Raw genomic sequence first — 72089 nt, forward strand, 5'->3', positions numbered from 1 at the left:
CTGCTCCCATTCAACGTTCCGTGCCAACCTTATCATGGCATGAGCAGCATATTATTCAGGTCAGTAGGGTGTTAACAGGCCCTTAATTATTTATTTAAATGTAGAGGGCAGAGTTATCATTTCAGTGCCCACCCACCTAATATATTATGGGTTGAGCTCAGGGGTGGCTGGGAAGATGGTGGACTGGCAACTTGCTACATATTTAAAGGTTGCATGATTGCTTTAAGAGCTGATCACATGATTCGGTGATGATGTCATTCGGATGCCTCACTAAGGCTGATGTTTGCTCTCAGTTTGTACTCTATGTAGGCAAGACGTCCTCAAATAAATCTGGTGTTGTTAGTTTGAGTCAACATGCGCAACCCACGTATTTTCTTTCTTTTAAAGCCCACCACCCCTTAATAAAGTCAGGGTATACCACCAGCCAACCTATTTAATACCCCTTCTTCCCCACCACACACCAGAGACATGTCTGTCAGGGGCATTTAATATCCAACTTGAAGGGTGTAAATATAGGATTGGCATTTGAAGTTTAAAAGAGAGGTTAAAATGGATCTTTCATGCTAATTGTTGGAAGATGAACTGCATTACTGTAAATAGCTATTAAAATTGTATTACTGCATTACTGTAAAAAGCTATTAAAGTTGTGTTGAATGCAGCATTGAAGGTATAGACTAAAAACTGTGAGAAAAAAGATTAAAAGATGTGAAAATGATTTAAAATGGTTCTAATTTGGAGGTAGTATTGGAACAGGAATAATGGAATGAATTGATCGTACTTTATCCCCTCGCCCACTCGACCCAGAATCGGGGCGGGTGAGGTTCACAGAACATTTTCCATTGACCTCAAGCTGGATCTTACAAGCCTCGGGTGGGCAAGACGGTAAAATTCCGGTAAGTGGCCTCCTTCAGAGCTGCATGCCCGATTTTCCTTTCCTAGCAAAATGCAAGAGGATAAAAAGTGACAACAGGGACTCCATTTCCAAAGTCATTCAAACAGAAAGCAAAGCGGAGAAAACATTGGGAAATTCTGAGGATCAGCCAACATCTGTGGAAAGGACTTTAGTCAATATCTTAAACATTGTCCCTTCCCCATAACTTGTCAAGTAGCATCTTGACCCAAAATGTTAAATGTCGTTCTCTACAAAAGACGCTGTCTGCTCAGCGAGACTTTTCCCGTGTTGCTTGTTTCTGTTTAAGATTTGCAATATCTGAAGTACTTTGCTTTTAGTTACGTCAACTGTCTCTTTAAAATCGACTGAATCCCTCTGCATCAATCTGCTCAGGGCAATTCATTGAGTCCAATACCTAGAAGTAGCCGCCGGAGAATAAAGTCATCCTTCCATCACCCACCTTACCCAAGGTATCAGTCATGAAGAAGTCATTTTATGGCTCTCCATTGTCCTATTACCTCCAATGCAAAACAAATAAAACTAACACAAATTTATATTTGCATTTGCCAGTTGGAATCATAAGGATCGTTTAATGCGAGTGACAGCTAAAATTTTTTGTTGAGAAAAATGTTTGTATTTATGTCATTAGCTAAATTAAAATATTTTTGTCAGTGTCTTGTCAATGCAGTTAAGGCATAAAATGTATATCATGTAACATTTTAATTCAAAGGGACAATTCCTTGCAGGAGTCCAGTTGGTTATATATCATTCTGTCTCGTATACTTGGGGTCTTGCGTGCTAATGTTTAAGAAGACTTTGTCAGCTGAGCTTTTCTGCCGAGTATTCAACATGCTCTCATTAAGCCTCATTTATCATAATAAATCCCCATGAGCACAGCTTCAAGAACTGTAAATGTTCCGTAGTCCAACTGGAACTGTGAACCGTTCAGTTCTTCAAGTGCTTATCAACAAAGGTTGATAACTACTTGCCAGATATTAGATTTGAGCTTCAACAGATTTGCAGCCTGTAAGATTTCCACTCATGTTCCCAGCGTTTCTCCAAATGTGCTGAGCCTCCGAGACATTTTGAATGAACAATTTCCAAAAGATCACTGCCAGATCAGAACTTTAATTACATATTTCCTTTCCCTCGTTCGCGCGTTGTACTAATAATAACCTAATTAAGTTTAATTTATACCAAATCAATTTTAGGTTGAATATATTTTTAGCATGGAAATTGCAAAGAATGTTTAACTGACGCACACCCGGCTGTGATTGAGGTTGATGATGCACTGTAATGGACAAAATTAGCATTGTTATGGGCAGTTTTCGAGAATGATGATAAGCCCTTTCATGTGCGTTATGGTATATGAGCAGTACATTTATCTCATTTTATATTTACTGAACTAAATGTGGAATGCAACATTCTTATCCATGTTTTCATTCAGTTTGTCTATTGTGCAGTGCTTTATAACGACCAATATTAGCATGTGAAAATGCAAACTGTTTGCTATCAATAAGCCAGTAGGTGGCACTCATCTATGATTTATCTGAGATGTTAGGACGCTGATTTCTGTTTCAAATGTGCAATTTAAAACGATTGCTACAGATTACAATTATAACCCGCTTGTATACAATAGATTACGATGGAGCAAACCACAATAAACAAATTTTGTGTGCACCAATTTAGTCACTTAATGCACTGTATTAGCTATAGGACAATAAACTAAAATATTGTAAAATGATAATTCAATGGTTGTGTGTTTTGGTAAAGGTTTCAATTGCTGTTGATTTTATTGCCTTGAGGTCGGTACAGTTAGTTATTTGTTAATTTATCATATCACAGAATCCCTACAGTGCAAAAGAGGCCACTCAGCCCATCAAGTCTGCACTGACTCTCTTATATGGTCACTGACTCTCATTATATGGTCACAACCTTAATTTTTCACAATAAGGTATTTATAAATGAAAAAAAATACACTGTGATTCCAAAACTAATATTTTGCAGAGATATTCAAAGGTAAATGCTTATGGGTGTCAAACATAATTCCTAATGGTAGCAGGTCTTCTTCATAAATGGATACTAGCTGGTATCATTTCATCTTGTGGGACATTTATTTCATACGTACAGAAAAAACATCAAAACCAAAACCTTTGACCTTTTGACTCATTTGCAAAAGCTTCTTTGGTTACAGGGAAAACAGCATCAATGATTTCCCTTATATTGTGGAGAATGGTTATAATTCGATAAATAATAGAGCGGCACAGTGGTACAATGGTTAGCACTTCTACCTCACAGCACCAGGGACCTGGGTTCAATTCTGGTCTCAGGTCACTGTCTGTGTGGAGTTTGCACATTCTGTCCGTGTCTGCGTGGATTTCTTCAGGGTGCTCTGGTTTCCTCTCACACTCCAAAAAATGTGCAATTTCGCCATGCTAAAATGTCTCTTAACATTAGGGAGATTAGCAGATTGAATATGTGAGGTTATGGGGCTAGGACCTGGGTAGGATTGTGGTTGGAGCAGGCTCGATGGGCCAAATAGCCTCCTTCTGCACTGGAGGGATTCTATGTCTCAACACCACATGGTTACAGACTTGCCTTGACTTCTCCGATGGACCATGCAGCAAGAATCACTTCTTATGAAAATGGTGCAAGAATTTCTCAGTTTTATTAATATTTCAGTTAGTTTCTATGCTTCGTATTTTAGTTGAAGATGCTGTAGCCTCTAAATTTATGGCATGCTCAGTCTACCCATCAAGATTCGGCATAAAGGAAAGTGCCATGAACAATTGATCCAGTTGCCACCGCTTCTTTGTCACCACCTCCAGACTGAGAGGACATGGACACACATCGGAGGGCTGGTCCCTTGCAATATGTTTTATTTTTGCCATTTTCCTGGCCTGGCCCCGCCTCCAAGATGGTGAGAAAGCTTCCCCCACTGACTATTGTGAGGAACAGGCCATGGAGCTGCTGAGGAGGTGGAGCAGGGGTATTTTAATCTCACACTGGAGATAATAGCAGAGTTAAACAAGTGCCTGTGGCAAATTGATGTCAGCACAATCATGCATTATCTCTGTGAAACAACATACAGCCATAGAAACATAGAAAATAGGAGCAGGGGGAAGCCATTGGACCCTTCGAGCTTGCTCCACTATTCATCATAATCATGGCTGATCAGCCAACTCTAGCCTAATCCTGCTTTCTCCCTATAACCTTTGATCCCATTCGCCCCAAGTGCCACATCGAGCCATCTCTTGAATGCATTCAACTACTTCCTGTGGTAATAAATTCCACAGGCTCACTACTCTTTGGGTGAAGAAATAGCTCCTCATCTCTGTCCTAAATGGTCACCCCGAATCCTCAGACTATGATCCCTGGTTCTAGATACTCCCAGCATAGGGAACATCCTCCCTGCATCTATCCTATCTAGTTCTGTTAGAATTTTTTAAGTCTCTAAGAGACTCCCCCCTTCATTCATCTGAACTCCAGTGAAAACAATCCTAACCTAATCAATCTCTCCTCGTACATCAATCCTGCCATACTCAGAATCAGCCTGATAAGGCTTCGCTGCACTCCCTCAAGAGCGAGAACATCCTCCCTCAGAAAAGGAGACCAAAACTGCACACAATATTCTAGGTATGGCCTCACTAAGGCCCTGTATAATTGCAGCAACACATCCCTGCTCCAGTACTCAAAATGTCTCACAGAACAATCCACATCTTAACATCAAGAGGTTTGTCATAGAGTCGCTGAACCAGGCCCTTTGGCTCAACTTGTCCATGCTGTCCTTTTTTTTAAAAGCTCCTAAGTTTGTCCCAATGCATTTGGCCCATACCCCTCTATACCCATCGTACCTACGTAACAATCTAAATGTGTTTTAAAAGACAAAATTGTACCCGCCTCTACTGCTACTGTGGCAGCTTGTTCCAGACACTCATCACCCTCTGTGTGAAAAAATTGCCCCTCTGGACACTTTTGTATCTCTCACATCTCACCTTAAACCTATGCCCTCTAGTTTCAGACTCCCCTATCTTTGGGAAAAGATATTGATTATTAGCTGACCTATGCCCCTCATTATTTTATAGACTCCTATAAGATCACCCCTCAGCCTTCTACACGCTGGAGAAAAAAGTTCCAGTCTATCCAGCCTCTCCTTATAACTCAAACCATCAAGTCTCCGTGGCATCCTAGTAAATCTTTTCTGCGCTCTTTCTAGTTTAATAATATCCTTTCTATAATAGGGTGACCAGAACTGTGCTGTTGCATTCTTTGTATCTTGTCTGTCATCTTGCAGATTGAGCACAGTGAGAACACAATCAGTGAGAGGAGGAAAATGGTAATGTCAAGAAGAAGAAGAAGAAAAGAAAATTCTTCAGTGTGGAGTGTGAGGATGATGATATCAAGTAGAAGGAGAAGTGTTTGGAAACAGAATCCCTCTAGCATTCTTTTTGCCCCAATCCCAAATCCCTCATTATGTGGTGCGAGGACTATATTTAAGGATGAATTCTCACTTTCCATCCCATTTGCCTTTCTCTCTCTATGGTAATTGTATGCAAAGGTATGCCTGTAGGAAATGCCATAGCTGTACTGTAATCCTCGACTAAAGGTCTAAAAATAACATGAGGATATTGGTTTCAATCTGATTTTTCAGGGAGAATTTGCTTAGCTGAGTTAAAAATGATAGCTAAGCCTAGAAGCACATGTAACTTCGAAAGGAATATGTTGGTTGATACCACTTTATAGATCATTGTCACCTCCACTAAGTGTATTTCCCCTCCACAGTAAAAAAAGGGAGTTGAGATTTGGGATTGGGATGAAAGAATGCAAGAGAGGTTTTATTTCCAAAAATTCATGGGTGGATGTAACTTTCACATTTCTTTTCAGTCTCATAGATTCCCTACAGTACAGAAGGAGGCCATTCGGTGTATCAAGTCTGCACTGACCACAGTCCCACCCAGACCCTATTGCCATAACTCCACACATTTACCCTACTAACTCCCCGAGACTACGGTCAATTATCATGGCTAATCAATCAACTCGCACATCTTTTGAATGCAAACTCCACACAGACAGTAACCCGAGAGTGGAATTGAACCCAGGTCCCTGGCGCTATGCAGCAGCAGTGCTAACCACTGTGCCACCATGCCGCAGTCTCCTTCTCTTCGACCTCCTTCTCCTCTGCAACCAAGAAACGTGAATGATATGTGCATCAAAAAGATGTATGTTCCACAATCTACACATATTTGGAAAAAATCGTTTGGGCTGTGCTTAGATTTAGAAAACACTGGAAATGGTTAAAGCAGTAACTCAGGAGAGAAAAAAAAACTGTAATTGGAAAACTGAGCTTGCAATCTGGCAAGGGCATCAAATCGCAAACCTAAGAAACAATTAGAAGCAGATAGTGATTGTAGCGAATGTTTGAAAGGCCACTTAGACTAAAACACCCAACTGTATAAACAATTTGAAAGCCCAATTAGATCAGAAAACATAACCTTGCCACATCGCCAAGCTGAAGATGCAAGAAAACCCAGAGAATTAACAGTGTGTAAAATCTAGCAGAAAGTGGGAGACAATTGAAATAAAATGCTGGAACAAAGTTGAAGAGTTAATCAGTGTCTTCAGTGCTGTTCTCCCTCAACAATAGGGCCACACTGTACTAGAGACAAGGCAGACCCAGATACACAGTGTCAAAAATTTATTTATTAGTGTCACAAGAAGGCTGACATTAACATTACAATAAAGTTATTGTGAAAATCCCCTAGTCACCATGCTCCAGTGCCTGTTCAGGTACAATGAGGGAGAATTTAGCATGGCCAATGCACCTGACTAGCATGTTTTCCGGACAGTGGGAGGAAACCAGAGCACCTGGAGGAAACCCACACAGACACGGGGAAAAGATGCAGACTGCACAGGCAGTGACCCAAGCTGAGGGAATCGATCTCAGGTCCCTGGCGCTGTGAGGCAGCAGTGTTAAGTACAAAAGAAATTTCAGAAGCTGGAGGGAAAATCAAAGCAAAAGAAAGGTGTGAAGCCTGAATCCATTATTCTCACTTAGCCACAAAATAGCAAGAATAATAATTCATCACAGGAAGAGGTAGTTTCTAGAAAATTAGCAGAGGCTATTGGCAAATATAATCCCAACTGAGATAGGTGACTGGAAGACCAGTGTTCAGAACCAGGACTTGCTGGCATACAACAAATTCCCCGAGTGGTAATATAACCCATACAAGTCGTACAAAAGGGCACTGCAGGCACTTACTGAACATAATTTTGTACTTGTCTTGTCGGGGTGGGTAGCCCTGTAGGACTCAGGCCCACCTCAGCAAGAATGGCTAATGGATCGGGATTGGGAAACTTACATGCTGGAGGGTGCCAGTAATTTTCAGCCCCATTTGTGCCTATTCTTGTCCCAGATGATGCCCAAAAATCCTTCCCTTGACATCTAAAAATGTCTTCAGATGAAGATTGTAAATTCTGAACACTATCAGAATCATAGAAACCCTAAGTGCAGAAAGAAGCCATCTGGCCCATCGAGTCCGCACCAACCACAATCCCACCCAGGCCCTAACCCCATATCCCTACACATTTACTCACTAATCCCTCTAACTTCCGCATCTCATGGCACTAAAGGGCAATTTTAGCATGGCCAATCAACCTAACCCGCACATTATTGGATTGTGGAAGGAAACCAGAGCACCTGGAGAAAACCCTCACAAACACAAGGAGAATGTGCAAACTATTGGATCACTTGTGCTATCAACATTTGTGTAGTCCAGAAAACCATTGTTTCCTGTTTAAAAGGAAAGAAAAACAGAGGTAACATTAACAGTTCCTAATTCCCTTGTGTTACCACATGGAATTATCCACCCAAATTAAGGCATTATTTATATGAAATATATTGCTGAAAAAAAAATGCTGCCAAAGCTTTTTGTCTTGCACTCATCAGGAACTCTTTGAGAAGGCATACATGAATGTGTGGTGGTTGCTCACTTTTGGATGTTAATCTGAATTGACAGTAGTGACAGGCAACTTGAGTTAGTGGGTGAGCCACAAGAGTGGCCCTCTGTCATCTGAGTGAGCCACAAGATTGAAATTGGGTATGTTCACAAACTGTAACCCCATGAATAAATTTAAATGCATTTAATACATGCCAAATATTTCATAACCAGTTGTAGAAAATGCTTAAACATCCATATGTTGATAGAACTATCAACCTCAAATGGTAAAATCAAAACAAATATTTAACATTCTGATTAGATGCAGAAGATTCACAGTCAATGATGTGTGAAATCAGCACACACCTCACTTCACTTGCCCTTTCTTTATGTGTGGATCCACTTTAGTCATACCCATAGAATAAAAGCTACACAAATGGAAACCATTGGTAACATGGGCAACAGTCAACAAAATGCCTCCTGGGCCACATTCAGGACCCTGTTGACTCGCTTGTGGCCCTGAGCTGCAATTCGCCCACCACTGCTTTAAACTCTTTGTAGTTGTGTATTTCAGGTAGAAGCATTTTAATCATTTTAAGCATTATTCTTCATACAAATGTGTGCTGTTTTAATTTTAAAGCTTAGTTAATTTTTTTGTCTATCTGTTTGTATGCACCCATGTACTATCTCTGAGACTGTTAGGCCGGCTGTTCCCCACAGGAAACAGGAGTTGGAATTGTTTCCAAGTCTGGAACCAGTCCCCAGTGGGAGCAGTTACTCTTTTATAGAGTTACACTTTAATTGGTTTCCTGACTGATTTAAGGATGGCGGGCAGGCTCCAGAATCAATTAATCAGTTAAACCAGATGCCTCCAGATTGAGGGGATCAGCAGACTGCAGTAGGAGGTAAGTAACAGAGAGGATGCTTCAATGTGGAAGTGCCATCTCAACAAATTTTTAAATCCTGAAATAAAAATTTGATTTAGTAGCCAGACCAGGTGCGTGGTGAGGTGGAGGCAGGGGAGGGGTGGGTTCCTCTCTGCAGGGTGGAGGGTCGGGTACCTCTCTGCAGGATGGACTTAGGCTGTGACTGCACCAAGGCAGGCAGAGAGGTCATGTAGGCACTCCAACCTGCAACCAGGTGCATGTGTGCAGGCAGTTACTGAGTTGACAATCCCATAGGTGAGCCTAATTGGCTGCTCACCTCACTGGGAGGTGGGGTCGGTCACAGAGTAGCTCTGATAACACAGAACCCACCTTGGCAAAAGTGGCTGGTACCAGGAATAGGATCTGGAATTTGGCAAACCAGCTAACAATGGTACTTGGGTAATGGGATAGGGATGGGGCCTGTCCATTCCCATTTCCGCTCTCAGTAGGATGCAAACAATAACCTTTGGGATTATGTATTTTGTTTTAAACTGATTTAAACTGTGGGTATTCCTTGAGCTTGTGACCTGGGGATATCACACATAAATTTCTCATTCTTTGAGTTCATAATCCATTCCTGAACATAGAACATAGAACATAGAACATTACAGCGCGGAACAGGCCCTTCGGCCCACAATGTTGCGCCGACCAGTCTTATTTTTAAAAAAAAACATTGACCCACTAATCTAAACCACTCCTTTTTCGTCCATAAACCTATCCACCAATCTCTTAAACGCCCCCAAACTAGGCGCATTTACAACTGCAGCAGGCAGGGCATTCCAGTCCCTCACCACCCTCTGGGTAAAGAACCTGCCCCTGACATCCGTCCTATAACTACCCCCCCTTAATTTAAAGCCATGCCCCCTCGTGCTAGATTTCTCCATCCGAGGAAACAGGCTATCACCATCCACCCTATCTAAACCTCTAATCATCTTATATGTTTCTATAAGATCCCCTCTTATCCGCCTTCTTTCCAGTGAAAACAACCCCAAATCCCTCAGTCTCTCCTCATAGGACCTCCCCTGCATACCAGGCAACATCCTGGTAAACCTCCTCTGCACCCTCTCCAAAGCCTCCACATCCTTCCTGTAATGTGGGGACCAGAACTGCACACAGTACTCCAAGTGCGGCCGCACCAGAGTTGTGTACAGTTGCAACATGACGCTGCGACTCCTAAATTCAATCCCCCTACCAATAAACGCCAAGACACCGTATGCCTTCTTAACAACCTTATCTACTTGATTCCCAACTTTCAGGGATCTATGTACACATACACCTAGATCCCTCTGCTCCTCCACTCTATTCAAAGTCCTCCCGTTAGCCCTATACTCAACACATCTGTTATTCCTACCGAAATGGATTACCTCACACTTCTCCGCATTAAACTCCATCCGCCACCTCGCGGCCCAGCTCTGCAACCTGTCCAAGTCACCCTGCAAACTTCGACACCCTTCCTCACAATCTACCACACCTCCGACTTTGGTGTCATCAGCAAACTTACTAATCCACCCAACTATACCCTCATCCAGATCATTAATAAAGATTACGAACAGCAGTGGCCCCAAAACAGATCCCTGAGGCACACCACTCGTAACCGAACTCCATGATGAATAATTACCATCAACCACCACCCTCTGTCTCCTATCTGCTAACCAATTCCTGATCCAAGTACCTAAATTACCACCAATCCCATACATCTGCATTTTCTGCAGAAGCATACCATGGTGAACCTTATCAAACGCCTTACTAAAATCCATATATACCACATCTACTGCCTTACCCCTATCCACCTCTTTGGTCACCTTCTCAAAGAACTCAATAAGGTTAGTAAGGCACGACCTTCCCGCTACAAAACCATGCTGACTATCTCTAATCAATTCATTACTCTCCAAATAATTATAAATCCTATCCCTAATAATTCTTTCTAAAACCTTGCCCACTACAGAAGTAAGACTCACTGGTCTATAATTCCCAGGGAAGTCTCTGCTCCCCTTCTTAAACAATGGGACAACATTCGCTGTCCTCCAATCATCCGGTACTATACCAGAGACCAACGACGACCTGAAGATCAGAGCCAGTGGCTCTGCAATCACCTCTCTTGCCTCCCATAGAATCCTAGGGTAAATCCCGTCAGGACCAGGGGACTTATCTATTTTCAACCCTTCTAGAATATCCAACACATCCTCTGTATCAACTACAATACTTTCTATTTTACACCCCTTCACCCCAGTGACCTCCTCAGCTACATTCATATCGTCCTGTGTGAACACCGAAGAGAAATAATGGTTCAATGCCTCTCCAATCTCTTCCGGTTCCACACACAACTTCCCCCTACTGTCTGTAACTGGCCCTAATCTTGCCCTGACCAACCTTCTATTCTTGACATACCTATAGAACGCCTTAGGATTCTCCTTAATCCTATCAGCCAAAGTCATCTCATGCCCTCTTCTAGCCCTTCTTAACTCCCTCTTCAACTCCCTCCTAGCCAATCTAAAGCTTTCTACTGCACTACCCGAGCCCTCAAGCCTCATCCGAACATAAGCCTCCTTCTTCTTCCTAACCAACAAATCAACTTTTTTCGTGCACCACGGTTCCCTAGCCCTACCAATTCCTCCTTGCCTGACAGGGACATACCTATCACAGACCCACAGTAGCTGCTCCTTGAACAAACTCCACATTTCAGACGTTCCTAGTCCCTGTAATCTCCTAGTCCAACCAATGCTTCCTAATTCTCTCCTAATGGCCTCATAGTTACCCTTCCCCCAGCTAAAACTACTGACCCGAGGTTCATGCCTATCCCTTTCCATCACTAAGGTGAACGTAACCGAATTGTGGTCACTATCACCAAAAAGCACACCAACTTCCAAGTCTAGCACCTGGTCTGGCTCATTTCCCAGCACCAAGTCCAATATAGCCTCACCTCTAGTTGGCCTATCTACATATTGAGTTAAAAAACCTTCCTGCACACTTTGAACAAAAACTGACCCCTCTAACGAGCTAGAGCTATAGCTATTCCAATCAATGTTAGTAAAGTTAAAATCCCCCATAACAATTACCCTATTACTTTCACTCCTAACCAGGATCGTCTCTGCAATCCTTTCCTCAACCTCTCTAGAACTTTTTGGAGGTCTATAAAAGACTCCCAACAGGGTGACCTCTCCTCTCCTATTTCTAATTTCTGCCCATACTACCTCAACAGACAAATCCTCATTAAACTTCCTCTCTGACACTGTGATATAGTCCTTGACCAATAATGCTACTCCACCCCCCCTTCTACCTCCTTCTCTACTCCGACTAAAGCACTTGTACCCTGGCACCTGCAACATCCATTCCTGACCCTGCTCTATCCACGTCTCTGAAATGGCCACAACATCAAAGTCCCAGGTACTGGTCCACGCTGCAAGTTCATCCACCTTATTCCTGAGATCAATATCTTCAATGGCAAGGGTAAGTATGAACGAGGTTATTGTGTATGTTCATTTTAATTTAAGAGGACATGCACAGAATTAGGGAAGACTTTGTGATTTACATTTAAAGTTAAAGACCGTGGTGCGGGTTTATTCTAACTAAAGCTTATTTGTGCAAATATTAAAACTGAGAGAACTTGTTTCAGAAAAAGAAGATAAGATACAACCTTGAAGAAATTGCAAGTTACAGTTGCCATGGTGTCAGAAGTAAATCAATTTGAATTTTTCAAAGTGCTCTTTTTTTAATTAGATTGTAGCTAAAAATTGCTTTATGCAGTTTAAATTAAAGATGTGTATATTGCTTAAAGTCAAGGCAAACTTTTACAAAGTGTTATATTCTTAATTTACTGTTCCTGCAATTCTGAAGTTTGTTTCTAAAAATGTCTCAGGCCAATGAGAGCGATAAAGCAGAACGGTGAATCACAAAGTTTGCGGTTGTCTTACAATTATACAGACCGTTCATAGTATTGCATGACCAGATACTCGCCTCGATCTTGCAGAATTGCAGAGTGAGGACCCTTCTTTAAATCACTGTGGGTGGCATGGTGGCACAGTGGTTAGCCCTGCTGCCTCACAGCACCAGGGACCCGGGTTCAGTTCCTGGCTTGGGTCACTGTCTATGCAGAATCTGCACATTCTCCCCATGTCTGCGAGGGTTTCCTCTGGGCTCTCCAGTTTACCCCCACAGTGTGAAAGACATGCTGGTTAGGTGCATTGGCCATGTTAAATTCTCCCTTGGTGTACCTTCACAGGCGCTGGAGTGTGGTGACTGGGGGATTTTCACAGTAACTTCATTCCAGTGTTAATGTAAGCCTACTTGTGATACTAATAAATAAACTTTAAACTCAAAGGTGATGGTTCATGGTCTTTAACAGAGAAGAACAAGATAACTTGTTAATTTATGGGGTAAATGGATCATTCTTGCACCTATGGTGACACGGTAGCACAGTGGTTAGCACGGTTGCTTCAAGCACCAAGGGACTGAGTTTGATTCCTGGCTTGAGTCACTGTCTGTGTGGAGCCTGCACATTCTCCCCGTGTCTGCGTGCGTTTCCTCTGCGTGCTCCGATTTCCTCCCACATTCTGAAAGACGTGCTGTTTAGGTGCGTTGACCTGAACAGGCCGGACTGCAGTGACTAGGAGGATTTCACTGTAGCTTCATTGCAGTGTTTATGTAAACCTTACTTGTGACTAATAAATAAACTTTACTTTGGTGATGCTGTTGTCCATTGAGTCACATGTCTCATGTGCACAAGAAGAGAGATAGACCGGAACAAGTGCAAAAGATAAGCTGACCTTGTATGGATCAAATGGAGAATGGCTTTATTAATGACAATCTCAGGTGTGCCCAGTATGGGCATCCATGCCCATGGTGAAATTTGCAGACTGATTGTATTGCTGTGTTTCAGGGAGCTCAGAAAGTTAACCAGTAGAACTGGGTTATAAATGGCTGTTTTTCTAAATGGCACCAAGTAAATTGCTTTGAGAGATAAAACACTGAATATGACAGGATAAAGTAGGAGAGAGGGGAAGATTCTATTTCTGTTCTATGGTGGCACAGTGGTTAGCGCTGCTACCTCACAACTCGAGGGACCGAGTTTAATTCGGCCTTGGGTGACTGTGTGGAATTTGTACGTTCTCCCAGTGTCTGCGTGGGTTTCCTCCCACAGTCCAAAGATGCGCAGATTGAGTGGACTGGCCAATGCATGGGGTTACAGGAGTGGGGTGGGGATAAGCCTAGGTGGAATGGTCTTTCAGAAAGTTAGTGCAGACACGATGGGCCGAATGGCCTCCTTCTGTCCTGTTTCTCTGGTTTCTACGGTTTCTATCACCAGCTGTAGTAATTGTCTTGGTTTCAACATATTGGGCGCTATTCTGCGGGTTCGTTCATCGTGGGCACAAACTTTGTTATGGCTGCTAAATCTCATGAGAGGGCCATGACACGATTTGCAGTGGTGGGATCTCCGTTTGAGATCATCCCTGGCTCTGCCAGTTACATTTTTTGATGAATTTAAATTCATTTACATAGTATTAAAAGGCTTGGCATTGTTGCACCCTGCCCTATTAATTGCTCCCCACATCAGCGTGGCGTCATGCCAGTGGGGATCACTACTGGGTTGTGAAAATGAAAACCCATCGTGATGACCACACTGAGGGCACGCAGATGACTGCAGCCCCCAGGTGGTGAGGAACATGGTTGGGCAGTGCCCTGGCAATGCCAACCTGCCAGGTCCTCTGGGGAGCCCTGTTGGAGGAGGTTCCCCTTATGAGTGAGGGAGGCTGAGATGATTGATGGGTGGGTGGTACCTGCATTGTTGTGGAGGTGACGGAGATTGTGAATGGGGAGTTGGCATGGCGACTGTGTTGGTGGGAAAGTGCCACGATGCAGATGAGGGGTTGGGTGTGGGGTCACTCTGATGACTATGTGGGGTGGGGGGGGGTGGGTGCTGCATTCCTCTCTGTGCAAGGGTTCGGCCATGTTCCCCTTGTCCACTGAGGGTCCCCTTGTCCACTGAGGGTCCCAATATCTGTGGTAAGTGGGGCGATGTCTGTGGTGTGGAGAGTAGAAGAGCCTTTAATTTAACTTTGAATCAGGGCACCCTTTGATCTCTGTGGAGCTAGCCATGTTGGTTCTACCAAACCCCGGCCTACAAGAATGACGGTGCAATCCTGATGAGACAATCTGGCTGTCTCTAGAGAAAAACATGCCCATTTTCAATCAGGACCCCACGGATCGCCATTTTTCTGGAAATTTCCACCTATTGTCTCTTTACAAAGCTTGTGTCATTGCTGGGTTTCTCTCTCTATCTTTCAAAGTGTAAGGATGCCACAGAGATTTTGTTTGTGAAAGCTCATTTTTATTCTTCACCTAGGTTCAGTATTGTCACAGTCAAGGTTCAATCTTTTTGCAGTAATTTGGAAGGCACCTGAATAAAGAGAAAAAGAACATTGAACTTAATTTGCTGGGCTTTTGTAAGCACAAGCCATTTTGATCATACAAACTGCTCTGTACTATGTTTACTTAATAAGACATTGGTTTGAAAAGAAAGTGAAATTATTAATTAAGCAATTAATGGACACAGTGCATTTCTGGTTATGGTAGATTTGGTGGCATTCTCTAATTCCAGATAGGAGGCTGTCACAGATGAACATTTGTTTAAAGTGGCAATTTCTATCTCCATGGCAACTGTCCAGAGATATCCTGTAAATAACAAATGAGTTAATTCCTAGGACAGCATAGAAGATATATTAAAGACGTTGAAAAAAAAGGTAAAATTTGTTTGTTTCTTTATCGTTCAGCAATTTTTAATAAAACGTAGATGTCCAAAGATGTGTAGGTTAGGTGCATTGGCCATGCTAAATTGCCCCTTAGTGTCCTGGGATTCGTAGGTTAGAGGGATTAGCAGAGTAAATATGTAGGGCTATGGGCTTCGATCCTACGGGGGATTGTTGCCAGTGCAGACTTGATGGGCTGACTGGTCTCCTTCTGCATTGTAAGGTCTCTGATTTTAACTTATGTGAATTTGCATATTTACTTCTAACATTATCTTATAAATATACAAAGGTGTTAACACTTTCTGATAATTATTTTTAATTTACCAAGCAGTAACTTTTTCTAATAATAGAAGTAGAAAATGCTGGAAAATCTCAGCAGCTCTGCCAGCATCTGTGGAGAGAGAAACAGAGTAGCATGGAGAATGCACCAGGGAACAGTTAACTGCCAAGCTTTTGTTCAAATTCAAACCAGGTAGATCAATTCTAATTGACCAAATCACTATTGTGGGGAATGAACCAGAGAATGGTTGTCGCCAAGATTTGTTTAGTTGAAATAGATGCAATGTGTGGACATGCTCATCTGTCTACAAAAGACAGGGTGTGTGTGAATATATGTGGATTCTATTATGCATAAGTGAGCCACACTGACAGCCTCAATCTTTATACTGGTTTTCAAAGTTATTCTTAGCAGAATCAGGATTATTTAGCAAATGTTGCCCAATCACAGAATCACATCTAATGTTGGACATTAAGTTTTGCTGGTTGCGTACAGTCTGGTTGGATACAGTCTGTATTTTGCCTGTTATGAACAGCTATGTTCTTTGATGTGATCTGTGTACAGCCTACATACCTAGCATCACACTGACACTTAAATTTATGTACCACATTATTAGTTTGTGCGGTAAGAAAAAAATCTTGTTGGTTTGATGGGAGCAACTGTTAGTAGAGTGCCACTCATGTTCCTGCTGCCTATTAATATCATCAAATGACTAGCTTCACTGTTACTCCAATTTTTGAGATACCTTACACATCCAGGGTAGTCTGCAAACTTATTAGGACCAAAGGCTTGGCAATTAACTGCTCCCTGGTGCATTCTCCATGACAGCACCTTTACTGATCAGAGTCCATCTGCCAACCAATCAGTCCTCTCTTCTCACACAGTATAAATTGTTGTTCCTTTTACTATTGTCATTCTTGCGAAATGTCCTGATGAGTGCAAGATGAAAAGCTTTGAAAGCATGCCTCTGTTTTCTATATATATATCTAGTGCATCATTAAAATTAAGTTCCTGAATTTGGGTGGATATTTCCACATGGTAACATAAGGGAATTAGGAAATTTCAAAGTAATCCCTCAGACCTTCAAGGAGAACAACAATGGATTTCCTGTTCTTCCTTAAATAAGAAACAATGGTTTTCTAGATTACACAATGTTGACAGCACAACAGGAGATTCAGAATTGTTCAGAATTTAGTACCTTATCTATAATTGTGATTAGACAGTAAGGAAAGAATAATTTGCCCCACCAGGGACAGGAATGGAGGCAAATGGGGCCAGACAATACTGGCACCTTACATCATGCCAGCTTCCCAACCCCATCCCCAGCTTTATCCATTCTTGCCAAGGTAGGTCTGGGACCAGCAGGGCTGCCCACCTCCACAAGGCAGGTGGTAAATTAGGTTCTGTAAAGTTGCTATATTTCCAGATGACCATAGACTGCTTTCTGCTTTGCGCTGACTGGTGGTGATTTCACCTGAAGATCACCACAGCTCAGGTGAGGGGCAAGGTTTAGCAGGTGAGCTTTCATGAATAACCTCAGCTGGTACAGGAATGGAACCTATACTGATGGCGTTACTCTGCGTCGCCAATGAGCCGCCCAACCAACTGAGCTAACTGACCCCAGACAGTAAGAACTTTGTTAATAGTGATTAAAGGAGGCTAACTGGAATTTACCAGTGTCCAATTTTCCGAAGGGGGGGTGGGCATTTTAACTGAAGGTGGACATCCAGCAACATGTCTGGGGACCTCTTCTCCAGGCAGACTTGGAGGCCTTCTCTACCCCAACACCACCCCCCTCCAAACAATGTCCCTCCCCCCCTGAATAGCCATAGGCTGCTCTGCAGAGAACATTGATTACCATTCTATCTCTTCACAAGTCTTCGATGAACTCTACCGTCTAATACAATATTCATGACAGAAAACGTAGGCTAAATCTTCCTATCTCATCCAAGTTAGCACATATTCTGTTTGGTTGTTTCAGAGGACCTGTCATTTAACAATTACTGTTACTCTATAATAAAATAGAATATCAAGAGTGCAGAAGGAGGCCATTCAGCCCATTGTGCCTGCACTGACAACAATCCCATGCAGCCATTATCCCTGCAACCCTACATATTTACTCTGCTAATTCCCTCACACTAAAGGGCAACTTAGCATGGCCAATCAGCCTAACCCACACATCTTTGGAATGTGGGAGGAAACCGGAGCACACCCCCAGAGGAAACCCACACAGACACGTGGAGAACTTGCAAACTCCACACAGACAGTGACTCGAGGCCAGAATTGAACCTGGGTCCTTGGCACTGTGAGGCAGCAGTGCCAAACACTGTGCCATCCTGTTGATGCATTTCAAAATCTAAACAGCAAACTTGCCAAAGTGCAATTTTATTTCCCCAAAGGCCTGAGAGTAAGACACCACAGTTCACAGTAAAATACAAAGGCTGGCCTACACCCTATGACACAAAAAACAAAACTTGCCCACTTAGAGGCCAGAAGGGTTAGAATGTGATTACAGTGTGACAAAATGTTGTAATGTTCACATGTGGTCCAAGGTAGTGAATAAGGTTTGACCCTAGCTCCTCCAATGTTTAGAATGCTCTTCGAACAGTTGGAAGTCCTTTGGTCTTTATGCTGACCCTTGAAAAGTCACAAACCCGATCTGTTTGAAGGGGCATGGTAGAGGGAAGAGGTTGTACTAATCGTTTGCTAATTAGTGTAATATTGTAAGACAGTTGTCTAAACAGAATAGTCCCATTATTCAATGTGTGGTAACGCTTGTTTTTAAAAAGCACGATAGCCTGAATCACACACAGGATATTCTGGTGGGTTAGCAATGTCACATGAAATCTGCTAACAGCACCTATATTGTGGATGATGAGCTCAAGATCCATAATTTGAAGAGGGACAGCAAGAATGACAGGATATAATGAGGATAAATTCTTCCCCAAATTCCTGGCCCATTTCCAGGAAGAGATCTTGCTATCCACTCTGACTGCAAGGATTGTATGCATACGTTATTCCAACACAAAGTCAAACTCCCACATTGAAAAACATATTTTAGAATTACATGATTAAAACAATTAATGCGTTCCATTCCTCCAATATAGAATCATAGCATCCCTGCAGTAAAGAAGGAGGCCATTCAGCCCATCAAGTCTTATCAGCTATAGTCCCACCCAGGCCCTATTTCCATAACCCCACGCATTTAGACTGCTAATCCCCCTGGCACTAGAATCAATTTATCATGGCCAACGAACCTGCATATCTTTGGACTGTGGGAGGAAATCGAAGCACCCGAAGGAAACCCACGCAGACATGGGGAGAATGTGCAAACTCCACACAGACAGTGAACCGAGGCCAGAATTGAACCTGGGACACTGGTGCTGTGAGGCAGCAGCACTAATCACAATGCCACTGTGCCATTCATAGTTATCATAACTGCTATCTTACCCTGTTTCTATTAAAATTCACCATGCAGTTCGTATCTAGGTATTTTCAAAAGCACACAAACTGAATTATAATGGTCAAAACTTTATTGCTGGGAATCATTTTTCAAGGAATAAATCAGATTGAAATTCACAAATGTTTTAATTTTCCCTCCAGATTGCCTTCAAATAATTTTTGAAGGAGAGCAGAAAGATATTATTAGACGTTTATCAGAACGCTGCTGAATTACACATGGAAATTGCCCATTACACATGTTTAGACTATAGTATCTACCTCAGCACCCAGTCAGAATCTGGTCACATCATTTAACTCAAATCCCAACTTGATATTTCTCAAATAGATATTAATGAAAGTACTCAGACAAAAATAAACTTCATTGCTGAGTTTAATATTTGATTGTGAAATACATTTTTATGGGTTTTTACGTGCCAAACATTGTAGAAATTTCAATTTGTTTCAGGGGGTGATTTTGATGGTTCAGCTGCTTTCTATTATTGATGGTCTCAGCATTTTTTGATTTGATTTATTATTGTCACGTGTACTGGGATACAGTGAAAAATATTGGTTCTTGTGCGCTATGCAGACAATGCATACCGTTCATTGAGTACATAAGGGAGAAGGAAAGGAGAGAGTGCAGAATGTAGCGATACAGTCATGATTAGGGTGTAGAGCAAGATTCATTTAATATTAGGTAGGTCCAATCAAAAGTCTGACCTTGAGTCGGTTGGTACATGACTTCAGACTTTTGTCTCTTTTTCTTGATGGAAGAAGCTGGAAACAAGTATGTCTGGGATGTTGGGGGTCCTTGATTTTGCTGGCTGCTTTTTTGAGGCAGCGGGAAGTGTAGATGCTGTTGATGGATGGGAGACTAGTTTGCGAGTTGGACTGGGCTATGTTCACAACCCTGGTGGTCATGGTCAGAGCAGGAGCCGTACCAAGCTACGATATGTCCAAAAAGGATGCTTTCTATGGCGCATCTGTAACAGTTTCATTGGATCTATGTTTCTGCCTCCACTGCCCTACAGAGTGGCAGAGAAGAAGGCAGCTGCTGTTGATGTTGTTCCTCCTGCTTTTTTCTCAGAGGTACAGGCAGAATTACATAAGCAGCCTCCATGCTGTGGAAATGGCTGGCATCAGGACAGTGCAAGTAAATGAAATGCAAGGCAGCTGAAGTAACTTCCAAGAAGTTAGCAATTACCTGTCAAGCAGCAATAGTACCCTTATACAGAGAACCAGTATTTTACCTGGATAAACACAAAATAACGTGGATGCTAGAATGGACATTCAATGGATCCGATCATTTCCTACTCACTGTAATTTACATAGTTTCTAATGCTCTTATAATCACCAACATTCACCAGTATTTTACCTGGTCATGGCTGCAGCTCTTCCATGTCATTAAAGAAAGACTGTCCCGTGCACTGAAGAAGCACTCTCCATTGTAAACTCACCTTGGTGACCTCAGCAAGTTTCTGGCAGTTTGGGGAATAGGCCCATTGGCTGTTAAAACCAGAATCCTTGGTTAAAGCACAACCTAATAAGCTATTTGTTTATTTTAGTGACTTGGTTGACAGCTGGATGGGCGGACGGGCGGTGGTTCTCCCTGTTACCCTCAAACGGTCCTCATTTTTAATTAATTTAATCCCTCCCCCCCGCCACGCAAGCAAATCTGCCTCTTTTTGCTGAGAAAATTCCATTAATCTTGTTTCTCTCTCCACACAAGCTGCCTGGCCTTCTGAGTATCGCCAACATTTTCTGATTTACTTTTAAATTTCCAGCATCCACCGTAGTTTGGTCTTGTAATAAAGTGATAATGCTTTCTTGAAAAATCCCAGCAACAACCTGTTTGCGTAATCTATCTCGCTGTTACCATTACTGAATACTCGCTGGTGTATTTAAATACATGTCTTTTAGATTTGACAACTGGATGTTTTATCTTATCTGTTCCTAATTAAATCCATTCTTGCACTTTACTCCGTAATCACCATTATAATTGATTAAATTTGGCCCTGATAAATCTATTCCGAGCCCAAACAACATGAATGCGTCCGATCATTTCCTATTCACTGTAATTTACACAGTTTTTGATGCTCTTACAATCACGAACATTCAGCAATATTCAACTTTTCTTTAGTTAGGTCACTCAACACTGTCAGTCCAACAGACATCAGTCATCTTAACCACACAATTTTTGTAACGGTCAGAGATAATGAAATACTCCTATTTTGATTGGTCGTGGAATAATTAATCGCATAAAAGTCACAATTGTTAAAAATTAATCAAAGGGCTTGGAACAAGACTTTAGAAACACTGAGATAATCGGTTTTGTTAAAAAGGATCCTGGTCACACAACAGGTGATTAAAAAGTAAATTTTCATCATTGATCAAATGTCTTATCTTCCTCATCAAGATGTCTTCTGGAAATGGTGCATATGGACATGCCTTCTCAAAGCCACCAAATCAACCTAAACCAAGGATGCCCAAAAGGGTAAGTCTCTTCTGTTAACTTCCTTCTGAATTTCCTGTCATGCCAGAAGGAGCAAGGATGCTCCTCTGGTCCCCATATTGAAAATTTAGGCCTCTCTTCCCATGGAACTCCTCCCCACTTCTTACTTTCTTGTGAAGATCAGCTCAATACTGTCCTTGCAAAGACTATTTTATTGGTTTCCAATGGCAGCCTCCTTCCACACAACAATCTACTCCTGTCCACCAGTCAGCTACCACTGCTCTGGGTTAAGTTTATTTATTGGTGTCAAAAGAAGGCTTACATTAACACCGCAATGAAAATTCCCCCATCGCCACACTCCAGCACCTGTTCGGGTATACTGAGGGAGAATTTAGCATGGCCAAGGGGAGAAGATGGCGGGGAAAGGGAAACCAAGAGGAAAATGTCGATGAGCTTGGAGAGAATCCAGTGCCCACTTCTCCACGCTGTCCCATGAAAAACCCCTCAGTACCTTATGGGAGCAGAAGGTGGCAGCCAAGAGGGAGAGGCAGGTGGAGAAGCAGATGAGCTGAAGGCTTCTGGAGGGCCAGAGGAGAGAGAAGGAGGACAAGAGATTGTGGCATGAGGAGACCTTGAGGTGAAGAGAACAGGAGGAAATCAGATATAGTGCAAGTGATCAAAAACCCTCTGAAGAGCAAAAGGATGAAGAAGAAGCAGCTGCGCAGGATCAAGAAGTGGGACACCCTGAAGTCCTGCTGAAGAGCTGATCCTGGGGTCAATAGGAGCAAGGGACAGGGGCAGAGTGACAATGAGAGAGATTGAAATGGGGCGAGAGAGCAATGGAGAAATGGAGACTGAGTGCAGGCAGGGAGGGAGAATATCAGAAAGAGAGAGTACTAGAGGGATGGTCAGCCTGTCTGACAGTCAGCAAGAGACACAATGAGTAAGCTATATGTTAATGTCATGTGGGTAATGTTGTCCAATTTTTACGCTGGGATGGGGTGGAAGTGACAGGTTTTTGACATTGTCTATTTTTTGATTTGTGTATGTGTGCGAACCCACACGTGTGTGCATGCAAGCCCACGCACATGCATACCGAACCATGCACGTGTGTGCGAGACCACAAGCATATGTGCAAGCATGTGTGTGTGTGTATGTATCTACTGTGTGTGGTGTTCCAACATTCTGACAGATGCATTAATTTACTGGAGATATTAAAAGCTTTTCTTTATGTTCCGACTAAAAAAATTACACCTAACCAGCAGATATTTCAGACTGCGGGAGAAACCCTGGAGGAAATCAACGCAGACACGGGGAGAACGTATAGACTCCACACAGACAGTGACCCAAACAGTGAATCAAACTCAGGACCCTGGCACTGTAAGGCATCTGTGCTAAACACTGTGCCACTGTACCGCCTTGAAAACTAATCCCCTGAGGTCAGTACAATTTGCTGCTCCTTTCTGCCCTCACCTATCCAATTCCTGTCCCAATATCTCAAACAAGTTTCCAGCAAGTTGACTCTGGATTTAGGAAGCTTGAGGTTGTGTTTGTGGGGCAGACAGTTGAGCCTCCAAGGAGGTTAGCCACAATGAAGAGAGCATGGGGCCTCTGTCACCTGTCAGTGAATTGACACAAAAGCCAAAGTTGTTTCTATTACATCTTAAGGAACCAAGTCCTCAGCGGACTGTTTGAAAGGCTTTTACCACATCAGTCTCTCAGTCAACATTGCAAACACACTGCCCCTTTGTTCCATGTCATCTTCAAATCCAGCATGGTAGGGTACAGGGGACAGTGATGGGTACAATAGTGATGATGATGATGTATGAACATATAAAACCATTCAAAAGAAAGAGATCCATTGACCCTTTATCAGAGTGCAGCCCATCAACTCTGATGAAGGATCATCCTGATTCAAAACGTTGGCTCTATTCTCTCTCCACAGGTGCCGTCAGACCTGCTGAGATTTTCCAGCATTTCCTGTCTTTTTTTTCAGATCTCAGTATCTGCAGTATTTTGCCTTCTCATTGGTCTATCTTGCCTGCCCTGTGCAGTTATGCTTCCTATTGCATCACAGTGTAGACAGTCCCCACTAACACAGAAGCCACATTCAAATACTAGCTCAGGGTAAATGCATCCTGGATGTTCCAATAAACAAGACCACAAATGAGATGCATATTGACGGAATGTTATCCTTTTCCACTGGGTCAAATATACAGCTAATAATGGGAAGCACATCATGCTCAGTCTATTGTACCTCATATCTGGGGATGGTTGAGATGCAGGCAAAGCCTAATGCTCTCTTGTCTTGTTCTGTTATTCCCAGGAGGAAAGCGATGTAAAGACCCCACTTGGCACAGAAAACCTTCATGACCTCCCTGACTCAGTTGTGGACTGCAAGATGTGCGATGTTACCAATGTCAGCTACTGCAACCTGTCGCTTATGGACCTAACAACACAACAGTGCTGTCCATGCCCTGGGGCAAGGCTGGAGTAGTGGTTGCAGTAGGTTATCGTGGTTCTTTGAAAGCCTCCTTTATAAAGTAGAAATGCCTCAGAACTTGCTCTTTGGATGAAGTTCAGATATAAGATATGGCAATCTGCACAGGGACCTCATCCTCGTTTGCCATCCCCAAGATTCTCCTCTCTCTTCCTTTCTTTGTTGCTCTCAAAAGCAGCCCTGCCACACCACTTGGAACCATATAACAGGCTTGCACACCACTGGGGGTAGCACAGTGGCACAGTGGTTAGCACTGCTGCCTCACAACACCAGGAATCCTGGGTTCGATTCCTGGCTTGGGTCACTGCCTGTGTGGAGTTTGCATGTTCTCCCTGGGTCTACGTGGGTTTACCCCGGGTGTTCTGGTTTCCTCCTGCACTCTGAAAGATGTGCTTGTTCGGTGCATTGACCTGAACAGGTGCTGGAGTGTGGCGACTAGTGGAATTGCACGATAATTTCATTGCAGTGTTAATGTAAGCCTTACTTGTGACTAATAAATAAACTCTTACTTTAACAGCAGTAAAATTATTTTAAAGTTATCAAAAACAGTGATGTACCTGTAAAAATCGTTTCTGAGAAGCCGGGATTCAGTTCTTGAATCAGAAATGATGCCCAGATGTTACCTTGCCACCTTGACGGGCAAACCATCAACTAACATCTTGTAGTATAGGAGCCCTCAAAATAGAGGTGGTGGTGGGATCTCAGGTTTCTGAGCTTTTCACATGGAGAATCAGACAATAACACAAACCATTTTCATTGAACTTATTTAAATCTTTTACAGAACACACGGATTGGCAAGAATAGCTTCTTCCCTGCTGCTGTCAGGCTTTTGAATGGAATTACCTTGCATTAAGTTGATCTTTCTCTACACCCTAGCTGTGACTGTAACACTACATTCTGCACTCTCTGGTTTTCTTCTCTATGAATGTTGTCTGTGTAGTGCGTAAGAAACAATATTTTTCACTATATACTAATTAATGTGACAATAATAAATCAAATCAAATCAAATATTTTAGCATCCCTCCCTGTAGACCATTGATGTACCTATTGTTTAAATAAAAGAGGCATCATTTGACTGGATGGAATTTGTTGAACTGTACTCAAATAAAATCAACAGAAGTGAAAGTGTCTGAATTTCACTCATAATTTAAAAGTACAAGTGGGACTTTGTTTAGATGGCAAATCATAAAACAACTTGTCAGAAGAATGATAATATGAAACTAATGAATAACATAACTAGAACTGTCAGTTGGTCCTGATGCATTCTGACATGCTATCCCAGCAAGTCATATCCCAGTGCAATCATTATTATTTTCAAGACTCCAATTACTTGCTAGTGATGGAAGGATAACCGTGCAAAAAAAAACGACTCCTGTGAAGCTCATGATGCTTGAGACAGTCATATATTTATCAGGTCTGATGGATCACATATGAGTATTCCTAACCACTTATTTTAAAGCTCAAATCACTGGCAGAAAGTTCATTGTCTTGTCTGCATTCTTGTTTTGATCCTCTGGGTGCACTCCTGCTGGCAACATGCTGTGTGGCAAAAAATAACACATTTCTAACTTCTAGCAACGAGTCATTAATTAAGTAGCACTAGAACAGATAAGATACAGGTAGCATGCTGACAAGCGGTTAGAACTACTACCTCGCATCGCCAGGGATCCGGGTTCAATTCAGGCTTTGGGTGGCTATGTGTGTGGAGTTTGCACATTCTCCCCATGGCTGTGTGGGTTTCCTCCTGGTGCTCCGGTTTCCTCCCCACTCCAAAGATGTGCGGGTTTGATGGGTTGCCCATGTAAATTGCCCCTTAGCATCCTAAAATGTATAGATTAGATGGATTAGCCAGGGGAAATGTAAGGGGTCATGGGGATAGGATGGGGGAGAGGGCCTGGGTAAGATATTCTGTCAGAGAGTCAGTGCAGACTCGATGGGCCAAATAGCCTCTTCTGCACTGTAGGGATTTGGTGATTCTATACGTTACCTACTATTATTATAATTGGTCCATTAGCACATCGGAGCAGGAGTAGTCCATTCAGAATTTCATGTCAGCTGTGCCATTTAAAAATGTCATGGCTGAACGGATTGCAGGCTCAACTCCAGTTTACCGTTTGCTCACAACATCCACACCATCCTCACCCCATCCGCTGCTGCCCCTGACTCCCTTGTTGATCAAACATCTGTTTAACTCTGCTTTGAAAATATCCAATGATCCAGCCTCCACGACTTTCCAGGGAAGAAATTCCACCTTCCAATGACACAGAGAGAAAAGAAGTTCTCCTCATCTCTGTCTTAAAAGGGAGATCACTAGTCCATAAACTATATTCCCTCGTTCTAGTCTCCCCAACAGAAGGAAACATGCTTGTGGTATCTACCCTCTAAGTGCCCTCAGGATCTGTTTCAATAGACCCATCTTTTATTCTTCTAAATTCCAATAGTATAGACCCAAACTGTTCAACCTTTCTTCATAAGATAAACCCTCCATCCCAGGAATGAGTCGCGTCAACCTTCTCTGAATTGTTTCTGGTCTCACCCACAGCTGCAGTAAACCTTCCCCATTTCTATATTTCATTTCCTTGCAATAAACACCAACATTCCATTTGCCTTCCTGATCACCTGCTGCACTTACATAGTAATATTTTGTGATTCGGACACCAGGACACCCAGATCCCTCTGTACCATCGAGTTCTGCAATGTTTCATTGTTTAAATAGGATACTGCTTTTCTACTCTTTCTACATTTTCTTACATTTTCCTACATTATACTCCATTTGCTAAATTCTTCTCACTCACTTAATCTTTCTGTATCCCTTTATAAGCTGTTTCTCTTCCTTGATAACTTACCTTCCAACACTTCTTCATAGCATCGGTGAATTTAACTATCGTGCATTCAGTCCCTTCATCATAATCATTGATATAACTTACAAATAATTGAGGCCTCACCACTGGTCCCCATGGCATTCCATTAGTTCCACCACCAGAAAGACCCATTATCCTACTTTCTGCTTCCTTTTAGCTAACTAACCCTTTATCCACGCTGATATGTTAACCCCTGCACCATGTTCTCTTATCATGCGCAGTAATGTTTGATGTGGCATCTTATCAAGTGCCTTTTGCAAATCCAAGTACACCATATCTACAGGTTCCCCTTTATCTGCCTGTCACTTCCTTAAAAAATACTAATAGATGATTTAAGCAAAAATTTCCTTTCCACAAAGCCATATTGACTTGTGTATTTGTGTTATGATTTTCTAAGCATCCTACCGGAGTCATAGAATCACTACTGAGAGTACTCAGCCCATTGAGCCTGCACCGACAACAATCCCACTCAGACCCTATCCCCGTAACACTGCGGATTTATCCTGCTGATCTTCCTGAAACTAAAGGGCAATTTAGCATGGCCAATCCACCTACCCTGCACATCTTTGGAGTGTGGGAGGAAATCGGAGAACCCAGAGAAAACCCATGCAGATACAAATGTGCAAGCTCCATATAGACGGTGACCCAAGCCAGGAATCAAATCCAGCTCCCTGATGCTGTGAGGCAGCAGTGCTAACCACTGTGCCACCATGCTATCCTAATAATGGATTCTAGCAATTTCGCTATGTCAAGCTAATGGCTGATTGTTTTCTGCTTTTTATCTCCCTCTTTACTTGAATAAAGTTATTATATTAGCTATTTTTCATTCCACTGCGACTTTTCTAGAATCTAAGTAATTTTGCAAGGTTAAAACCAATGCATCTACACTCTCTGCAGCCACTTCCTTTAAGGCCCAGGATGCAAACCACCTGATCCTGCGGATATGACAGCCCTTAGGACTAATTGTTTCCTTAGCACCTTTTCCTGATTCCCCGTTTCTCCCTCCTGTTCTCATTTCGATTTTCAGATAAAGTTTATTTAGTAGTGAGACAAATAGGCTTACATTAACACTGCAATGAAGTTACTGTGAGAATTCCCCTAGTCGCCACACTCTGGAGCCTGTTTGGGTACACTGAGGGAGAATTTAGCATGGTCAATCCACCTAACCAGCACATCTTTTGGACTGTGGGAGGAAACTGGGGAACCCAGGGGAAACCCATGTGGACACATAGAGAACATGCAGTCTCCACACAGACTGACCCAAGCTGGGAATCGAACCCGAGTCCCTGGCACTGTGAGGCAGCAGTGCTAATCACTATGCTACCATGCTACCCAAGTATATTTCTGAAATCTTGTACAGTGAATGCAGGTACAGAACACCTCTTCACTGTTTCTGCCATTTTCTTGTTTCCCATTGTCAGTTCCCAGCCTCATTTTTTAGAGAACTAAGAATAGCTTTAGCTATTCTTTACCATTTTAAATACTTGTAGAAACTCTCACTATCAGTGTTTATATTACCAGCTAGCTTTCTCTCATACTCAGCTTTCTTCCCTTTTCTATTATTCCTTGCTTGTTCTTAACATCTGACCAATCTTTTCACCTACCACTAATCTTTGCAAATCTGCGGCATTTTGTTCAATTAGATGTTATCCTTAACATCCTTAATTTCCTGTAATGACTATCAGGTCATAAATATTGTTCAGAAATGGGAATTTACCTTTATCGTGGTGAAGGTGGACAGTTCCATTTCCCGGCAGGCCCAAGACTTCCAGCAATGCGCTGAGCAGATAAGGTGACGAGCTGTATATGTTCTACTCTAGGTTTGCTTCCTTTATGGTTGAAGGGTTCAGCCAAGTGGGACATTGGGATTGAGCATAGTGTGAAAACAATGATCATAAGACTCAAGTTTGGCACCAGAACTAGAACAAAGATGGAACCCAGGGAGCAGTCCTAGAAAGAGAGGACCCAGAGAGAGAGTCCAGTAGGAACCACCGGGGAGAGAAACTACAGTGGGAAGTGTGATATTAGTGTACCTGCAAGAGGTCTTTTTTATGCTCATGGCCTTGGGTGGTGCCATTGCTGGAAGGAAAAGAAAACTGGGCATGTCAGGAGATAGAAGTTTTTTTTAGCTTTCAGTTTCATTTTGGCTTAAGCGTCAAAAGCAGTCTTAGAAGCAAGCTGGAAAAGAAGTATTGATCTTGCTCTGATTTGTTTTGAAAATTTTACCTGTTAGCTGAAAGAAAGGCTTGTTGCCATGATGCAGTAAAGATTCTCTCTGGTGCTTTGGGTCTTCAAACTGTTTAGAGTGAATCCAGAGAACTGCAGATTTCAACCAACAGACTTCAATTTCCATGAGTCATGTGAGCATTAGTCTGTGCTGTGTTAAACCTGTGAAAAGGGATCTTTTGTCTATGGGAGGTTCTGACTTTGATTGGGAACAACTTTTATATCTATATTCATTAAGGGTTGTACATTATAGTGGTTATTTCATTTCTTGTTTGCAATTCATAAAAGTTCTTGCTAATTGTCTTACTATGCATGTTAACTATATTCTGAAATGAACTTTGTTTGGTAAAAGCTCCCTTGCGGATCTTTTGTATCACACCTGAATTGAAACATCCCATGCTTATCCTAGCCAAATTCAAAATGCAAAACTTATGATTCAGACTGGCTTCATAAAACACTTTGGAGTTTCTGACCTGAACCATAACAAGAGGAACAAAGAAAGAAGCTCAATGCAGCAAAAGTGCTGCTGTTGGCATGCTTCAAGTAGAGAAGACTTGGGAGAGATCCCTGGAGAGCCAAAAAGGCAACAGTATGTTGATGACTCTGTACTGCAGGCTGTTAGGGAAAAACCCTTTGGAGCAGTGGTGTTCTGTCCATTGTAGCTAGCGAGCCAGAATTATGCCCATGAGTTGGTGCTGGAGTACAACCTCAAAAGGCCAGTGGGAAGTAATCTTAGGAGAAAAAATGGAACAATTAGGAGATGAGTAGTCATTGAGGCAATCTGAGTCAGGGCAACTTTCAAAGGGAATACAAAGGCTAGATCTTTGAAAGTGAAGACTTGAAATTTATCTCCCTTGAGAGAGGTAGAGTTTTAATGAGATTATATAACTCATAGTCTGGTTGAATTGCTGGAAATCCATGGGATCTGTCTTGGTCACAGCTGCCATTTATTGTGCAATGCCATGTGTTCAACCACAGCTCACTTGTTAATTCATGTGTACTTAGTTTAATTCTGAATATTAGACCACAGGTAAACATTGTAATTTTTTTTTTACTTGTCTGACTTTGTATTGTAATGGTTATTTTCTTTGCATAGAAACAATAGAACCCCATGGCTTTATTCTCTCTTAATAAGTATGTGGGATTTGAGAAGTTGTCATTTGAACAAAAAACATTTTAACCTAAATCTTACTGGATCCTAACCAGATTATAATGATATTTATTTCTACCTGCGCTAACAATTCTGTTACCCAAATCACCCCATTGTTTCCCTAAGATTTACCACACTTCCTCTCACATTGTCCCTCCTCCCCCCCAACCCACCCTCACCCTTTAGTTTAAAACCCCTCTGTCATGTCAAAATAAAACTTGCTACAGAACGAAAGTTGTATCTCTGGGCTGCTTTATAATGGTTGAATGGCAATTCCAGTAACTGTAAAATAATGCTGATTGTTTATTTTCACACGGCTCAAAATTGCTGAATTAGCAAATTCTCTCACAGAGAAGCATGAAAAAATAGAGGCAAAAACAGGATTATATATTTTTTTTAATGAACACCCCAATGTACCTATTTATGATGGAGATTGAAGGTTACAGAAATAAGTAAAGATAAATGATCAAATATTCTACAGAACATTGAAGGATTGAGTCCTGGTGAGAGGACAGACGTGTAATCTGCGGGATACCGCTACTCAAGATTAATAACGCCCATGGAAACTGTTCACACTGATATCCTGGTCTTGTTCAATTACTTCAGGAATGGGGGATAAATCAGATTTAATTTCTCACCTATAGCTATTCATCTCAAACAAGTGATCCCCTGAATTGGTTAGGACGCACGAGAGTGTACCTCTTTACCACAATAGGAAGGAGGAACGACAATGCATCTGGTTTTCCTTCCTGCTTTCATTTTGTAACCACGCTCATGGCTATAATGTTCACAGCAGCCCTTTAGGTTCCATAGAAGACTGATAAAAATGGTTAATATAAACAGAACAAAGCACTAAGTCCAGCACAGGAACAGGCACTGCAACCCTCCAAGTCTTGGCTGATCCTATCTAGAACAACCACCTGTATTTCTCTATTCCCGTCTTTTCATCTGTCTATCCAGATAAGTCTTAAATGTCGCTAATGTGCCTGCCTCAACCATCTCACTTAGCAGTGCAATCCAGACGCCCATCACCCTCTGTGTCAAATATTTCCTCCGCACATCTCTATTGAACATTCCCCCCTTACCTTGAACTTGTGCTCCCTTGCAATTGCCATTTCTGCCCTAGGAAAATACTTCCAGCTGTTCACTTTACCTATGCTACTCATAATTTTATAAACTTCTATCAGGTTGCCTCTCATCCTCCATCTTTCCAGGGAAAACAATCCCAGTTTATTCAATCTCTCCTCATAGCTAACACATAAATAGCAGGCAATGTCCTGGTAAACCTTTACCATTGTCTTTCCAATGCCTTTACATCCTTCTGGTAGTGTGGTGACCAGAATTGGACACCTTATTCCAAGTGTGCTGGATAAACTCAGCAGGTTTGACAGCATCTGTGGAGTGGGAAACAGGATTAAGGTTTCAAGTACATATGACTCTTCTACAGAAGCGAAGAGGGATAGAAATGGGGTGAATCATATTGTTGGGGGGGGTGTGGGGCAGAACAGAAAGTCAGGGATAATTGGGAACTAAGGAGAGGTCGACAAAGATGTCATGAATATGAGACAAAGGGGATGATAAAAATGGCTTCCTTCTTTCATGAATGCACAGATTAAGTCCACTTTAACCACTATTCGGCAAAATTAACTTGCAATTAAGTTAAAAATCTGTCAGAAATGGCTTGAAATTGCCTTGCATATGGATGGAAAGTACACCAGGTGTCTGAGGTATGCCAGAATTCTACCATCCAGCCTGCCACAGAATCGGAGCGGGCGAGGGGCGGACAGCAAAAATGTCCGTTGACCTCAGACGGGAATTTCTGGTCTCGGGTCGAGCAAAGCCGTAAAATCCCACCCCTGATCTGTGATTTGATTTTAATGCATCAGATAAAAAGTTAATAGCTGCCTCTGACTCTGGAACCATACAAAACGTATGTGATCACAGAAACAAACATAATCTACAGGTTCCATATCAGTGCAAAAGCAATATACATACTATTGGGAATCTCAGTACTACAATGTGCAGGATACTGTGGTTTTGAATTGCAGCACTATTTTAAAAGCTAAATTCAGTGATGCCTTAATCACTAAAGAACATAGTCAACACCAGACAACAGCAATGTGTAAGCCATCCCATGTTAGTGTATCCAATTTAACTCAATGTTGGAATTAGATGGTTTTAAAATCATTAGTTATAGCTGGAACTCGACCACCTCACCCGCCACGGAATTGGCACAGGCGAGGGTCTGACAACGGAAATCTCCATTGACCTTGAGCGGGAATTCCCATTCTCATCCGAGTGAGGCTACAAAATCCCGCCCAATATCTATTATTGATCACACAACTCACCACCTTATTGGCTATAAGCCTGGGCCTGATTGAGAATCATCAACTTCTACCATCGCTCTTCAACATTCTTGCAATCTTTTCACCAGCTGGTCACTTGTGCTGCTGAGTGTGTTATAGCAGTATGACACAATTTCACTGTTGTTCCATTCTGTTCACTATTTTGGCTTTTCCAACATCTCTCTGTCACTTCTGTTAAACATTCCCAAGTGTTCCTCGGCCTCCGCACTTATTTTCTCAATCAGCACATCTTCTTTCACTATTTACTTCTGGGGAGGATTTGTTCCTGAGTACTCCTGTTCTCAAAGATAAATGGATCAAAATGGATTTCACTTGCTTCCTCGTCACAGTAATCTTCCTAATCCTAGCATAGACTAAGCAAGGCCCTTGGAATTTCTTATTTCATATTGCTTCGGTATTCTTGACCCAGATATTTTTACCAGCACGAACAATACTTTCTCCCATCTGTATTATGTTATATTTCCCTTTTATTTCTTCTGTTATTAATAGGCTAAACCATTTACTTTTTCAATTTACCTTCCTATACACTTTCTTCTACTTATTTGCTTGGTATTTATGAAAAGTTAGAAGTGAGAAATTGGATAACCTGATTTTTTTTTGGGCACAGCAGTTTGTGAGTTGCTCACATCCATTTCAGATCAAGGCGAAAATAAACAAATTTGATGTATTCCCCTGATCTAAATGACAGGAGTATTTCCCCAAGCAGTTCCTCTCTCAACTAACTGCTCTCCTCTCTGAAATGCTGCCTGCAGCCTCTACACTCGCTGGGAGGACCAGGAGGTGTTATTAGAAAATCATGCAATCCAGTCAGTCACCGCGATCACGAGATTGAATTCGATGATTGGCTTTGATCAAATAGAAGGGCAGAACAGGCTCGAAGGGCCAAATGGCCAACTCCTGATTCTATATACCATGTTTCTATATTTTTATGTTTAAAGGTTTTTACAGGGAAGCTGCACCATTGGAATGAAAAAATGCTCGAACACCATGGTTATTTGCACATATTAATAACTACACTAACAAGCAATCTAAGATTTTGAAACTGTCACATAGAATCATAGAATCTACATTTGGCCCATTGAGCCTACACTGACAACAATCCCCAGATCCTCTCCCATCCCTGTAACCCCACATATTTACCCTCCTAATCCCCCTGACATTAAGGGACAATTTATCATGGCCAATCAACCTAACCCGCATATTTTTGGACAGTGGGAGGAAACCGGAGCACCCGAAGGAAACCCACGCAGACATGGGGAGAATGTACTAATTCCACACAGTCACCCGAGGCTGGAATTGAACTTGGGTCCCTGGAGCTGTGAGGCAGCAGTGCTAGCCACTATGTCACCGTGCCACCCCAAGACTCCTTTGCACTTGATAGACGTTTCTTGTCTTCATACGTAGGAACTCGTTTTCTGCAAACAAAAGGAATATGTTCAAGCCTTGTGCTTATTACCCAGGAACTAGGGGAATCTATAGTTCCCCATTGTTTACTCCATAATAACACCTCAACTAGTCAGAGTAGACTTACCAACCAATCAGGACCTTTCTCTGCTGCAGTATTATTTGTTCTGACCCTTAGGAGTTTGCCATTCGTGTGTTTGTCCTGATAAGTGCAAGATGAAAAGCTTTGACAACAAACATGTCCTCTTTTTCAGCAACATTCCTTGCTTTTGTACTCTGTCCCACTATTTATAAAACCTGGGATCCTGTATGATGTTTTTAATTGCTCCCTCAAACTGCCCTGTCTCTGTGAACAATCTGTGCATATATTACCCTTGGCTTTTAGAATTGTTTTCTTTATTGTTCTTTCTACCAAAATGAATCATTTTAAACTGCTGCCTGGGGCATTAACTGTATTCAGAGATTAACATAAAGGGCCCTATTTTACCATTTTAATTCTAAGTGCTGGACGGACTTGAAACTGGGAGTGTTTCAGATCTAACTTTTAGACACATCCTCAGGCTCCCCATATGCACTCTACCTGAAAAAATAGCAGCAGTTCTGAATCGCGCTGCAGAAGTCTGTGGGCGGGGCTGAATGCATCCAAAACACTGCAGCTCTGATCAGCTCCACACAGTAAAGTAAAGTATCAAAACGCACCGCTGCCACATCCCTCCTAAGATGGCTAATGACTCCAAGTAGCCCCCACAGACAATGGCCCACCTCTGCAATATTACTGACCCCCTTATCCCCCATACCCCCGTTACCCAGACCGATTGTGACTCCCTAGCCCCCTTTCCCCCCACTGATCACACACAGAGTGGCAGCAGATCCCTCCCCCTCCACCCTCCTCTTGCAGTGATCACAAGGAAAGTCGCAGCAGACTATTAAGTCAAATTAAATGCACGCAAATACTATTCACCTCACGTCCAACTTTACTGAGTTTATGTGCTCAAAAGTGGACACAACTTGATCGTAACATTAGGCCGAAATGTCTTCAAGATAATAGCATATTTCCTCCACCAACTTTGCCTCAACGATCTTACCGGCTTCTCGCGCCATATTCCTGCCATAGCGAGGTCGGGGAATTTGGAGCCCAGTGGGACAGGAAGATCCATCTGGGGTGAACATCCAGAATGCTCCGATCCTCATCTTCAATTGGTAAGTTGACCCTTCATTTAGCACAGATCCAGGTCCCAGACTGCAGCAGAATACATGATCAATGAAGATTAGTGATTAGTCATGAAAAAGTGACTTGGATCTGAATGGTCCAAGTTTGAAACTCAGGAGTCAGCACAGTCTGCCGCATGGTGTAAAATGATGGACATGTCAGTTGTCATCCTTTGGCACACCGGGTACCTTTCTCATCTAAGAATGCGACATTGCCTGGGGAAATTGGGCAGCAATCTATCACACCCTGGAAAGCTCAAGAAGGTTTCTGAAACATTAGTCAAGGCAGTGCTACACAATCAAATTTCCAGCTTATTGCCCCACCGTATTCTTTATTCTTCTTTGGGGTGTCTTGTTCCACTATAATGATTCATGCATTCTAGCAATTAGCTTCACCCACATATTAATCATCTTAGGAAATTACCTTCTCTTCAGTACAAAACTATGATATTTAGCTAATGATTAAGTAATGATTGAGTGATCATCTGACTTTTTCACATAATTTTAAGAAGAAACTTAAATCTGCAAATACTCTTCCTTGAATGCTGGCACGAAAGTACCCTTAAGAAAGGCATTGTATGGCAGAAATTAAAGTAGCAATCCAACAATGTAGAAAGAAATGGTAATCAATTGTCTGTCAAGCAAAGAGATTGGCAAAACCCTGACTTAGCCCCACAACCTCTTCTTGCCTTGTAGCTAGCCAAACTCTAAAAATGTGATAATTCTTTGTCTTGAACCAACTTCATGTAAACCTTAGTTATAAACCTGAACCAGCTTTCCACAGGTGAGCTTTGGCGTCAGTTCAAAAATTGCCTGGCGTGGCATCAGACTTTTGAATGGACCTACCTCACACTAAGTTGATCTTTCTCTACACCCTAACTATGACTTTAAGATTAAACTCTACAAAGTCTCCTTTCCTTCTCTCTGAACGGTATACTTTGTCTGTATAGCAATAATTTTAACTGTATATTAGTACATGTGATAATAATAAATCGAGTCAAATCAAATTAAATCAAATCAAATCAAAATAATCCTGGAGTATTTAATGACAGACCTCATTATGGTCTCAACTTCTATTGCACAACATGCTTCTATCTCATGAGAAACAAATCCTTCCAGTATGACCTGTGCATGTTCAGCATATCAGAAGCACAACAGGTTAGTGAGGGTGCACTCTAGCTGTCCAAAGTGCAGAATTTTTCATGTCACACTTGGGATAGGATCTCATTTGGCAAAAGGGTGCTTAAACACCACTAGGCCTTGCAATCCCATAAGTCTGTTCTGCAATTCAATTTCACATGGTTGAACTCCATTTACCCTTCCTCCATGGCAGTATATGGACCATACAGCTCAAAACAAGCCAATAGGCCACCCTGTCCATGTCCCATATCAGATTCTGTTGCCTTCTATTTATGGGGAAATCCTGAATTAAGGGTCATAGTTTGAGGATAATGGATTGAGATAAGGGAAACCTCTTCACCCAGAGACGGATGAATTTTTTTTTCATTCGAGAGACATGGGCATCGCTGGCATTCATTGTCCATCCCTATCTACCCGAGGAAAGTTGAGAACCAACCACGCTGCTGTGGCTCTGGAGTCATGTGTAGGCCAGACCCTGTAAGGAGAGCAGATTTCCCTCCCTAAAGGACATTAGTGAACCAGACGGGCTTTTCCAACAACTGTTTCATGGTCATCACCAGATTTTTAATTCCATATTTTTTAAAGTTGAATTCAAACTCCACCATCTGCTATGGCAGGATTCAAAACTGGATCTCCAGAACATTTGCTGAGTTTGTGGATTAATAGTGTAGCGATAATACAGCTTGGCCATCACCTCCCCATAAATGTAGAATTAACTAACATAGAAAGTAGTTGAGGCCAAAGCACCGTATGATTTCAAGAAGAAATTAAATATTGCTCTAGGGGCTAATGGGATAATGGATATGGGGGAAAACAGGATCAAGATATTAAATTTGAAGATTAGCCATGGTGCAAATGAATGGTGGAGCAGATTCAAAGGTCCACTTCTGCTTCTATTTTCTATGTTTCTATGTTTACATGTGCAAACTTGGGAGGGTCTAATATCTGCTTCAGGCACTTTTGGTTAAATTGGATTTCAGCTGAGTGCAGCTTAAAACAATATCCAGCGATATCATTGAACCACATCTTTATAATATAAAGTAGGCCTTTACTTGTCAGAATGGCAGCTCTTCTGTGCCAGTTGTCAGGCAGGTTATGGTGATGAGAGGCAGGAACATTCCCCTGGTCAAAGGGCTGAGGATTAAAATCTATCCCATTGATTCACGCATTTAAGCGAACCATCCAAATTCAGTGAGTTATATCTACAGTGAAGCAATAGGGTCCAATAGTTTATCAGGTTTGATTCAAGACCTTGTTTTTGCAGACAGGAATTATCCATCACATCAGCAGGTGCTACACGTTCCTGGCAAAGACTTCACGCAAAAGATAACAGAGAATGCCAATGATTCTGTCAAGAAAACCGTCCACATTTTTGACATTTTTGTACTGTGCTTTTATGTGGCTCATAATGAACATTTTAGACATGAGGGATGTCTGCCTATCTTTCCAAAATCAAGACACATTCTTACCGCCTTCTTTCTGACCAGTGTGGAGCAGCAACTTTTTTTGCAGAGATAAGACTCGGGATTCTGTCAGTCATCTACTGTGACTGCTGCAGTTTCCAATTTGCCTTGTCAGGGGAGGAATCTTCTCCCACCTTTGCCAAGCAACCATCACCGGGGCAGGCAGGAATCAAGAAGAGGACTGAAATATTGATAGAAATTTGCTCCACTGACACTTGACGATTCCTGTGAACTTGATTCAGTAAGGGCCTGGGACGCCTCTACAGCTTAGTACACAAACTGAGTTGAGGACTCCAGGTCAACAAACATCAGATCCAACACTGGGACCCAGGCTGAGAAATTATTCGTATCCCTGAGGAGATAAAATGAATGTGTCTGGGATTTAGAGGGATCAGGGAGAAGGTTGGCATGGCACAGGCACAGAACTTTTCCAGCTGCACAAAGCATTCAAGAATGGCAGATGTGCCTGTTGCCAGAGACAGAATTTATTGATTTCACTGTTGTTTGTGATCAAAGTGTTTAACACGTGAGATTAGTTGGTTTTTGTATCCTCAGAATATTCTCATTTATACCTTCCAGCAGCAAGCTTTTGTGAATTTAAAAACAAAGATTATTTATGCCCATACAATTCCCCCAGAGATTTAAATGCAATGCCTTACATACATTATCACACAAACAATGGTAAGATAAAGATAAAGGAAAAACAGGATGTTGATGATTACAATCTGGAATTATTTCAATCTCTTTTAGGTCTGTAGCTTGTTCAATGAACTGATGCTTTGGGAAGAGTGGAGGCATTGGAAAAGGACTCTAAGTAAGCAGCAAGGCATTTTGTAATTGAATTGCCAGGTGGTTAGCTCTCAAGTGACCTTTAAATTGAAACATGTTTGGAGTCCTTCTTTGGCTGTATATTACTTTCATCGTATAATTGTCTGGTAGCTGGTTCGATGTTTAATAAGGTAACTGCTCCAAATCAGCCATTACATTGTAAAAGTGGGTAACAAAAAAACAGTGGCTGCCTTACCTATGTAACCTGTTACAAGTCCAAAGTCTTGTTAAAAAAGTGACGTTAGGCCAATAAATATCCTGTTTTCGTGCCAAAGAGTTTCAGCTGTTTGTATTTTGAATAAAGAACTAACAAATTACAGTGGAAAGTCATTGAGATCTATTTTATTTTTGTCTAACATTCACTGCCTCTATTGTCCATAGTGAAGCAGAAGAATGAGTCAGCTAGTAACTTAGTCTTCACTGTCGATGGATAACGTTAACAAAAGGTATGTGAATTTCACAACTGACTGCAATTGTCCATTATTAGGAAGGCTTTTGTTTCAGTTTCACAATTCGGAAGAAGGGGGCCTTCCTAATCCCGTTGGTGTCCAACTCTTCAGAAAAACAATCTCTTGTGCTCCATACCAATTGTTTCCCCATAACCACACCAGGCATTGCCTGACTAGGCAAACCCATCCCACTCACTTCTCCTCTAATTCATCCATTGTTACGAGAACTTTGGTTCTCATGCAATACTAACAATGACCATCACCTCCCAGTGGCACTGTTGGGACTGAAGAGTGGTCAGCCTCCTGATTGGCTGGCAGCTCTTGGAGGTGGGATCTTCACATTCAAAGATATGGGAATCCCAATGACAGTCAGAAGGCTATTTAATATGGTCATTTAATCCTGTCAGGGATTCTGTATTTTCAGCAACTTTCTGATGGGTGGGTAGGACCATTTTTTTACAACAATCAACAGTGGGTCCATGTTCATCATCCAGATTTTTATTGAATTCAAATTTTACCATCTGGGACTGGAACCCCAAATGCCTAAAACATTAGCCTACTGGATTACTAACCAGTGGAAATACCACTAAGCTATCACTTTCCAATGGAGGCTAGTCATTAACTTTGGAGACTCCTAAAGAAAGAGATGGCAAATAGCATAGTTGGCAAAATTCGAACCTACGTGCGGAAACCCCAATGGATTTAAAATCCATCATCTTCACCACTCGGCCACAACCATAGCCTCGGTGGATGGGGGTACCAGTGTAATCATTAAATTCAGCCCTTACTTTCCATGTAGAAAGATATCACCTGCTATCTTGCTAATGGCTTCAGTGTAGACACTTTGGGCCTATCCTCAAAGCTACCATGAGTTCTTCTATATATGGAGGTAGGGCAGGGAGGGGGCAGGGGTGTTTAATGCATGTTACAGGGACCACATTCTGAAATTGCACTGCCCAATCATTTAAAAAATAAGCTTTATTCTATCAGCTACATACAGCAAAACAAAATATTTAATTGTAAATTTCCAATAAAAACATCGTAAAAATGTCAAGAATGGTTACATGTAAACATACTTTACAATACAGTTTTGTGCATTTAAAAAAAGTTGGCGCAACTCCTCATCAAAAAAGTTTTCTGCTGGTGTTCAATTCAGGTGGTGATGTAAATTACGTCAACTTTTCATGAGAAAGGTAATACAAGTATAAACTTGGTATTATAATCAACATGAAGAGTTGCAGAGAATACAATTCTAGAGGACGCTTGTCAAATGTCATGAGTTGGCCAGAAGAAACTGTTAACAATTTGACATTCTCATCAGGATCACATCAGTCTAACACTGGTGTGGTGCATCTGCCACACTCCAAGGTAAGCAACTTATATTATCCCTCGGGCTTTTAAGTAGATCCAGAGACAGGCTGTCTTCATTCAGCCAGAACAGTGTTCTACATTAGTGCTTCATCACCTTGGTCTTACAGGAATAGAAAGTGAAGAGAGTCAAGGGAAATGCTAAATTGTAAAAAATGTTGAACTTTCCTTTGATGTACTCATGAATTTAGCATGGCCAATGTTTTAGACTGTGGGGGGGAAACCAGAGCACCTGGAGGAAACCCACGCAGACATGGGGAGAACGTGCAGACTCCGCACAGACACTGACCCAAGCGGGAATCGAACCTGGGTCCCTGGCAGCTGTGCTAATCACTTTTTCTGGATCAGTTTTCAGGAATTTGTTACTTAAAATAATTGTGCAAGTACATCACCAGAAGAAATGCAAATGTTCGTGGAGAAGGTCAACGTCACTCATTCTCAGGGCAACTAGATAAGTGACAGTAATTGTGGCCTTGTTAATATTGCCTGAGAACTGATAAAATAATCCATCACCAGGGAGTGCTGATGTGGAAATTAAGAATTAATAAGTGTGATTGCCTCAAAAATTATTCGAAAATGTGTTTTTTTTTAATTTTTATATGGCATCTTGGCTGAATAAGTCTTAGTTTAAGCCGTGTGCTTATAATATTTTATAATGTGTTGGTAGAAAATAAATAATGATTGAATTATATCAAATCTGAACACAACTAGACATACTGTTTTTACCAGTGTGGAATCTTCTAAGAAAAATCGTAATGAAGAGCCAAGTATAAAATATTCTTTTGTCTTTGAAGATAGTTAACTATAAATTTAAGGAAAATTACTTCCTTATCTTTCCAGAATATGTCACTTCCCTGGTTCTTTTTATTTCGATTTTTACTTGTCTCCACATGTCACATGAAATATGCAAGCAACCATTTTTCAATTAGTTAGGTGTATGTTTCACTTGACAACTTTAGTAAATTAAGTTTTTCTCAGAATCTGCATAATGTAGACTTTGATATGTGAACCATCAAGGAGGCCAAGTCTGTGTTCTTTTTAAATTGGTAATAGTTTAGTTCAGATGGTTGTCATGCTTACATCTTCATAAAAACCAAGAGCAATCAATCACCTTACATTAGGATCACTTCAAAATGTAATAGAACTGAACTTGCCGCATGGATGACATCCATCCTCTTCCTTTAATTAATCACTGATCATTATTTAGCTATAACTTCCAAAACAACAGCCGCATGCCTATTTTCACCTGTCTTGCAGAGGTAACAAAATAAAAGATGCATTGTACAATGATGTCCTTAATTGCTTAATGTGTATTCCATCACTTTTTTTTATTTTTCTGCTGCAGCCACTTCCATGGAGTTACAACTATTGAACTAGCTGAGTGCAAGTTAAAGGGCCCTAAATTCTGAGAGGCTTGTTGAGTCAGCAGACATACATCATTGCAACACAAGATCCTCCTGAATAACCACCACAAAGAAACTCCTGGGCTATCTCTGGAAGGTAATCAATCCCAGGCAGAGCGAGTCACCCAATGCAGACTCCTCTAGTGTATTCCGTAAAGCACACCCATATTAGCCGTTACTAACTTACTGTTTGCTGAGTTCTGGTTGAGTCACATGGCAGATGTAATCTTATGATCTCACTGCACCTGCTTTTCAGTGAGGGGAGGTTGTAAGATCAGGGGAGAGGGAAGAAACAGGAATCGCACCCATTTTCACACAGATTCCGATCTTACTGCACTGTTTTTCCGGGCATGATGAGGAGCGCGCCCAAAATGGTTGAGACATCAATGAACATGAATTACCATGCATCTCAATATAATTAACGAGGTACTCTTGCAATCATCTCCCCTTACATAGCTGTCATGACGGCAAGTAAAATACCTGCTCCATTAAAGTCTGTTGCAGGTACCCCAGTTTCGAGGTAGGTCACCTTGTGCCTTCTTTAATGCTGTCCTCTTCCAGCTCCTCAGCCTGTGGGTGATCTGTGTTTGGTTCGCCTGAACAGGAGAGAGACAAGGATTAGTGTCAGGCTAAGTAGAGTCAGAAGAGTGGCTGCTGAAAGCAGATGTAATTTGTCAGACATAGTGGTTGGGATTTTTCACTCTTGTTTGCGTTGGCGGTATTCTTGAGTGGAAAGTATCTCAGTAAGGCCAAAGCCTTATCAAGACACAATGTAAAAGCAAGAAACGAATGCCCCCTGCCTCCAGACAGCGATATGTTAAGTTTCCCGAAGTTCAACGTAATATATTCACATCTTATTATCAGGCCCATACACCAGAATCATCCACCCAAGTCAAAATACCCACCTCTGCTAATGTGTTGCCAGAACAGCATGAAGCACTACTGGTCTCAGAAGGCATGCCCCTGACCAGCAGTACTCTCAGGGGAGCATGGAAGTGAGTAAAGTGCTCAGGGGGAGGAGCGTCGTGCCAGGGTAATGCCATGGTAGTGCCAGGGGGTTCTCAGGTAGTTCCAGGGTAATGCCAACTTGATGCCAAAGGAGTGCTGGGAAGAGCACCTGGGTGCAGATTGTTTCCTGGGTTGTTAGTGTGCACTGGGGCCCAGATTATTGAGTGGTTGATTTGTTGGCGGGCAGGCAAATCAGAGGCTGCCCACCAACAATATGTCATGGAACAGGTGACTGGAATTTCTTTTCCTAAGTCCTGGGCTACAGGTCACAAAAAGCCACCAGTGGCCTTGATGCTGCTTTTCCCACCTGACAGTGGTCTTTGCCAGTAATGGAGAAAATCTCACCCAGTGTGTTGGGATGAGATTTTGTTGAGAACAGATACTGTTAGGAAAGGCAAGAACCCTGCATTTACAACTTCCAACCTCATCCCTCCCCACAGTCTCCATCTCATCCCCCTTGACAAGGGAGAGGACATACTCTCTTATTAATAACAAGTTTGTCCTCAAAGGGAGAAAGAAGTTGTTAATGATGGCTTGGCAAATCTTCTGAGGATGGACATTAGAAGGTAGTATTGTGATCCTGGGTGGTAAAACAGAAAGAGGTACAAAGGGCGGGGAAAGAGTGAGGCAGTGATTTTAGTAGAGTATTGGTAACTGGGGAGGGAACAGAAGGGATGTGAGGGTTGGATCTTCTGGTAGTTTAGGGTCACATAGAAAGGGATACGAGATTAGAGAGGCTCTGAGTGTGGCAAAGTTGGTTTGGTCAGTAAACATTATCTTATCTTGCAGCAAGGTCTGTGACGATGGTCTCCTGATCTACATTGCTATTGGTGCCCATTAATGCCAAACAACTTTTCAGGATACATTCCCAGCAGTTGGTGGGAAGAGGACACCATTCCACCTGCTGACATCATCCATTCCATACTCGAACTGAGAGGTGGTTCCGCCTTGAAGTTTCCTGCCCTGTCATTTTTAAAATTAATTTGTGGGACATGGACGTTGTTGGTGGGCCAGCATTTATTGCCCATCCCTAGTTGCTTGTTGAGAATCAACAACATTGCTGCGATGTGTGGGCTCTGGAATCAGATGTATGCCAGACCATGTTAGGACGTTATGTTTCCTTCCCTGAAGAACTTTAGTGACCCAGATGGGTTTTTCCTGACAATCACAGTTTCACAGTCATCAGTAGTCTCTTAATTCCAGATTGTTTTTATTAAATCCCATGACAGGATTTGAACAAGAGTCCCCAGAACATTAGCTGAGTTTCTGGATCAATAGTCTAACGATAATGCCACTAGGCTGTCGCCTACCGCTAGGCAGAAGCTGTCTATTAGTAGTCAGCAGCCAAGATGCACCTCTGCTGGAAGAGGTGCTGACTGGTTTTTAATTGCTCTAGAAACACATGACAGTCACTCTTCTCCCTGATTAGGTGAGTTATTCCACTATTTCTATCGCCTTGTATTTAATATGCTTGTCAAAGCCGAAGTACTTACACTGCATAGCTTTCAGCTGACAGGTAGACCTGGATGAAGTGTGAAATATTTACACTGTTGAAATTTGTGTCAAAGCAATTTGACAATACACTATTTGTATATAAGATGAGTATATCAAGATTAGGCAGGCTTGCAGTCATATCACATTATTTCAGCTTAAACATAGTGTATGTTGCAAAGCCAGATCTCACATCTGGAAATAGCAGCTGCTATTGAAGTATGCAGCTAACTTTGAAGTGTTCTTCCAGTTCAGTGCATCCTCTAATCTCTACTGCAAAATTGCCTTACTTATTTCAAATATAGTTTCAGTCAGATTCATTCAGAATGGTTATACAGAGAAAAAGAGCTTGAGGTTAATTCAACTTGCTTTGTTTTCTTTTTGTTAGGAAAGTTTTAACAGGCTGGCATACTACTATGTTCAAATCTCTGTCTGGCGGTATTTGATGTGCATTGATATGAAGGTAGCAGTATAACTTGTGAAATCAGGCCAAGTCTGCTGCAAGTAAGACATGGTCCGTGGGTAGTCTCACGTTGCTTGAGATTTGACCTAGTTGCATTGTAATTCCAACCTTCGCACAGAACCAAGATTTAAAACTGTCTGGGCACTCCATTAAACTACATTTTGAATGAGCAATTTTGTCAATTTTCTTCTAACATTAAAAATTAAAGTGGCCAAAGAACAGAGATCAGTGCAATGTGCAACAAGTTTTTTAACTCCAAGCTACCGACTATGCATCATTGTTACGATTCCAACCCTGTTCATGTTCACAGTAAAACAGCAACTCCCACAAGAGGAAACTGCATGATCTAAAATTTATACCTTTATGCATGCCATATGTTGAAGTCGAGTGCCACAGGATTAATAACTATTCTTTTATGCAGTATTTCATACTGGAATACAGGCTGTCAAACCTGCACTGCCATCCATTGCAAAGCCTGAAAAGCCTTTACAATAGGATTATATTACACCGGCTAAAACCACCAGTCATCTTTATTTATAGGAATTATAGTTACACAGATGAAATATATTAAAATAAGAAACTTGGACAACATTAACATTTGAATCTGCCCACGAGACTTCAAGTATCATCTTCAGGACATATTTAATACTCAGTTTCCCATGTATGTACCAAGGGACATGATACATGCCCCCTCTCAATGTTTATACATTTTTGAATGGACCTATCTTATATTTAGTTGATTTTTCTTTACACCCTGTAACTGTACGGCTGTAACTCTGCACTCTGCACTCTCTCCTTTTCTTTTCAATGCCTTGTCAGTATAGAGTGTAAGAAGCAATACTTTTCACTGTAGACTAATACATGTGACAATAATAAATGAAATGAAACACAAGTTTCAATTATCTGCAACACTTTTGAAGAATACAAACTTGTCTCGACATCCTGATGCAATGTTTGTACACATGAAGAAATATTCTTGCCTACCAATCAGCAAAGACAAAGTTGAAACTGGACAACCTCGAACTTGAAAACTGGATGAATGATAACAATTATTTTGATGACTACATTTACATATTAGCAATATTTAACTCAAAGCTTTAATGCTTAGATTTTCCATTGTTGATATAGTGTGTACAGTAAAAAGTCTGACAACACCAGGTTTAAGTCCAACTGATTTATTTGATAGTAAACTCACAAGCTTTCGGGGTTTGTCCCTTCGTCAGGTAAAAGCTCTGTCTGAGGCCAGAGCTCTCCATTCACCTGACGAAGGGACAAACCCCAAACATTCAGCCTTTGACAGCTTTAAAAATTTTTGAGTGGTACAGTAGCACAATGGTTAGCACTGCTGCCTCACAGCTCCAGGGACCCAGTTTTGCTGCCTGTGTGGAGTTTGCACATTCTCCCTGTGTCAGTGTGGGTTTCCTCCAGGTGCTCTGGCTTCCACTCACAGTCCAGGAATGTGGAGGTTAGGTGCATTGGCCATGCTAAATTGCCCCTTAGTGTATAGAACATAGAACATAGAACATAGAACACTACAGCACAAACAGGCCCTTCGGCCCACAAGTTGCGCCGATCACATCATCACCTACCAACCTACAGACCTATCTATAACCCTCAATCTCATTAAACCCCATATACTCATCCAGAAGTCTTTTAAAAGACCCCAGCGAGTTCGCCTCCACCACCACTGACGGCAGCCGATTCCATTCACTCACCACCCTCTGAGTGAAAAACTTACCCCTAACATCACTTCTGAACCTCCCTCCCCGCACCTTAAATCTGTGTCCTCTCGTAGCGACCATTTCAAACCGGGGAAATAGCCTCTGAGAGTCCACCCTATCTATTCCTCTCAACATTTTGTAAACTTCTATCAGGTCGCCTCTCAACCTTCGTCTCTCCAGGGAAAAGAGTCCCAGCTCCCTCAACCTAACTTCATAAGGCATGCCTCCCAGTCCAGGCAACATCCTTGTAAATCTCCTCTGCACCCTTTCAATAGCTTCTACATCCTTCCTGTAGTGAGGCGACCAGAACTGCGCACAATACTCCAAATGAGGCCTGACAAGGGTCTTATAAAGTTCCAGCATTACCTCCCGACTCCTAAACTCAATCCCTCGATTAATGAAGGCCAGTACACCATACGCCTTCTTGACCACCTCCTCCACCTGCGAGGCCGATTTAAGAGTCCTGTGGACCCGGACCCCAAGATCCTTCTGCTCCTCAACACTACTCAGACTTCTGCCCTTGATAGTGTACTCGTTCATCCCGTTGGTTCTGCCAAAATGGACGACTACACATTTATCCGCGTTGAAGTCCATCTGCCACTTCTCCGCCCAGTCCTGCATCCTATCTATGTCCTGCTGCAACTTTTGCCATCCTTCCAGATCATCCACAACACCACCGACCTTCGTGTCATCAGCGAACTTACTTACCCATCCCTCCACTTCCTCATCCAGGTCATTTATGAAAATGACAAACAACAAGGGTCCCAGAACAGATCCTTGAGGCACTCCGCTGGTGACTGACCTCCATTCAGAAAAAGCCCCATCCACAACCACTCTCTACCTTCTGCAGGCAAGCCAGTTCTGGATCCACAAGGCCAAAGGCCCTTGGATCCCATGCCCTCTCACCTTCTCAAGAAGTCTTGCATGGGGGACCTTATCAAACGCCTTGCTGAAGTCCATGTACACTACGTCCACGGCACTTCCTTCGTCAATGTGTTCAGTCACATTATCGAAGAACTCAACTAGGCTTGTAAGGCACGACCTGCCCTTGACAAATCCATGCTGACTATTCCTGATCATGTCAAACCTCTCCAAATGTTCGTAAATCTTGTCCCTCAGAAGCCTCTCCATCAGCTTACCAACCACTGAGGTCAGACTCACCGGTCGGTAATTTCCCGGGCTATCTCTGTTCCCTTTCTTAAAAATAGGAACTACATCCGCAATCCTCCAATCCTCTGGAACCTCTCCCGTCTCCATTGACGACGCAAAGATCATCGCCAGGGGCTCTGCAATCTCTTCCCTCGCCTCCCACAGTATCCTGGGGTACATCCCATCTGGTCCCGGCGACTTATCTACCTTGATAGAATTCAAAAGTTCCAACACATCCTCCTCCTTAATATTCACGTACTCAATCCTTTCCATCTGCTGCAAATCCATAACAAAATCTCCCAGATCGGCTTCCACCGTGAATACTGAGGCGAAGTACTCGTTAAGCACCTCCGCCATTTCTTCTGGTTCCACACAAACCTTTCCCCCCTCACCTTTTATAGGTCCTATCCCTTCTCTTCTTATCCTTTTACCTTTCACATATTTATAGAAGGCCTTGGGATTCTCCTTAATCTTACCCGCCAAGGTCTTCTCATGACCCCTTCTGGCTCTCCTAATTTCCCTTTTAAGTTCCCTCCTACAGTCCTTATACTCCTCAAGATCTTTAACATCTCCTAATTCCCTGAACCTCTTGTACACCTTCCTTTTCTTCCTGACTAGGTTCAACACATCCTTTGTGCACCACGGTTCCCTCGACCCACCAAAACCCCCTCGTCTCATCGGAACGTTGTCATTCAGAGCTCCAGACACACATTCCTTGAATATCTGCCACCTTCCTTCGGTACTTTTCCCTAAGAACGCCTCCTTCCAGTTTATTTGTCCAAGTAACTTCCTGACTTCTTCGTATTTCCCCTTACCCCAGACAAACACCTTCCTAGCCTGCCTGATCCTATCTCGTTCCAACGCAATTGTGAAGGAGATAGAATTATGGTCACCATATCCAAGATGCTCTCCTACCGAAAGATCCATCACCTGCCCTGGTTCATTTGCCAGTACCAGGTCAAGTACAGCCTCTCCCCTCGTAGGCTTGTCCACATACTGCGTCAGGAAACCTTCCTGAACACACCTAACAAACTCCTCCCCATCTATACCCCTTACCCTAGGGATATTCCAGTCGATGTTTGGGAAATTGAAGTCTCCCATCACGACAACTCTGTTATTAAAACATCTCTCCAGAATCTGTTTCCCTATTTGCACTTCAACTTCCCTGTCACTATTGGGCAGCCTATAGATTACACCCAGCAAAGTTTTTGACCCTTTGCTGTTCCTAACTTCCACCCACAGAGATTCTGTAGACAATCCCTCCACGACATCCTCTTTCTCTGTAGCCATGACACTATCCCTGATCAACAGTGCCACGCCACCACCCCTTCTGCCACCCTCCCTGTCCTTCCTGAAGCACCTGAAGCCTGGCACCTGAAGTACCCAGTCCTGTCCCTGAGACATCCAAGTCTCCGTAATGGCCACCACATCACAATCCCAAACAGCTATCCACGCCCTAAGCTCATCTACCTTATTCACTATACTCCTTGCATTAAAATATATACACTTCAGCCCCTCAGTCTGGGCATTTCCCATCTCCACCACCTGTCTAACCTCCCTCCCATACTGCCTGTGGTCCTCCCCTACCTGGGAGCGAACCTCCTCCGTCCCAGTTTCCCCATCACAGTTCCCTCCCCCCATCCTTTCTAGTTTAAAGTCCCCCCGGTAGCCTTAGCCAGTCTTCCCGCCAAGATACTAGTCCCCCTGGTATTTAAGTGCCACCCGTATCTGAACAGGTGCTGAAGTGTGGTGGGGATTTTCACAGTAACTTCATTGCTGTGTGAATATAAGCCTCCTTGTGACTAATAAATAAAATAAACTTAACTTTTTAGAACAACTAGCTGTGGTTCAGTTGGTCGAACTCTTGCCTTTGGAGTTTGAAGGTTGTGAGTTCAGGTTCCAATCTGGGCTTTGAATGTAAAAATCTAGGCTGACATTCAGGGCAGCGCTGAGAGGGTGCTGCACTGTCAGAGATGCTGTCTATCGAATCGGGTATTTAACCACAGCATGGTTTTTTCCTCTCAGGTGGTCATAAAAGATCGTGTGGCACCATTTCAAAGAAGAATAGGACCTTTACTCCAGTGAAGTACTGTTCAAAATTCAATCTTTCCCATGAGACGTCACTGGATTCCGGGGAAGTGCCGGAAGATTGGAAAACGGCTAATGCTACGCCGTTGTTTACGAAGGGTGCCAGGCAAAAGGCAGGGAATTATAGGCCGGTTAATTTAACGTCTGTTGTAGGTAAAATGTTAGAATCCATCATCAAGGAGGAAATAGCGAGGCATCTTGAGGGGAACTGCTTGATAGAGCAGACGCAGCATGGTTTCGTTAAAGGGAAGTCGTGTCTGACAAGTTTACTGGAGTTCTATGAGGATGTGTCTAGGGCAGTGGATAGAGGAGAGCCGGTGGATGTGGCCTTTCTTGATTTTCGGAAGGCGTTTGACAAGGTACCTCACAAGAGGTTATTGCAGAAGGTCAGGGGACATGGAGTTGGGGGTAGGGTGTTAGCGTGGATAGAGGATTGGTTGTCAAATAGGAGGCAGAGAGTGGGGGTCAATGGGTGCTATTCGGATTGGCGGATGGTGACTAGTGGAGTGCCCCAGGGGTCGGTGCTGGGGCCTCAGCTATTTACCATTTATATAGATGATCTGGAGGAGGGAACCGAGTGTAGGGTGTCGAAATTTGGTGATGACACCAAGATTGGTGGAACGGCAAATTGTGCGGAGGGTGTAGAGAGTCTGCAGAAGGATCTAGATAGGCTGGGCGAATGGGCCACGAAATGGCAAATGGAATTTAATGTTGGCAAGTGTGAGGTGGTCCACTTTGGTAGGAATAATGGTAGGAAGGACTATTACTTACGTGGCGAAAAACTGCAGCAGGCGATGGTGCAGAGGGACCTCGGGGTCCTTGTGCATGAGTCGCAAAAACCCAGCTTGCAGGTGCAGCAGGTGGTCAGGAAGGCAAATGGGATGCTGGCCTTCATAGCGAAGGGGATTGAATATAAAAGTAGGGAGGTCTTGCTGCAGCTGTATAGGGCATTGGTGAGGCCGCAGCTGGAGTACTGTGTGCAGTTTTGGTCGCCGTACTTACGCAAGGATATTTTGGCCTTGGAGGGAGTGCAGAGGAGGTTTACTAGGCTGATGCCGGAGTTGAGGGGGTTGAGCTATGAGGAGAGGCTGAATAAACTAGACTTGTACTCGTTAGAGTTTAGAAGAATGAGGGGAGATCTCATTGAGACGCATAAGATGATGAATGGGATGGATAGGATAGAGGTGGAGAGACTCTTCCCGCTCAGAAAGGATAGTAGGACTAGGGGGCACAGCCTCAAGATAAAGGGGGGGGCGGTTTAGAACGGAGTTGAGGAAGAACTTCTTCACTCAAAGGGTGGTAAATCTCTGGAATTCTCTGCCCGTTGAAGTGGTGGAGGCTGCCTCGCTAAATATTTTTAAGACGCGGGTTGATGGGTTTTTGATAAGAGAGGGGATTAAGGGTTATGGGGAGAGGGCGGGAATGTGGAACTGAGCCACGACAGATCAGCCATGATCTTATTGAATGGCGGGGCAGGCTCGAAGGGCTAGATGGCCTACTCCTGCTCCTATTTCTTATGTTCTTATGTTCTTATGAGATGTCACTCTAAGGCCTCATCCATCCTTACAGGTACGTGTGAAAGATCTCATGGCATTATTTTGAAGACGATCAGAGCAGTTTCTCTGATCTAATGGCTGATGTTTATCCCTCAATTGACGTGAATGAAATGCAGATTATCTGGTCATTATCACAATACTGTTTGCGGGAGCTTGCTGTGTATAAATCACTGCTTACATTGCCACAGTGACAACAATTCCAAAGTATTTCCTCGGCCAGGAAATGCTGGCAGAGTCACGACGGGATGGGGGAAAGGAAATGGTTAGGACCAAAGTAACAGCCCACAAATCCACTGGGGGCAAAGTTCCTCACAAGGAAGTGGCCACCAAGGTGGCTCGCAAGAGCATCTGGCCATAGTGGGGTGTAGAAGACACACCGTTACTGCCCTGGCACCATGGCTCTGTGGGAGATCTGCTGCTACCAGAGATCCACCAAGCTGTTGATCCACAAGCTTCCTTTCCAGTGCCTGGTACGGGAGATTGCCCAGGACTGCAGCAATTCACCCAAGATCCTTAGGCAGCACCTTCCAAACCCACAACCACTTCCATCTAGAAGGGCAAGGGCAGCAGATACATGGGAACACCACCATCTGCAAGTTCCCCTCCAAGCCACTCGCCTTCCTGACTCAGAAATATATTGTCATTTTTTCACAGTCGCTGATCAAAATCCTGGAATTCACTCCCTAACGACATTATAGGTCAACTGCAGCGTGAACTGCAGCGATTCAAGAAGGCAGCTCACCATCACCTTCCGAAGGGCAACTAGTGATGGGCAATAAATGCTGGCCTAGCCAGCAATGCCCACATGCCATGAATGAATAAAAAAGATCGACCTGTGCTTCCAGAGCTCTGCCGTCATGACCCTGCAGGAGGTCAGCAAGGCTTACTTGGTTGAATTGTTCGAGGATACCAACATGTGTGCCATCCATGTCAAGCGAGCCACCATTATACCCAAAGATATCCACCTGGCTTGGCACATCCGTGGGCAGTGAGCCTGATTCTGCTTTCAGTTGCATAGAAATAAGGAAACATTTTGAGGTTTCTACCCAGTGAATTGTTCAATATAAATGCAAGTCTTTCTGCTTTATCCCCAATGTCCAGGTCAACATTTATCCCTCAGTCAGCAACACAGACAAAAAAAGATTATCTGGTCATTATCACAGTGCTGTTTGAGAGAGAACATGGTGTATAAATTGGCTGCTTTGTTTCCTACATTTACGACAGTTTAAGTAGTTAATTGGGTGGAATGCGCTTTGGGATGCCATGAGGTCATGAACGGTGTTATATAAATGCAAATCTCCCAAGACGTGTTAGCTAAACTGCAAGGAAGTAAACCTAAGGTACAGGCAAATGATGAAGCAGTTTGATTTCCTGCTCTTCCTCCAGACTTGTCAATAGTGGTTCAGGGAGAAAATGAATCACATTCATTAATTGGTGCAAAGACTCACCAGGACCTGGGAGAACTAAAATATCCACTGTTCTTTAACAGGTCGATACTTTGATTAGCTTGAGTTCTGAGAAATGTGTGCAGCAGTCGTCAGGAAGATTTCCGTGTATTTAAATTTTCAAGATGGAAGGAAATTTCTCATTTAATTAACTAGATGCATTAACCTGCTCTCTATCTATTCAAACCGAGCATTTTTTTTTGCCTATGGTAAACAGTGAGAGCAAGAACGAGTGCAATTGCAGGAATTTTCCTCCTCTTGACAGGTTTGCAACACCCTGTCAATGTGAAGCTGCCTCTGCAATTCCCACTCAGAACCTTGGTTAGCTACGCAGGGAGCTGTACAATTGCTCTTCATTGTCTTGCCGGCAGAATACAGTCCTGTTTCGGCTTTCGAAAAAGCTGCAGCTAGTTGTTCACTTCGGGGGTGTTGACAGAGATGGCAACACTGGCACTTATTATCCATCCTTATTTACTCTAAGACGGAGGCAGTGGCCTTTCTTGCGAAGCTGTGGACCCCATTTAGGATGGTTTTGCCACACTGCTCCCACGTATTAACATTGGAACAAAGGAGTAGGCACAGACCATTCAGCCCATCAAGACTGCACTGCCATTTGATTAGATCATGGCTGATCATCTGCCTCATTGCCTCTTTCCTGCACTTTCTTCACATCCCTTGATGTCAAAAACATCCTGAAATCTATCCATTTCCGTCTTGAATATGCTCAATGATTGAGCTTCCAAAGCCCTCTGGGATAGAGAATTCCAAAGACTCACCAACCTCTGAGTGGAGAAATTCCTCCTCACCTCTGCTTTAAATGGATTACACCTATTCCTGAGATTATGTCCCTGGTTTTAGACTCACCTGACGAAGGGGCAAACCCCGAAAGCTAGTAGATTTACTATCAAATACACTTGTTGGACTTTAACCTGGCGTTGTGAGACTTCTTCCTGTGTTAGACTCACCAGCCAGGGGAAACATCTTGGGCGGGATTTTCCAGCTCTGCTCACCCCAAAACCGAAAAATCCCGCTCGAGGTCAACAGACATTTGCATGGTCTGCATCCTACCCCCCCCCCGACTCCACATCACCTCCCCCCGCTACTCCCCAGGCACGATTCCCATGCAGGCGGGATGGGAAAATTCCCCCTCTTAACTACACTGACCCTGTCACACCCTGTAAAAACTTTGCAAATTCCAATGAAGCCACCTCTCATTCTTCAAAAGCAGGTGCTTGACCAGGAATATATGTTGCATATACTTAAGAGAATTCCAATTGTATCCAACCACCTCAGAGTAAAACATGCTGCACTGAGACAAGTCAAATTTTTTTGTACTTTCTGTCATTTGGAAGTCGAAATGTTTTGTTTGTGTACTTTTATAAATGTAGTGAATAAAGTATATTTTTGGGAAAAAACTTCTCATTGGAACTTCAGAAAAAGTTTGGGGGGTGGGGGGGGTGATGTTGGTGGAGGGTTGAGGGAAGCCTTTGGAGGTTACACCAGTAGGGAGAGCCTCCCCCCACCCCCAGTCCCTCCCCAGATCTTTCAACAAGGCAGTGCAGGTGACAGAAGAGGGGATCGTAAGGTGCCATTTGATGGGAACAGATTAAGCGGCTGCTGCAGAGTGTCTGGTGGGGTGTGATTGAAGCACAGGGTGCCATCTCCACCACCCCACAAACTACCACACAGTGCAAAAGAAGTTTTATTGACATTAGCATGAAGAAATGCATACATCGCTTCTGAAGGCGAACTAGAGGAGGACCCATCATCGCCGATAACATGATTCCGCAAGAATTGGAGGCGTTCAGTACAGTCGGCAAATAGATAAAGAGTGAGGATGGAGATGCATTGACAAGCGAAGGTTGGTGAAGGTTATCTTCCTCCGTGGATCCATCTCCTTGCTCTTGAAAACTTCAAAATGGAAGTATTACCATGGAGATGTCCAATTTTAGAAAGCTGTACTTCAAACTGAGCTGAGTGAGATTAGCAGCAAAAGCACTGAGCGTTTCTTACTAATGTAAAGGTGGACACGATTTGCGGTGGGTTTGGAATAGGAATGTGGTGGAGTGGTTAGCCCACGTCCCTTTAACCTGCAATAAAGGAACTGGTGACCTTTCGGATAAGAATGCAGTTACATTTTTTTTAGGTGGATTGAAAGCACTGGCTCGAAGCACTTCCCTCTTTCCACTGCCCAAGCTTGCCAAAAAAATGAGTGATAACTCAGAGGAGAATCCAGACCAACACTCGAAAGTGCTGTGTCACCTATATACCGGGCATTATTAATATAATTTGCAACTGCTCCCATATCAATTTAGTTTCTTGGCTAATTGATTAGATACTGTAGGATGGGTAAAATGTGAGATCACTAACATGGGCTCAGACCTTCTGGCCTCCGGATAGTTTGAGACCGGATGTACCCCCGCCCCCCCCTCCCCAAGATCGGCATTGGAACCTTGTGGAGGAATTGATATGCTGAATCTGTGATCTGTGGGAATTACTCGGAAAGTTTGAACGCCTGACAAGCAATTCCCCTACTTCCTAAAACCCCCTGCAAAGGTCTCCAGATGTGACCTTACCAGCTGTTCATGCCCTGCTGCCATTGCGGCGAGGATGGAGAACTTGGCGCCCAGCCAATTCTCCATTCACTGCGCTGGGAAGGGAAAATCCTGCTGGCATGAACGGCTGTGACATTCTGCAGTCCGGCTCTGAATCAGAGTGAAGATTTTGGACAGTTCATATTTCCTCATCTCAATAGTTACCCAGGAAATGTTTGACAGAGGAGAGCCCCTGAGTAACTATACAACTGCACTCCTGACCCTCATGAGACTCCTCCCATCTAATCTTCTGATCTAATGACTATGTCGCCTGACCATCCAATCTCCCTCCCTCTCCTCCCCCCACCAGCCGCCTGCTCAACCCCTGACCAGTTGACTGCGCCTTGTATGACTTAATAGCTCCTGCCACCTAATAAGCCCCTGACCCTGCATCTAATCCACTAACCCCAACTCCACCAACCTGACCTGAGCTGACTAGCCCCCTGACTCCCCAACTTCCTCCTCGATCACCCAACACCTTGTGACTGAGCAGACTAATGGTCGATCTGAAAACCCATCCTAACCGGGTCACCCCGACACGCTTAGCCCACCTCGGCACTGACCACCCTTCCACCCTACCCACCCATCACCCTCTTACCCACCTGCTGCTCTCTCACCTCAGCGCATGCCAACCTATCCACCGACAATTCTCCCCATCTACCACCCTACTCACTTTGCCACTTATCCAGCTCATCCACTTACACACCTACACTTTCATCTATTCACTCAGGCACCCATTCACGAGCACACTGAAAAGCTGTTTCAATGTCTCAAAGCTTTTCAGTCTGTTACTGAGCACTTACTAAAGTAAGGCATCTTATGCTGTAAAAAGGGAGTGTGGCTCGTCTGCCTCCTGATGTTCCAGTGAAGACATCAAGATCGAAGAACCTGGTCAGAAATGTGGATCTTTGTCATAAGTGCAGAAAACCAAGAGCAGAGCAGCAATCCAACAGTGATTGCTGCTTCGGGGAAGATTCAGGTCATGATTTTTGTACATCCCCTCCTGTAGAAGGTCACAAAAGAGAACGAAGGTTTCTTCATGGTGATTGTGGACATTGTCAATGTGAAAAAGATCAGCGGAATGTAAGGTTCAACAAAGATTTTTTTATTCATTCTTGGGACATGGGCGTCGCTGGTTGGCCATCCCCAGCCAGTGATGCCTATATCTCATGAATGAATAAAACAAAGGAATTGTCAGTCTTAACAAAACAGTTCTAATCCTCCCAGCATTCAGTCCAAGGAACTTGACATCTGGGTCAAAAGCTAATGTTTAAAAGACAGTCCAGCAGTTTAGTTAACCTGGCAATGTTATTAAAACTGGTAGCATCGTTGAAGAGGATTAATGAATTAGATGAGAAAGACATGCAGAACATTCAGAAGATCAATGGACAGATTATTGTTTGAAGAATATGATCTGAGACTGAAAATAAAGATGAACATGAAGCAAAATTTGTTTTATATATTATTCAATCGTGGGACCTGGGTGCTACTAGTTGGTCAGCATTAATTGCCCATCCCTAGTTGCCCTTGAACTGAGTTGCCTGCTAGGCTATTTCAGAGGGCAATTGAGAGTCAACCACATTGCTATGGTTCTGGAGTCACATGTAGGCCGGATCAAGTAAGACGGGAGATTTCCTTCTCTAAGGGATATTAGTGAACCTGATGGGTTTTTCTAACAATCGACAATGATTTCATGGCCATCGGCAGATTATTAATTCCAGATTTTTATTATTGGATTCAAATTCCACCATCTGCTGTGATGGGATTCGAATCTGGGTCCCCCAGAACATTAGCTGAGTTTTTGGATTAATAGTCCAGTGATAGTACCACTTAGCCATCACCTCCCCTTACAGACTATCCGTAAGTCTGTAAAACACAGATTGTGTGCAACTGTCATTCAAAACATTAAAAGTTTCATGCACAGCGTTTTGGATTATTGTTATGGGTCAGATGACAAAATCACATAGATGACATGCATGTCATAGAATCTACAGTGCAGAAGGAGGCCATTTGGCCCATCGAGCCTGCATCAATGACAATCCCACCCCGGTCCTATCCCCACATATTTACCCTCCTAATACCCCTGATAATGAGGTGCAATTTTCATTGGCCACTAACCCATACATCTTTGGACTGTGGGAGGAAACCAGAGCACCCAGAGGAAACCCACATAGACATGGGGAGAATGTGCAAACTCCACACAGATAGTGACCCGAGGCTGGAATTGAACCCTGGTCCCTGGCGCCATGCCACGCAGTGCAGAGGCAGAACAACATTTTCAGCATTGTGGTGAGTTCTATTCACGGGAATTGTTTTGAATCAACAACATGAGCTTACGTTTTGCACAGACAACTTTGCAATGACATTTACAGCGACACTGCCAGGCAAAAAGATAATGATGCTACAAAATACTAACAAAAAAACTACAAAGAAGCAGAAACAGACCACACAAGATGGCACAGTGCAGTCACAGTGCCATTGGAAGATTGATGAAAAATCAATGTGTGAACCAAGTAAATAGAATGGGAACAATGGGCCTGATTTTACCATTGTCATTCTAAGTGCTGAATCTGGGCATAATGCAGATCCGACTTAGAAATCTGCTTTCAGGTGTCCCCATATGCACTCAGCCTGAAAAAAAATCTCCAGTCCTATTTGCGCTGTGGGCGGGGCTCAGCGTGGCCAAACGATCAGAGCTCTGAACTGTGCATGTGTAGTTAGAAAAACAATTTGAAAAAGCGCGTCCATGTCAGATCGTTCCCAGGCTGCAAAAAGCGAAGAAAGCAGTGCGGGAACGAAAAGCAGAAGCGATGGTCCACACGCACATCACTGTCCCTCTTATCCATCCCCCCCCCCCACTATCCACACCCCCCACCACCCACACACATCACTATCTTCCTTATCCACCCCCCAACTAACCACACACATCACTGCCCCTCTTTTCTACCCCCCTTCACCCAGATCGATTGCCACCCCGCCCCCATTTCCCCCCCAGCCGATTGCCCGTAGAGTGGCAGCAGACCCCCCTACCCCTGCCCCCACCGGAGATCAATCAAATCCCCCCCCCCACTCCACTGAAGATCCATCTACCCCACCCCCCACACTCATGAGCGATTGGGACTCCCTCCTCCACCGCTCGTCCCCACCCCCCTACCCCCAAGACAACGATCTGGCCTCACTCACACCCCCTGCCCCAGAGGAACATCTGACCCTCTGACCCTCCCCCTCCTCCCTCCCCACCAGACAATGATCAGCCTTCACCCCGCGCACCCGCCCCCCTCCACACCAGGGGTACATCTGACCCGTCTCCTCCTCCTCCCCCACCTCAACCAGGCAACGATCTGGCCTCACTCCCCTCTTCTCCCCCCTGCCCAACCAGAGAATAATCTGACCCACCTCCCTCCTCCTCCCCCTCCACCACCGATGTGAGTCAGGGGGCCGTTGGAAGATCTGAACATGCTCTTCAGCAACTGGAGCACCCGATTCAGACATTTATTTTGCAGGCCCATTACAGCGCAGTTCGGGATTGGCAGACGCGGTGGTAAAGGGGAAATTGCTGATAAAGTTGGGCAGATAGTTCATTAATTCAATTTAAATGCGTGAATCGAATTGCCGCCATTCCCAGATTTCAGTAAAGCAGCAATCCGCGCGGACATGGGCGCGGATCGCATTAATGGCCTCACACCCGACTTTACCACACTTTAGCGCCTGTTTACGCAATGGTAAAATCAGGCCCAGTGACTGCAAGTCCAGATCCTGGGAACACTTGGCTACCTGCACCGCTGCAACAGGATGATCATAGAGCAGAATCCCTACAGTGCCGAAGGAGGCCATTAGGCCCATCGAGTCTGCACCGAATACAATCCCACCCAGGCCCTATTCTTGTAACCCCACAAATTTACCCTGCTTATCTGCCCTGACTGTAAGGGTCAATTTAGCATGGCCAATCAACCTAACCTGCACATCCTGCATAAGGGGATCTTATAGAGACTTACAAGATAACAAAAGGGCTAGATAGAGTAAAGGTAGAGAGATTCTTCCCGCTTAGAAAGGATAGCAGAACTAGAGGGCGCAGCATCAAAATGAGTGGGGGGAAGTTTAGAACAGATTTGAGGAGGAACTTCTTCACTCAAAGGGTGGTGAATCTCTGGAACTCTCTGCCCACTGAAGTGGTGGATGCTACCTCGCTGAATATATTTAAGTCACGGATAGATAGATTTCTGATAGATAAAGGAATTAAGGGTTATGGGGAGAAAGCGGGAAAGTGGAACTGATCCATTTCAGATCAGCCATGATCTTATTAAATGGCGGGGCAGGCTCGAAGGGCTAGATGGTCTACTCCTGCTCCTATTTCTTATGTTCTTATCCTACATTCTTGATATTCAAGAATGATCTTTTTGAGCCACGTGCAAAGGTACAAAGTCTAAGTGACACTGTCAGTAATGGCAGCCGATCAAATTATGAAAGGTAAAGTAGTCTTCAGTAACCTGTAAATTTATACTTATGAGACAATAGTTGGCAGAGCAGACAATGGCAATGGGGTATAAGGTTTTTTAGAGCAAGTCACTACAGGATTGAAACAACCGCAGAATTCTGCTTTACAAAATGATCATGTGGTTTAATGATAGAACAGCTTAATGGTGACATACTAAATATTTAATCCTTATTTTTCTCCACTCTTCTCATTTGTTCACATGATCCTTATTATGTTCTGCCTCCCGGGCACGTGAGATTGAAGGTAGGACACCTTCAGCAACCTGTGACTGGGGATTTATTGGGTGATACGAGTATCTAATTTGTCTGGCTATGCATGACTCATTTGGAAGCTGTTCCATTTTGGATTGTAGTTGTGACTTAAGACTGATCCCTGATGAAAGGAAAATCTATCCTTTTGAATAGACATTACAAAGAATAAAGTACTGGCCAAGGACTCCTCATGTTACTCATGTTTGTCTGACAGTCGATTAAACCTCATTTGAAAAGCTAACAAGTTGATACAATTATAATTTTTACAGAAGGCTTGCAGTTTCTAGTCTCTGTGAAGACACATGATTAATGATACATTCTTAAATATGCAATAATGCTGACATGTTAGTTACAGTTAAACTTGCTGCAATAAACGTTGAATATATGGAAGATTCATTATAAGCTAAAGAATTTGTTATACGGCAGCTGAACTGAAACTCTAATTTGCTAAGTTGCATAAATATTACATAATAACCCTGAATTTTCAACAACAGTAAAATCTGGGCTGCACTTGCAAGGAACAGACGTATGTTTGATATCAACAGAGAAGGTTAATTTCAACATGTTCCCTGTGCCTGGAAGACATCTGTGTTTATTGGCTGAGAGATGAAAAGTGGACAGCGCAGTATCTCTTAAAGGGTTGATGCTAACCAGTAAAAAGGGCACTACTTCAGCACTGTGATGAGGGAGCATTCTTGCTGTGAGGAGATGTCCCATTGTCTAATCAGCAGAAGTTTACACCGTCGGGGCTATGAGGGAGGTTCTGACATTTAGCAATGATCCTTTGGAGGTCCTGCTACAAGAGGCCAGGGAAAGGAGGGGAAATCTTGTCAGACCATTGCCCCACATTTGTGGGCGGCACAGCGAATAGCACTGCTGCCTCACTACGCCAGGGACCCGGTTTTAATTCCAGCCTCAGGTCACTGACTGTCTGGAGTTTGATGTGGAGATGCCGGCGTTGGACTGGGGTAAACACAGTAAGAAGTCTGACAACAACAGGTTTAAGTCCAACCAATTTATTATGTGAGTTTACTATCAAATAAATCTGTTGGACTTAAACCTGGTGTTGTCAGACTTCTTACTGTGTCTGGAGTTTGCACATTCTCCGTGTCTGTATGGGTTTCCTCCGGATTCTCCGGTTTCCTCTCGCAGTCCAAAAATGTGCAGGTTAGGTTAATTGGAGATGATAAATTGCCCCTTAGTGTGGGTTACGGGGATAGGGGTGGGGTGGGACTGTTGTTGATGTGGGCTGAATGGCCTCCTTCTGCACTGTAGGGATTCTATGATTCGATTCTCTGATAAGAAAGGCTGCATGAGAGGTTGCTGGGCAATTTGATGCAGTCTTGCAGCATTCTGAGTTAAGCTAAATCAGAACAGGCGTGCTGATCTGCTGAGCTCCCATGTCAGATGCGTGAGCTGCACACAGAGGCAGTGTTGGAATAATTGGGAATTATTTAAATCATGACTGGATTGTAGGTTTGAGTTCCACTTGCCAGTAGCCCTGCTGCCTTTGATCCGCTAAATTGTCTCTCAAGAAAGTCAGTACATTATAAACAGTGCAACTGAAATTTCACAGCACATGTTGGCCATCGGTGAGACTCTGTACTGCCAGCGTGAACTTGCAAAATTAGCGCAAATAAATTAGGATTTGATTCTGATTTTTTTCTGCTATTTGGCACATTCAAGCAACACGCATGAATAATAAAGAATGAAAAACATCAGTACCAAAGTTCAGAATGGGTTCAGATGGAGCAGTCATCATTGATGCTGTTTGATATTGTTGAATTATAGATTAGCCCTGACTCAGGCATCTAATCCATGACAGCATGATACTCCACATGAGCTAGGAAAACTGAGGATGTATTGAAATGTTACAGCAGTCCCACCAAATGAATTATCATATTAAGAATCGATACACAAGTATCTCTCTTTAGTATCTCTGTCTTATGCCACGCTAAAGGCAAATGAATTATTTACCCACACATTGTTGCTCATGGGAATCTCTGCATATGGTATTTAAGGGGATGATTTTCCAAGCTCGCCATGCCTCGTGCAAGTTGCGCCGATCCTGGAAAATAGCACGTGAGCCTAAAAGTCGGATTTCCGCCCAAACGATTTGCAATTGTCTCGGTCTCTTTCTAATGGCACCAATTGCATGGCGCCCAGAAAGAGCGCAAGGCCAATTAGCATATTTTAAGTAGCATTTAAACATGCATAACCCGTTCAACACCCAAATTCCGGAATCTTCCAACCTTCCGGCATGGCAGGAGAACGACGCGGAGACCAGGAGGCTTGGCCACGCCGGGGGTCTCAAAGGCCATTGAAGCTCCTGGGTGGTCAAGGCATGCGGATAGCAAGTGCTCATTGAGCAGCGTCTACCTGGCAGTGCCCACCTGGCACACTGGCAGTGCCCACCAGGCAACCCTGCAGAATCTACCAAAAACCCTGGCAGTGCCCATCAACACCCTAACAGTGCCACTTGGGCACTGCCAGCGTGCTGGAGTGTTGCCAAGGAATGGCCCTGTGGGGGTTGGAGCCTCTTGGGGCTATGTTGGGGGGGGCTGGGGTGTGAGGCTATGACAGGAGAAGGCTTTGTGTGAGGGGTTGTGATGGGAGCATGAAAGGGGTCATGATAGGGGCATGTTAGGGGAATGGGGTACAGATTTCAGCATTTGGCACGGGAAAATTATAAAAAAGGCAAATGCACATGGGATACAGGATAAATTGATAAAATGGATTCAAAATTGGCTCAGCTGTAGGAGACAAAGGGTGATGACAGAAGGCTGATGTGTGACTGGAAGCCAGTGTCCAGTGGCGTACCACAGGGATCTGTGCTGGGTCCCCTATTATTCGTCATTTATTTTCAATGACATTGGTGACTATTGAGGGTCACAGATAGGATTAGTAAATTTGCAGATGAGAAGGTGGCAACAAGAGGCAGGCAGGAGTGGGGTAGAGTGACCATGCGAGGATGATCACAGTGACAGATCCAACAAAAAGGTGGGGAATCTCTCTCTCTCGCAGGGGTGATCATGAGCAGGGTATCCAACCATGGTGAGACAGCAAGCAGTGATCGCAGGTTGGCCCAGTTGTAGCTGAGTGTGGGGTTCACCAATCATGGTGAAGGAGCCAGTAATTGCTGCAGGAATCCAATCAGGTTGGAGTGTCTGACCTTGTTTGGGGTTCTATTAAGGGCAAGGGGATCTAACTTTGGCCTGAGCTGCCCTGCCCACTTTCAATTCTATCTCCAGTAAAACAAGGGTTAGCAGCTTTGAGACATTTTGACTTTGTAGCTAAGATTTTAAACATTTTAAATCATCCTGCCTGATCCAAATCTAGCTGTCTTGGCAGGTTAAAATTCCCCTTTCCCTGTGGCACCTGAACAGTGCAAAATAGGAAAGGACCTAAATATAATCAAGAAACAAATTTCTTCATAGCGAAGATAGTAACAAATGCCCATAACACCATAAGACATAAGAGCAGAATTAGGCCATGCGCCCCATCAAATCTGTGCCGCCATTCAATCATAGTTGATATTTTTCTCATCCCCATTCTCCTGCCTTTTCCACATAATCCCTGATCCCCTTATTAATCAAGAACCTATTTATCTCTGTCTTAAAGACACTCAATGACCTGGCCTCCACAGCCTTCTATGGCAAAAAGTTCCACAGATCCACCACTCTCTGGCTGAAGAAATTCCTCCTCAACTCTATTTTAAAGGATTGTCCCTTTAGCCTGAGGTTATGTCCTCTGGTTCTAGATTTTCCTACTCGTGGAAATATCCTCTCTACATCCACTTTATCCAGGCCTCGCAGTATCCTGTAAGTTTCAATAAGACTCCCCCTCATCCTTCTCAACTCCAATGAGTACAGAGCGAGAGCCCTCAACCATTCCTTCTCTTGGCATACAGTGCGTGTGAAGTGCAAAACAATATAATATTAATAGTCAATGATCGTCATATTACTGATTTAGCATCAGGATGGTGGGAAGGTGAGCAGGATGAAAGGCAACATTGGATGGCAAAGGAGAAACAATGCTGGATTTGGCCTGAGCTGGAGAGAGTGAAGGACAAAGTGAGCTGAGGAAGAGAAGGCTGGGGAATATTGGTGAAGCACAGATGAGACAGCAAGAGGAAGGCAGGAGGGTGAGGTGGAGCAGCTAGGCAGGAGAGGGGGTACATGATTGAGATGTATAGCATTGCGAGGGGTAAGGACAGAGTGAATAAGAAGTAGCTTTTCCACTTTGGTTGAGGAGTTAATCACAAATGGGCACAGATTTAGAGTAAGGGGCAGGAGATTCAGAAGGGATTTGAGAAAACATTTTGTCACTCAGAGGATGATGGATTTTGGAATGCACTGCTTGAGGATGCCACAAACCTTACAGCTTTTAAAAAGTATTTGGATGAGCACTTGAAATATCATAACATTCAAGGATATGGGGCAGGTGTTGGGAAATGGGATTAGCGTGTCTTTAATGCTGGTTATTGATGGCCTGAAGGACTTTTCTGTGCTAAATGATTTTATCACTGGAATTCTCTCACTCTGCCCACCATGGAATCAGAGCGGGTGACGTGAGGACAGTGGAAATGTCTGTTGTTCTCAGATGGAAATTTCAGGCCTCACTCAAGCGAGTCCGTAAAATCCCATCCTATGACTCTGTCTGATTTGTCACATGTATTAGAATACAGTGAAAAGTGTTGTTTCTTGTACGCTATACAGACAAAGCATACCATACATAGAGAAGGAAAGGAGAAAGTACAGAATGTAGTGTTACCATCATAGTTAGGGTGTAAAGAAAGATCAGCTTAATGCAAGATAGGTCCATTGAACGTCTGGCAGCAGCAGGGAAGCAGTTGCTCTTGCGTCCATTGATATGTGACCTCTGACTTTTGTATATTTTCCCTGACAGAAGAAGGTGGAAGAGAGTATGTCCGGGATGTATGGGGTCCTTGATTATGCCGGCTGCTTTTCCAAAGCAATGAGAAGTGTAGGCAGAGTCAATGGATAGGAGGCTAAGTGAGAGTGATGGAAAAGGAAGAAACTAATGGAGGTGAAGGGAAGGGAAAGCAGTAAGGAAGAGAGTAGGGGTGGGCCACATTTCTATCAGCCAAGGGGGAAATGTGACCTGTAGCCCTCACCAGATACCTATTCTGCAATGTCCCCCAACATCACCCATCCAGAAGAGGAAATGAAGAAAAACAGCAAAAGAAGAGAAAGTCAGAAGTGAGATAATGAAAAAGAGATGCAGCTCACCAGACAGAGCCATTTAGAAGGATACATTAACATGAACTCAATAGATACAGGGAACAGGGAGTTGTATTCTCTGACATACTGTGAGCAATGCCATAGGAGGTTCACTATAGTATTCCAGAAATACCCATTAACATTGTAGTGGGGGGGGTGCATGGTGGCACAGTGGTTAGCACTGCTGACTCACAGCGCCAGGGACCCGGGTTTAATTCCGGCCTTGGGCTACTGTCTATGTGGAGTTTGCACTTTCTCCCCGTGTTTGTGTGTGTTTCCTCTGGCTGCTCCTGTTTCCCCTCACAGTCCAACATGTGTAGGTTAGTTTGGTTGGCCATGCTAAATTGATCCTAGTGTCAGGGAGATTAGCACGGTGAATATGTGGGGCTGCAGGAATAGGGCCTGGGAGGGATTGTGATCAGTGCAGGCTTGAAGGGCCAAATGGCCTCCTTCTGTACCGTAGAGATTCTATGATTTTTGTTCTGATGATATTTTTTCACTTTTAGAAATACAAATGCTTTGGCTCCTCACCTTTCATTGCATTTAACAAAAACAAAACAAAAAGGTGATTCATCTCTTTGCGGTACTAAAGTTCATGAAAAAGGAACTTATTGGAACTGGCATGAGTGTTAACAATCCTGACGCAATTAACAAAATCCTAGCTAAAGTGGTTCTTGGCCACTGGATTGACATTAATGGGCGTGAGTTATACCATCAACTGCAGACTTTGCAGGAATTATAAATCTATGAAACGATAGCAAAGCACACTTTGCCGTCAGGGCAATGGATCAGTTCATCACAATGAGCAAGAAGAATATTCCGATCAGGATTCCCTGGTGGAATTGGTTTTGCATTTCTCCAGCGATGAGCAGGCTGAAGATAGTTTAGAAGGGGGTGACTAACCTAATGACCTCTATTTCAATCACCAAACACACCACCAAGAGGCAAACATAAAGGAAGTAGTAGTTTACTTTCCCTGTAATGGTTCATCAGCAAAGTCTATACCATCTAATCATAGAACCCTACATCGCAGAAAGAGGATCTTCGGGCAATCGAGTCTGCACTGACCACAATCCCACCCAGGCCCTACCCCCATATCCCTACATATTTTACCTGCTAATCCCTCTAACCTAAGCATCCTAGTACACTAAAGGGCAATTTTAGCATGGTCAATCAACCTAACTCGCACATCTTTGGACTGTGGGAGGAAACCAGAGGAAACCCACGCAGGAGAACGTGCAAACTCCACACAGACAGTGACCAGAACCAGGAATCGAACCCAGGACCCTGGAGCTGTGAAGTATCAGTGCTAACCACTGTGCTACCGTGCCGCCCACTGCCATTATGAACACATGAGGAGGAGATGCCCATGTTGGACTAGGGTGGGCACAGTAAGGAGTCTCACAACACCAGGTTAAAACCCAACAGGTTTATTTGGAATTACCCGATGAAGGAGAAGCACTCTGAAAGCTCGTGATACCAAATACACCTGTCAGACTTTAACCTGGTGTCGTGAGACTTCTTACTGTGGACCCAGTCACAGTTAAATTAAACAGGTCTCTTTTTGTCAGAGTTGATATCCCGTCATTACAAGAACTTCAGCAAAGTACGTGTGGATCAACTCCCATCAGGACATTTTTATTTCACAGTTGGAATAATGTCGTCAATTGCTTTGTGTGTGATATTAATAAAGTAAATGTTTCCTTTCAGTCTTTGAAAACAGCCGAAAACTCCAAATAATATGAACACAACACCAGCTGTTGATTCATTTTAGCTGGCTTGAAATCACTTTGAAAGCACTGTTCGGTGGTTGCTCACTTCAGCAGCAATTGAAAACAGAGGGCTAGGTCAGCACCTTCACTGCTTGTAGATTGCTGTGGGCTGGTAAATGTTATGTCTCCATTTTGTGTGAATAATGACCACAAAAGTTATCAGTTTAGCTGAGGACCATCTTCTGAGCATCCCACAGGCAGGAATCCTCCCTCTGAGTCCACATTCCCGGCAGTCAGACTCTGTCTCTTGCCCCATCTAACCCTCTCCCTCAACTTACCTGAGGGCCGCAGCCAGCAGTGCGAAGGTCAGCCCAAGCTCCTGGGATGGCTACGGGGCAACAAGGTTACCCGCTAAGGCCATGGCTGATGACGCCTGTGCGCAGGCCTGAGATGGAGGCCTGCTACAAAATGGCCTATGCAGTCACTCAGTCCATCGTAGAACGGTACATCAGCCTGCTGAAGATGTGGTTCTGCTGCTCGGACCGCTCTGAAGGGGGGGGGGGGGGGGGGGGCATCCAGTATGCGCGCTTCACGCATCATCATCGTTTGCTGCCCACTGCACAACATCGCCCAACAGCAGGGAGACCAGCTGGAGCTGAAAGAGGAGGAGGAGCGGCGAGGGGGCGAGGTGGACATCCCGCCATACGAAGAGCCAGAGGAAAGAAGACAGGCAGCGATAGCAGGTGCCCGGCAGGGACGGGCAGCGAGGGACACCTTGATTACAGCCCGCTTCGGCTAGCTGGTGCTGTGCAGTGAGAGGGCTGCAACCATCACACATCCACCACACCCCAGGAGCAAGAACAGCCATTATTCCCCCTCCAAACCGACCTGGGCCTTCAAACCACCTCATCATCCTTCCCCTGCTCCTGTCATCCCACCATCCTATCCCCCAGAAACATCCAAACCAGTTAATGTGCCTGGGCTGGCAATGGTTGTGAGTCTTGGTTGGAGGTTGGAGGATGATGATGACTCACTCCTGCGTGCACTGGGATCTTGCCCCTGGTGCAATTCAAGTCTGACTCCTACCTGTTACTCCGAATGCACACTGTCACCCTGGCCCATGCAGCTGTAAGGGCTGGGGACGCATGTTGTTTGGCAAATGGGGTGTGTGGGGGAGGTGGGTGGGCACTTGCACCAAGGGTGTGGTGGATGTTGGGGAAAGTAGGGCAGGCACTCTGAAACATGTGGCAGAGTCTCGCAAGGCACAGCAGACAAACAGCACTTCTATACATGGGAATGGGGAGCACTCAGCCCTGGGCGGGGAGCGTGGGGGAGAGAGAGAATCAGAGACACATTAGTCACCGCTGTGAGGTGCAATTAACAGTTTATTGTGTTCCTAACATAGATGATTACCAAACCCTGACTAATGCTGACTTTCACCCGTGCCCTCTTAGTGAACTACAACTTTCTAACTTTGTGTGGTCCACTGCTTCTTCTAGGTGCTACCCCAAGCTGCACATCGGAGATGGAGGTGTCCAGCTGAGTTGCACATCCCATTGCCTGTGATGCCCAGGGTGACTGGGACTTTGCGGATGGCACCTGTTCATCTCGCTGGCCCTGAGATGCTCTGGTGTGAGAAAGGGAGAAATCGGAAGGTCTCGGGATGTCCAGGATCTCCTGGGTGAGAGACCCCGGCATGGGCTCAAGCCCTTCTTCCTCCCTTGGGGTGTCCAGAGTCCGTGGGGTCACTCCATGGGATACTAGGGTAGCTGGACTGAGCTCCAGATGCTCTGGCATCACCTGTTTCTGCCAGTCCTGGAGGCCCAGATGTGTCTGCCTCTCGATCTGTGATCCCTCAGTCCTGGTCTTCTGAGACTGGGCCAAGTTCTGGAGCCCATCCGCTACAGCATTCTGTGAGTGAGCCAAGCTCTGGAGTCCCTCAACAGTAGCTCTCTGAGTCTGGGCTAAGTTGTCAAGGCTCACAGCCACAGCCTGCTGTGTCTCCAGTATGAGACTCCCAACCGGGCCAGCAGTGTCTTCCACATGCCCCTGATACCCATGGCCATCGGGCGCTGTGCCTCCTGGATGCCAGAAACACACCCACCCGTGGCCTGTTGTGTCTCCTGGATGGCCTGGACCCTGTCATCCATGAGGACAGACTTCTGAGCCAGACTTTCCACTGCAGTTGCCACCTTTGCAGTGTTGGCCTGGGTCTCGCGCTGCGTCGGCACCATCTCCTGAAACAGCACTCTGTTGGACCCCCCTAAACAGCCTTGTAGTTACAGTATGGTTGCTGACAGCCCTTCCTCAACTCCCCAGGTTTCTTGGTGCATCTCCACCAGCCATGGGAGGAACACACCCAGAGACCCAGCACCTGGCTTGGGCACAGCTGAACCCTGGCCTCCGGCAGACCTCTGTGTTCCCGAGCCCTCGGATGTGCCCGCCTCCATCCGATGTGTGTCTCAGTGTCTGTGATGTGACCCAGAAGCCTCGACACGAAAGGTACCCACCGTGGTGATAATCTCTGTGTTGGTGGGTGATGCTTTAGTGGTGCTGCCCTCCGAGGATTTCTCAGTGCCTCCCTCCGAGGTGTCAGACAAGGGATCGTGGACAGTTTGCTCCAGAGCAGGGGGGGAGGGGCCAACACCCCAAGGCCCGGGTTCCTCTGGGTCCAGAGCTGGAAGAAAAGAACACACATTAGGGAGATGGAGACAAAACATTCCATGCAGCATCACACTTACTGAGAGGAGGACCAAGGTCGGGGTGCGCTTCTGCAATGTCAATGGGGGTGTTGTGGGGGCCAGCGATATGTGTTGGGGGGGGGTGGGGTTGTGGGGGACAGTGATGTGTGTGGGGGGTGGCGGGGGGGGTGGGTGGGGAGGTGTGGGGACCAGCCATGAGGCCGGCAGTGTCAGTAAGGGGGTTGTAGGGGACCAGCAATGAGGCCGATGATGTCTGTGGGGGTTGGATGGCAGTGATCTGGATGCTGGGGAGTGTTTTCTGTGACCCTCCAGCAATGTGCGTACGCGTGAGTTCCCACTCATCCTGCCGATTTCAGGCTCTTTGGCGTGAATAGGCCCCGTTCCCTGAGCTTTTAATGATATTCACAATTGGGACCTCTGCATCGCACAAGTGGGGAGATTCAGGTCTGAAGTTGCACTGAAAAAGCAGTTGTGATCTAGATTAGTTTTCCCGTCAATTCAGCACTTTTGGAAGAACCGCCCCCACCCCCCCCGATCTTCACTGCACTGGCGTGTGCCTAACACCCTAATCTCAGCCTGATTCTCCAGTGGATGAGCACAGTCCAGGGTATTCCAGGTCTTAAAAGCTCTTTGGGTAAAAAAAAAAATCCCCTGATTCCTCTTTGGTTCTTTTGTCACTTATTTTTGATTTATGGGCCATGATTGTGGGAAACAAGCTGGAGTGTGAGGCTGAATTGGACAGCTCCCTCAAAGAGCTGACACAGACACAAAGGGCAGAATGGTCTCCATCTGTAATTTTAGATTCCATTATTCAACTTAATTTGACGTGGTTTGCTTTTGGGTCAAATGTAGTGTCCTGCAACCTGAAAGGAAATGCTGCAAAGTAAGCCAAAGAATTACCATTCGAAAACTTTAAATAACAATTTTATGAACACAGGTATGTTATAGCCCCCAGATCTGGCGTGTACAAACATCGGGACTTCTGGCTCTCTTATCGTTTTCAGATTGCTCTTGAACCTGCTTGACTCATGTTTAAAGTGGAGATCTGAAGCAGTAATTTGAAACAGGCTGATAAGGTTTACTGGAAGAATCCAATTTTAGTCCACTTTGGATTTAGATAACAGATAACCTTTTCTTCACAATAAAAGAAAACCAGAGCGTTTCTGAAGAATTACAAAATGTCCCCGGTTCCCTCACAGAAGATTTCTGCATTTGAAAATACGACAAGCAGCATTTCTTCAATTAAAAAAAAAAGCCTCGAACGGTGCAAATCAGAAGTGAAATGGTGAAATGGGTCTCCATCCATTTATCTTCTCGCATTTTATTGCTAATAGACTCGGTGGGGTGGATCTTATCAATGTGCGGTTGTACAAAACAGAGGATGGCAATTTGGCAGCCTTTTTTACATTCCTCACTATTTTTATTTCTATTGACTTCAATGGCAGAGACTATCGAACAATATTTCTCAGTGAACTGAGTGTAAGTGGCTCCATTGACTAAGAGAGCGAGCCATTGGAGGGGGAAGACATGACAAACACAATACCATGTTATTCCTCTCTTAGCCAGCCTGATACAGTCCATTAGCCCTCACACATTCAAGTAATGGGTTATTGTGATTTAATCAAAGTGAAAAGAAAGGCTCCTTTTCTTCCAGTCGTCTGAACCTCAATGAATTTCACTGGGCTGAATGTTTACAGCCCCCAGTTAGTATATTTGGAGGCAGGGAGGCACGCTATGTAGAAAGCCGACTACCTTCCCTGTCCACCTCGAGTCTGCCCCTATGTTATGGGGAGGGGTAAGGAGGTGGGGAGCACACCCACCAAATGGCCAATTACCTTGTGCCCATCGGTGGCACCCACCCAGGATCATACCCCTCCCACTTTGTGCCTCTTCCCCAGCCTCCAAAACGCAACCAATTCCCCTTCCGCCATCCCCACACCCCTCGCCCACCCTTTACTCTGGTCATAAAAGCATGTCCACTCAAAATGCTTGGACTTCGCTTCAGTCCAGGAGACGCCCTCAGTTCTTCTCAAGACTCCTTTGCCGGAATTTTTTGGCCGTTCACGCTGGCAGAATCTTCCGTTCCGACCGTGCATCCCCACGGCAGGTTTCCCAGCACCGTGGGGTACATTTAACAG

The sequence above is a fragment of the Carcharhinus amblyrhynchos genome, chromosome 6, assembly GCF_965287045.1.
Source record: "Carcharhinus amblyrhynchos chromosome 6, sCarAmb.v2.hapA, whole genome shotgun sequence".
Lineage (NCBI taxonomy): Eukaryota > Metazoa > Chordata > Chondrichthyes > Carcharhiniformes > Carcharhinidae > Carcharhinus > Carcharhinus amblyrhynchos.